The sequence below is a fragment of the Mustelus asterias genome, chromosome X, assembly GCF_964213995.1.
Source record: "Mustelus asterias chromosome X, sMusAst1.hap1.1, whole genome shotgun sequence".
In the NCBI taxonomy this organism is placed as follows: Eukaryota; Metazoa; Chordata; class Chondrichthyes; order Carcharhiniformes; family Triakidae; genus Mustelus; species Mustelus asterias.
In genome coordinates, this window is record NC_135834.1 from 10,449,838 (window position 1) to 10,514,976 (window position 65,139).

Consider the following 65,139-nt stretch of genomic DNA (forward strand, 5'->3'; position numbering starts at 1 on the left):
TAAAGTTTATTTATTAGTCACAAGTAGTCTGACATTAACGCTACAATGAAGTTACTGTGAAAATCCCCTAGTCGCCACACTCCGGCACCTGTTCGGGTACACTGAGGGAGAATTCAGCACGGCCAATTCACCTAACCAGCACGTCTTTCAGACTGTGGGAGGATATCGGAGCACCTGCAGCCAGTGATGATAGACAGGCTGGGGGATGGAAAACCTTTCTACAATAGGTGAGATGGCTGAAGACTCTGCCACATGCGGGACAGGTTTGGTGGATGAGGTATCTGGGGCTTTATGCGCTCCTTTCGACATGGGTGCACGGTGTCACAGTGGTCAGCACTGCTGCCTCACAGCGCCAGGGACCCGGGTTCGATTCCCGGCTTGGGTCACTGTCTGTGTGGAGTTTGCACATTCTCCCCGTGTCTGCGTGGGGTTTGCTCTGGGTGCTCCGATTTTCTCCCACAGTCCAAAGATGTGCAGGTTAGGTGGATTGGCCGTGCTAAATTGCCCCTTCGTGTCCAAAGATGCGTGGGTTAGGTGGATTGGCCATGCTAAATTGCCCCTTAGTGTCCAAAGATGTGCAAGTTCGGGGGATTGGCCATGCTAAATTGCCTCTTAGTGTCAGGGGGATTAGCTAGGGTAAATGCATGGGGTTATAGGGCCTGGGTGGGATTGTGGTCGGTGCAGACTCGATGGGCCAAATGGCCTTCTTCTGTACTGCAGGATTCTACCTTACCTTCACCTCTGGCCATCCCAGACAAAGTCTTTCACTGTGCTTGGTCCCTTCCTCAATGTGCCACCTCCATTTTGGCTGATCACAAACCAGGGACTCCCATGAGTCAACAGGGCAGTTCGACCTCTCCGGGGATACTTGGAGGACACCTCTAAAGTGTCTCCGCCGTCTCCCTGGGAATCACCTGCTGTGACCAAGTTCCAAGTGGAGCGACTGTTTCTGGAGTCCTGCGACGGGCGGACGTACGTAATGACATGTCCCGCCCGTCAGAGCATTTTATTTTGGTGACTTAGCGCCTCAAAGCCAGGCGAGTCGGCTTGGGAGAGGATGTTGCTGTGAGCTACCTTTCCTGCTATCAGATTAGAAATGATGTGGAGATGCCAGCGTTGGAATGGGGTGGGCACAGTAAGAAGTCTCACAACACCAGGTTAAAGTCCACAGGTTTATTTGGAATCACGAGCGCTGCTCCTACATCAGGTGAATGTGGACTCACCCAAGGAAGGAGCGGCGCTCCAAAAGCTCGTGATTCCAAATAAACCTGTTGGACTTTAACCTGGTGTTGTGAGACCACTTACTCAGATTCAAAGGATCTTGCAAAAACATTGCTAATCATATTTCTCCAGTGCTTTGAGGTGCCTGTGACAGGTTGTCCAAGTCTCGGAAGCAGAGAGAAGTGTTGCTGCTTGCTAAACCGTGACAATGTTCTGTTCCCTTCCTTCAGGTCTGATCTCTATACTGGAGTATTAACAGAAGCCACAAGCGTGCTCTTGTGGTGATACTTGTAAGATGTCATTTCTATTCAAACACTTTCTTCACCACAATGAGGCAGTGTTGTTTAAGAAATCAAAATAAATCTGTATGTCAAACTTTTGGTTTCATTTATGTTTTGCTCTTTGAAATAAAGACTTGCTTATACGCATTACATTTCTCAAAAACACCCCAAGGCACTTCACACACCGTGGATTTGTTTTATGTAAGCAAACACAGCAGCCATTTTCCGCGCAGGTCATTCCCACAAACAATCTTAGCTCGGTCACTGGGAATCATACAATCACTGGGAATCATACAATCTCTACACTGCAGAAGGAGGCCATTCGGCCCATTGAGTCTGCACCGACCACAATCCCACCCAGGCCCTATTCCCATAACCCCATGTATTTACCCTAGCTAGTCCCCATGACACGAGGGTCAATTTAGCACGGCCAATTCATCTAACCCGCACATCCTTGGACTGTGGGAGGAAACCGGAGCACCCGGTGGAAACCCACGCAGACACGGGGAGAACGTGCAAACTCCACACAGACAATGACCCCAGCCGGGAATTGAACCCGGATCCCTGGCGCTGTGAGGCAGCAGTGCTAACCACCGTGCCGCCGTGAACCCTCGCTTCTCTTTGGATGAGGCCTTGGATCCTCGAGAACACAAGAGCACATAAAATAGGAGCAGAAGTCGACCAACTACAAAAACAAACGACAAAAAAGTAGCCCAATCCATCACGCAAACCAGCCTCCCATCCATTGACTCTGTCTACACTTCCTGCTGCCTCGGAAAAGCAGCCAGCACAATCCAGGACCCCACGCACCCCGGACATTCTCTCTTCCACCTTCTTCCGTCGGGAAAAAGATACAAAAGTCTGAGGTCACGTACCAACCGACTCAAGAACAGCTTCTTCCCTGCTGCTGTCAGACTTTTGAATGGACCTACCTCACATTAAGCTGATCTTTCTCTACACCCTAGCTATGACTGTTACACTACATTCTGCACCCTCTCCTTTCCTTCTCCCCTGTGTACTCTATGAATGGTATGCTTTGTCTGTATAGCACGCAAGAAACAATACTTTTCACTGTATCCCAATACACGTGACAATAATAAATCAAATCAAATATTAAGCTGATCTTTCTCTACACCCTAGCTATGACTGTAACACTATATTCTGCACTCTCTACTTTCCTTCTCTATGAACGGTATGCTTTGTCTGTATCGCGCGCAAGAAACAATACTTTTCACTGTATCCCAATACATGTGACAATAATAAATCAAATCAAATCAAAACCACGTGGTCCCCTCAGATCTGCTCTGCCATTCAGTATGACCAAGGCCGTTCTCGATTGATGGTTGAGATTCTCCTGGGGGTACACTCGGCGCTGCCAGTGCTGACTCCATTGTCGACATACCGGACTGCATTACTGAGCCCTGATGGTGGGGACTGCAGCTTCCCGCTTTCCCATATGATCGACGTGTCTCCCGCACTTTGCAGCCCAGCAGCTCAACAATATGAGATACTGGTCCGGTCTTCCGAATGACCTCCCTGGATACCCAAGCTGGCACACGCCCCGACCCCACCACCCCCACAACCACAATGTCCTGAATGAAAACCAATTCATTCCGGTGAAATGACCTGCCTCCCCGAACAGAATCACGGTAGAGGCGGCTCGGTGGCACAGTGGTTAGCACTGCTGCCTCACAGCGCCAGGGACCCGGGTTCGATTCCCGGCTTAGGTCACTGTCTGTGTGGAGTCTGCACGTTCTCCCCATGTCTGCGAAGGTTTCCTCCGGGTGCTCTGGTTTCCTCCCACACTCCAAAGATGTGCGGGTTAGGTGGATTGGCCATGCTAAATTGCCCATTAGTGTCAAAGAACAATACAGCACAGGAACAGGCCCTTTGGCCCTCCAAGCCCGCGCCGCTCCCTGGTCCAAACTAGACCATTCTTTTGTATCCCTCCATTCCCACTCCGTTCATGTGGCGGTCTAGATAAGTCTTAAACGTTCCCAGTGTGTCCGCCTCCACCACCTTGCCCGGCAGCACATTCCAGGCCCCCACCACCCTCTGTGTAAAATATGTCCTTCTGATATCCGTGTTAAACCTCCCCCGCCTCACCTTGAACCTATGACCCCTCGTGAACGTCACCACCGACCTGGGAAAAAGCTTCCCACCGTTCACCCTATCTATGCCTTTCATAATTTTATACACCTCTATTAGGTCACCCCTCATCCTCCATCTTTCCAGTGAGGACAACCCCAGTTTACTCAATCTCTCCTCATAACTAAGCCCTTCCATACCAGGCAACCTCCTCTGCACTCTCTCTAAAGCCTCCACGTCCTTCTGGTAGCGTGGCGACCAGAACTGGGTGCAGTATTCCAAATGCGGCCGAACCAACGTTCTATACATCTGCAACATCAGGCCCCAACTTTTATACTCTATGCCCCGTCCTATAAAGGCAAGCATGCCATATGCCTTATTCACTACCTTCTCCACCTGTGACGTCACCTTCAAGGATCTGTGGACTTGCACACCCAGGTCCCTCTGCGTATCTACACCCTTGATGGTTCTGCCATTTATCGTATAATTTGTGTCAGGGGGACTAGCTAGGGTAAATACAGGGGGATAGAGCCTGGGTGGGTTTGTGGTCGGTGTAGACTCGATGGGCCAAATGGCCTCCTTCTACACTCTATGATTCTATGATAGTCCTTCTGTGAGGCTTTTGGAGCCTCCACCTCCCCGTCAAATTTGGGAGAAGAAGGACAAGGCAGCGTCTCAGACCCATCAGTAATTCTGTCGGTCTAATGCTGCAGTGACATGGCGGGGGTATTATAGGAGAGGAGGAAATTGGCCAATTGGAGAGGCAGTGGTCTGTTGGACTGCTTCCTCAGCGCTGCTGTGAAAGTCTGCACTGCCCTTTTATTTCAAAAACTCCTGTCCTTTATCTTTTACTCAAGTTTCACTTTCCTTGTTCCTGAAGACTAACCTCTCTTTATTTTTAATTTTCTATCTCTTCCCATATCTCTTGACACACCGGCCACATTGGGTTCGCTACTTCATCTGCCCCTCAGAGTCTGGCACCACCTGAAACAACTCTCAACTTTCATAGAGTCCCGACAGTACAGAAGGAGGCCATTCAGCCCATCGAGTCTGCACCAACCACAATCCCACCCAGGCCCTATTCCCATAACCCCACACATTTACCCCGCTAATCCCCCAGACACTAAGGGGCAATTTAGCATGGCCAATCAACCTAACCCGCACATCTTTGGAGTGTGGGAAGGCCGGATGGGATTTATCCTAGGATTCTCTGGGAGGCTCGAGAGGAGATTGCAGAGCCTTTGGCTTTGATGTTTGGGTCGTCTTGTCTACTGGAACAGTGCCAGAAGACTGGAGGATAGCAAATGTTGTCCCCTTGTTCAAAAAAGGGAGTAGGGACAACCCTGGTAATTATAGACCGGTGAGCCTTACTTCTGTTGTGGGCAAAGTTTTGGAAAGGATTATGAGAGATAGGATTTATCATCACCTGGAAAGGAATAATTTGATTAGGGATAGTCAGCATGGTTTTGTGAAGGGTAGGGTCGTGCCTCACAAACCTTATTGAGTTCTTTGAGAAGATGACCAAAGAGGTGGATGAGGGTAAAGCGGTTGATGTGGTGTATATGGATTTCAGCAAAGCGTTTGATAAGGTTCCCCGTGGTAAGCTTTTGCAGAAAATACGGACACATGGGATTGAGGGTGATTTAGTGGTTTGGATCAGGAATTGGCTAGCTGGAAGAAAGCAGAGGGTGGTGGTTGATGGGAAATATTCATCCTGGAGTTCACTTACTAGTGGTGTACCGCAAGGATCTGTTTTGGGGCCACTGCTGTTTGTCATTTTTATTAATGACTTGGATGAGGGCGTAGAAGGATGGGTTAGTAAATTTGCGGATGACACTAAAGTCGGTGGAGTTGTAGACAGTGCGGAGGGAAGTGGTAGGTTACAGAGGGACATAGATAAGCTGCAGAGCTGGGCTGAGAGGTGACAAATGGAGTTTAATGCGGAAAAGTGTGAGGTGATTCACTTTCGAAGGAGTAACAGGAATACAGAGTACTGGGCTAATGGTAAGATACTTGGTAGTGTGGATGAACAGAGGGATCTGGGTGTCCATGTGCATAGATCCCTGAAAGTTGGCACCCAGGCTGATAGGGTTGTTAAGAAGGCGTACGGTGTGTTAGCTTTTATTGGTAGAGGGATTGAGTTTCGGAGCCAGGAGGTCATGTTGCAACTCTGCAAAACTCTGGTGCGGCCGCACTTGGAGTATTGCGTACAGTTCTGGTCGCCGCATTATGGGAAGGATGTGGAAGTGTCAGAAAGGGTGCAGAGGAGATTTACCAGGATGTTGCCTGGTATGGTGGGAAAATCGTATGAGGAAAGGCTGAGGGGCTTGAGATTGTTTTCATGAGAGAGAAGAAGGCTAAGAGGTGACTTAATAGAGGCATACAAGATGATCAGAGGATTAGATAGGGTGGATAGTGAGAGCCTTTTTCCTCGGATGGTGATGGCTAACACTAGGGGACATAGCTTTAAATTGAGGGGTGAGAGATATAGGACAGATGTTAGAGGTAGGTTCTTTACTCAGAGAGTAGTAAGGGCGTGGAATGCCCTGCCTGCAGCAGTAGTAGACTCGTCAACATTAAGGGCGGCACGGTAGCACAGTGGTTCCACTGTTGCTTCACAGCTCCAGGGACCTGGGTTCGATTCCCGGCTCGGGTCACTGTTTGTGTGGAGTTTGCACATTCTTCCTGTGTCTGCGTGGGTTTCCTCCGGGTGCTCCGGTTTCCTCCCACAGTCCAAAGATGTGCGGGTTAGGTTAATTGGCCATGCTAAATTGCCCCTTAGTGTCCCGGGATGCGTAGATTAGCGGGTAAATATGTGGGGATATGGGGATAGGGCCTGGGTGGGATTGTGTTCGGTGCAGACTCGATGGGCCGAATGGCCTCTTTCTGCACTGTAGGGTTTCTATGATTTCTATGAAGAGCATTCAAATGGTTATTGGATAAACATATGGATGATATTGGAATAGTGTAGGTTAGATGGGCTTTAGATTGGTTTCACTGGTCGGCGCAACATCGAGGGCCGAAGGGCCTGTACTGCGCTGTAATGTCCTATGTTCTATGTTCTAAACCGGACCATCTGGAGGAAACCCACGCAATCACGGGGAGAACGTGCAAATTCCACACAGACAGTGACCCAAGGCCGGAAATGAACCCGGGTCCCTGGCACTGTGAGGCAGCAGTACCAACCACTGTGCCACCCAGAACTCTCTCTCAGTCTATTCACCCAAAACCAGGCGCTCAGGTGGGTCTCCCTCATTTCCAAGTTTCAGCTAAAATGAATTACTTACAGATACGCAGTGTCATCCAATTCATATCATAGAATCATAGAATCCCTACAGTGCAGAAGGAGGCCATTCTGCCCATCAAGTCTGCTCTCACAACAATCCCACCCTATCCCCGTAACCCCACCTATTTACCCTGCTAACCCCCGACACAAAGCGTGGCCAATACCCCTAACCCGCACATCTTTGGAATGTGAGAGGAAACTGGAGCACCCGGAGGAAACCCACGCAGACACGGGGAGAATGTGCAAACTCCACACGGACAGTTACCCAAGTCAGGAATCAAACCCAGGTCCCTGGCGCTGTGAGGCAGCAGTGCTAACCACTGGGATCCACCTCATCGCCAATATATGTAGTGTAATTCCACCATCGTCAAAAGATTTCAGACTTCATCATGAACATGTGATGATATGAGCCTTATGTTTAGAATTCAGATCTATTTTGCAGGGTGCCAATTTGTCGAGCAAAACCTTTAAATTCGGAGCTGGGAGCACAAGTAAGGACATATTTTAGACCTGGAGTTTTATTTTAAGCAGAGCCAATGCATTTGTGCTCCCCCTGGGGGTTTCAGTGTAGAGTTTTAATTTGGTTGATTGCTGGGGACAGAGTCATGTGCTTAATGGGATACACTCAACTTGCAGGAAAGAAATACTGTTTCAGTTTCATTTTCAAATACAAGTAGTTGCTGCCTGAGCTGCCTGAGGAAAGCAGTGTCATGCTGTCTCTCACTCTCTCCAAAGGCTTTCGGAAAGCTCCAGAGCCTGGTAACATAAGTCACAGCAAGCATGCCTGTGTTTGCTAACTACTTATAAAGAGAGGAGTTTAAGTCTATCAGAGGAATATTTCTTTGCGATAGGTTTGCAGTTAGGAATTATGTTTGTCATGTTTCAGTATTGTTCAATTGTTAAAGGTTAAGCTAATTCATTTGTTCTCGTTAAACTGTGTTGTTACTTGAAGTTTGTTCTGATAAAAGCTTCCCAGTTTGCCAAATCGCGCCAGGAGTGAAACATCTTAGAATCATAGAAACCCTACAGTGCAGAAGGAGGCCATTCGGCCCATCGAGTCTGCACCGACCACAATCCCACCCAGGCCCTACCCCCACATATTTATCCGCTAATCCCTCTAACTACGCATCTCAGGGACAATTTTAACCTGGCCAATCAACCTAACCCGCACATCTTTCCTTATATTCCTTATATTCGTGACAAAATAGAAAATTGTTGGGGTCTGATCATAATATACCTTGAAGTTTCTGATATGGCACCCGAACAGACAAAAGGTATTTATTGATAAAAGAAACTAGGTACAGGATTACTTCCTGCTCTAGGCTGCCCTGGAGTTGTGTTCCAGTCCTCATGATGCTAACTCTACCCTCCGGGGTGATTGCTCACTCTCAGTCCCCATTGGTCCCCTAAGTCAGGTGACCCACTTCCGCTGTGCTGTCTTAAAGGGACAGACACCACATCCGCCAATGGTGGATTCTCAAGAGGCCAGCATTCAAGGAACTGCAGGTATCTCAGAGGGTTGTGGGGCTGGAGGAGATTAGAGAGGTAGGGAGAGGCCATTGAGGGATTTGAAAACAAGGATGAGAATTGTAAAATCAAAGCATTGCTTGACTGAGAAACAGAGAGCACAGGGGTGCTCGGGGAAACGGGACTTAGTGTGAGTTAAGACATGGACGCACGAAAGGTAAAGTCAACCGAATATACAGAAACACTCTCATAGAATTTCATAGAATCCCAACAGTGCAGAACGAGGCCATTCAGCCCATCGAGTCTGCACCAACAACAATCCCACCTCGGCCCTATCCACATAACTCCACATATTTACCCCACTAATCCCTCTAACTGGGATCCCGTGACACTAAGGGACAATTTAGCACGGCCAATCAATCTAACCCGCACATCATTGGGAGGTGGGAGGAAACCGGAGCACTCAGAGGAAACCCACGCAGACACGGGGAGAATATGCAGACTCCACACAGACAGTGACCCAAGCCAGGAATTGAACCCGGGTCCCTGGCGCAGTGAGGCAGCAGTGCTAACCACTGTGCCACCGTGCCACCCCCGCTGTTTCTCTACTTACCAGATCTAAACATGGCCAGAGCAGGGTAGGGATCCAATCCTTCAAGATTAACGTTGGTGATTACGCCCCTCAGCCTATCCTCCCATCGCCGCACTGAATGAAATCCTCCTCTTTATTTGTGGAATTGGGATGTTTAAAAATCCACAGTTGAATACACATCTCATTTTTCAGGATAAACAGGGCACGACTGACACTGGCAGTGATCAGCACCATCCCTCCACTCTGTCAATCCCGCTGGCAGGGTGGGAATTCTGCAAGGCTGTTATCTGTGAGAATATTTGGTGGACCCCTTAAAAACCTCTCGCAGATCCCACAGGATCTTCACTCTCCGGGATGATTACTCACTCTCAGATCCCATCGGTCCCTTAAGTCAGGTGACCCACTTCCGCTGTGCTGTCTTAAAGAGACAGACACTACACCCACCAGCAGTGGAGCGATTAACATTGTGCATTCTCAAGAGGCCATCATTCAAGGAACTGCAGGTACCTCAGAGAAGGTTCACTGGCCTGATGGCCGAGATGAAGGGATTGCCTTCTGAACAAAAGATTTGAGCAGGTTGGAGTTTAGATGAATGAGAGAGGTGATCTGATCAATACATACAAGATCCTAAAGGGGGAAGCTGACTCCCTTGTAGGGGGGTGGGGAGAGGGATGTAGAATTTGTTTAAAAATAAGGGGTGTCCCATTCAAAACTGAGATGAGGAAGATTTACTTTTCTCTCAAGGGCCTTTGGAATTCCCTTGCCAGAGAGCAGTGGATCATGGAATGTATTCAATATATTTGACCATGTTAAATTGCCCCTTAGTGTCCAAAGATGTGCAGGTTAGATGGATTGGCCATGCTAAATTGCCCCTTAGTGTTCAAAGATGTGTAGGTTAGATGGATTGGCCATGCTCAATTGTCCCTTAGTGTCCAAAGATGTGCAGGTTCGGGGGATTGGCCATGCTAAATTGCCCCTTAGTGTCCAAAGATGTGTAGGTTAGGTGGATTGGCCATGCTAAATTGCCCCTTAATGTCCAAAGATGTGCAGGTTGGGTGGATTGGCCATGCTAAATTGTCCCTTAGTGTTCAAAGATGTGCAGGTTAGGGGGATAGGTGGAGTAAATGCTTGGGGTTATGGAGATAGGACGGGTGGTGGGCCTGGGTAAGATACTGCGTCGGAGAGTCAATGTAGACTCGATGGGCCGAATGGTCTCCTTCTGCCCTGTAGGGATTCGATGAACCCTAAAGTCAATCCTACAATCTCCCCAATGGAAAGAAAGAAGACCATCTGTCCACAAGCAAGAAAATGTCTCCGTATGGCAAACACTGAATCCCAAGGATTTGAATTTGACACGGGGCCAAAAGCAAGGTGGGCAGACCCCCCCTTACCCTGCCCGCTTCCTGAACCACACAACAAGAGCAAAATCGAATGCGAATGGTATCAGACGTTAAACTAAAGTCCCCCTCACTCACCGCCAGAGAACACCAGTGGATAAATTCCATCCCAAATAAATAGACATTCTGGCTTACAAAGGATAACAGTGCATGGAGGATAACCGGTGACATACACCTCTGTGCTTGTATATTGTTGTGGGAAAAATCCACTAGTAGTCAGACTTCGAGATTCAGAAAATACGATTTATTAAACGGAGCTCCGTGGAGACAAGGTACTTGGTCTGTAGCAAACCTTCTCTCAATTGTATGCCGGGAGCGGTTCAATTTTATACCCTTTACACAATGGGTAAACCGGTGATTCGAACATTATCACATTGTTTAAGTGAGTACAAGTATTTAACATTTTATGAATGGGTACATTTCCCCATGTTTACAAGAGTACAAACAGGTGTAGACATTTAGCATTTTATGAATGGGTACATCTCCTTATGTCTGTATCTATCAATGGCTAGTTTCGTCTCGTTCAGGTGCTAATCGGTTCCCTCGCATTCATATTTCCCGCCTTCCTTTAACGTTAATCTAAGCTCTTTGTTTTGGGGTTTCCTTATCTTAAAAGATGTCTTGACCCTTGGCTTTGGCTTCCTGAGGTGTTTGTTTGCTATGAGTCACTGTCTGTGATTTGGAAATGGCTTGTCTGTTAGGTTTTTCTGAACAGCAGGCGCCTGTGTCTGCTCTTTTGGCTTTCCCAGTTAACCCTTTATGTGCCAGGCAGCCATTTTAGAGTGTGCCCCCCTTGTATTTTCCCCTTTACAATATCATACATCCTTGTCAGGATAAAAGACACCATCAAACCAGGACGACAGTCACAAGGAAAAAAAGGATTAATAATGAACTGCAGGATAATATAGCCATCCATGGAGCTTGAAAAGGCCAGCGCCATGACAGGATCATCGAGCAACTTCCAAGAAATTCGCCTCAGCACCTCCGCCGTGTCATTGCCCAGACAACCTGGTGAAGAGAGAGCTAGGCCCCACCTCCAGCCCTTCTCGGTAAGACAATCGATCAGGATCCTTGACCGACTCCAGGCCTCAGAGAGTGGATACAGTAGGCCCCATCGAACCTGAAACGCCAGCCCTCACATTGAGGTTGTGAAAGCATGGTGGCCAATTCCCAAATCCGGCCGGGAATTCCTCCCCAGCTCCCCTCGGGAGACCCGGCGTACGGATACTCCTTCTCCGGCCCCATCTTCCCGGATTAGCCAGGATGTCCGACATACCGTGTAGCAGGATTTCCGAGGACTGAAGGTGTACGAGGATACGGCCCTGTCGACTGACAGGATTCTTCCCTCTGCTTCATCCACTCTCTTTAGGATATCTCACAGTGCATCAATGCGAGTGCCACAAATGTGTGCCGGGGAGCCCAGACCATGGGCCACAACTTTACACACAATGGCGGCCATCATCTTGACGCCTACAACATTGCCAGAGCGTAGCCCGATCACCACCACTGCGAACAGGCCAAACCCCGGCAACTCCGACTGCCTCAGTCAACCGAGCATTGTCTTGACTTAACTTGGCTCCCCATCACCAAATATTTAACCAGGATTTTCCTGGAGTATACACTTATCGATTAAATAATAACGGATTGTGCATCCGGGTAAATAAAAGGATGAGCTCAGGAAAACGCAGCCACACATATCTCACATGACCCCCTTCCCCCTCACTCTCATCAATCGCTAAGAGCCAGTGGGCATGCACATTGATTTAAAAAGCAAATGTTGGCCTCTCTCATCAAATCCCTACAGTACAGAAGGAGGCCATTCGGCCCATTGAGTCTGCACCGACTACACTACCACCCAGGCCATATTCCTGTAACTCTACTCCGAGTCCCCCTGACACTAAGGTTCAATTTAGCATGGCCAATCCACCTAACCCACACATCTTTGGACACTAAGGGGCAATTTAGCACGGCCAATCCACCTAACCTGCACATCTTTGGACACTAAGGGGCAATTTAGCACGGCCAATCCACCTAACCTGCACATCTTTGGACACTAAGGGGCAATTTAGCACGGCCAATCCACCTAACCTGCACATCTTTGGACACTAAGGGGCAATTTAGCATGGTCAATCCACCTAACCTGCTCATCTTTGGACACTAAGGGACAATTTATAATGGCCAATCCACTGGACCTGCACATCTTTGGACACTATGGGGCAATTTAGCATGGCCAATCCACCTAACCTACACATCTTTGGACACTAAGGGGCAATTTATCATGGCCAATCCACCTAACCTGCACATCTTTGGACACGAAGGGACAATTTAGCATGGCCAATCAACCTAACCTGCACATCTTTGGATGCTAAGGGACAATTTAGCATGGCCAATGCACCTGACCCACACATCTTTGAACTGTGGGAGGAAACCGGAGCACCCGGAGGAAACCCACGCAGGCACGGGGAGAAAGTGCAAACTCCACACAGACGGTGACCCGAGGCCAAAATTGAACCCGGGTCCCTGGCGCTGTGATGCAGCAGTGCTAACCACTGTGCCACCCATTGCAAAAGAGCTGAAATACAAAGCAATGCCAGTTATATGAACTCTGGTAAGATAATGGTTATAATATTGTCACAGCACTTTCTGTTTTTCGTACAGATTTCCAGCATCCGCAGTATTCTCTTTTCACTTTAGAAGATTGTGTTTGGTTTTGGGCCTCGGAACTTCAGGAAGGATAAACCGGCCTTGGGACGGGATGCAGAGTGGTGCTAATCAAGCACCGAGGCTGGAATCGAACCCAGGTCTCTGGCGCTGTGAGGCAGCAGTGCTAACCACTGTGCCACATGCGGCCCATCTGAGTGCAGCCCCACGAGATATTTTGTTGACCGTTGTCCCGGGCGCTGGGTTGCCCCATTCCGCTGATTTCCGTCCGTGTAGTTTTTTTCCTACCGGTGTGACTGAAGTGATTCGTACGTAAAGCAAGGGTGAGTGAAGTGAGGTGTGTGCTGATTACACTCAACATTGAGTGTGAGAACCGTGCGCTGTGTCCAAAGTGTCAACATTTCTTTTGTTTTTTTCCGTTTGACGTTGATGAGAGTTCTATTAATGTGTAAACGATGAAACATTTTTGTTATGAAGTATTCAGTGTGGATTAAATGTATTTAATCTTATTTATGGGGACATGGTTAGTGAACCAGCCCCATTTCAATCTTGTAGCCCACTGAGATGGAGGGCCACTCAGGTGGCCCGCTCACTAGCCTAGGTTGCCTGTCACTGGTACAGAATCTTCAAAGGAAACAACAATGTATACTGCGTGAGAAAAGGAAGCTGATTGGTTGGCAGCTGGATTCTGATTGTTCTCTTCTGAGATTTCATATTCGAGCAATTCTGTCCTGATGAGTGCAAGACCAAAAGTTTCAACAGCATGTATCTTTTTAGAGCAGTACTCCAATTATTATATTGTTCTTACTATACCAGAAGGACATTTTGTCTTTTCACTGAATCATTCATGAAGGCCTTCTCAACCTTGCCCTTCGCCTGAGGTGTGGTGACCCTCAGGTTAAATCACCACCAGTCAGCTCTCCCCACAAAGGGGAAAGCAGCCTATGGTCATCTGGGACTATGGCAACTTTACCTTATGGATGCCCAATTTTACTGTAAACTAACCCAAGCAGCTATAGTGCTGGGGAATAGAACCACTTTCCTCAGTCCCTAATGATTACATCAGAATGATATTCTTTTGTTCCAATCCTGTAACATTTCCAAGTGAGGCTATCTCCATTGGTGGGGGCTTAATTCTACAAATTAGGGGCTACATTTTACCCCTATCTGCCTTTATATGATATACAAACCCCATTGTGGGATACTAAATTAACCTATGTCCAGTGCTGGCATTCTTAGCTGATGGAAGAGGTGATTTCATTAGTAGAGGTGAAGGATTTAAAGTTGATTTCTTAGTGTCACAAATAGGCTTACATTAACACTGCAATGAAGTTACTGTGAAAATCCCTTAGTCGCCACACTGATGGAGAACTTAGCATGGCCAATGCACCTAACCTGCACGTCTTTCGGAGTGTGGGAGGAAACCGGAGCACCCGGAGGAAACCCGCGCAGACACGGGGGAGAACGTGCAGACTCTGTGCAGACAGTGACCCAAGCCGGGAATCGAACACGGGTCCTTGGTGCTGTGAGGCAGCAGCGCTAACCACTGTGCCACCGACAGACTATATCATGCACCGAGCAGTTTTGTTGATGGAACCACAAAGTAGTCTTTCTATGTTTTGTAACATTGCTCCAAAGGTTATGTTGCAAGAAAATTAAAGATTTTAAATCTCATAAGAACAGATAAAACCGGCTGTTATCACTAACTTTGTATTGAGCTGAGGCAAAAAGCAGTCCAGATTTGAGAATTAGAGCTTTATTCATAAACAGGAGTGTCATAAAAGGTAAATCCCCGATACAAAGTGATAAAGAATATCAAAACGAGAGTTCAGCACCGAAAGCAGAGGTATATTTCCCAATTTCCAACAACTACAGTGTAAGTTTCTTGACCACTTGACCACTTTCCCAGAAACCCAGACTATTAACCAGGTTTGATTGGCTTGTTGCACTGGTTAAGATGTCAAAAGTTAATTTCATGTCATTTAACTGGGGGGTGGGGCGGGGGGTGGGGGGGGGAGTGAATGGGTTAAAACTGTTCCAAACAGCAGGTATGATCAAAAAACTCGTTAACCATCGAACTAAAGGCAATAGGTAGATGAAATAGAACTCTTGACAATCAACTCAGTGGGCTGGTATTAGTATATTTCCTCGTTGATTCAATATGAAGACTGCTCTACTTTCTTCAGAATCAATGTTTGCCCGCTGCTGCCACTGGAGGAGCCCATGCCCATGCCCATGCCCATGCCCATGCTGCTGCCACTGCCAAGGGAGCTTTCTAATCCACTGCTCATGTTCGAGAATCCCATCACATTCGCTGCAAAAGAGGAAAGAAAAACACTTAGAATCTGGGACCTTCTTTCTCCTTCCGTGGGATGTGGGCATCACTGCACATCCCTAATTGCGGCTAAGCAGAACTTTATATAGCACCTTTAACAAAGTAAAATGTCTCAAAGTGCTCCCATACTGAGGGAGAATTCCCATGCAATTTGATCTGGCGGTTTTGGACGATATTGCTAAGAGATCCGGGTCCATAGGACTCTTAAATCGGCCTCGCAGGTGGAGGATGCGGTCAAGAAGGCGTACGGCGTACTGGCCTTCATTAATCGAGGGATTGAGTTTAGGAGTCGGGAGATAATGCTGCAGCTTTATAGGACCCTGGTTAGACCCCACTTGGAGTACTGCGCGCAGTTCTGGTCACCTCATTACAGGAAAGATGTTGAAGCCATTGAAAGGGTGCAGAGGAGATTTACAAGGATGTTGCCTGGATTGGGGGGCATGCCTTATGAGGATAGGTTGAGGGAGCTTGGTCTCTTCTCCCTGGAGAGACGAAGGATGAGAGGTGACCTGATAGAGGTTTACAAGATGTTGAGAGGTCTGGATAGGGTAGACTCTCAGAGGCTATTTCCAAGGGCTGAAATGGTTGCTACGAGAGGACACAGGTTTAAGGTGCTGGGGGGTAGGTACAGAAGAGATGTCAGGGGTAAGTTTTTCACTCAGAGGGTGGTGGGTGAGTGGAATCGGCTGACGTCGGTGGTGGTGGAGGCAAACTCGTTGGGGTCTTTTAAGAGACTTCTGGATGAGTACATGGGATTTAATGGGATTGAGGGCTATAGATAGGCCTAGAGGTGGGGATGTGATCGGCGCAACCTGTGGGCCGAAGGGCCTGTTTGTGCTGTGGCTTTCTATGTTCTATGTTCTATGAGATAGCAACTGAATGAGAAGGTACGGGTGGGTGAAAGCATATATCCTTCCCTCGGTAACGATGTTGGAGCGGGCACAAAAGCCATTACAGGAAATTCTCTGGTTATGACTGGAAAGACCGAAGTGGATTCAGACACCCATACAGCAGGACAAAGCAGAATAGGCATTGGAGGGAATGGTGAACCATATCTATGGCTGCAAAACAGACAGGGAAGGATGAGGGGAGAGAGTTTCATATGGCCACAGTCAACGTGATGTCAGTTGTGAGGTGGGCACTTGCTTTAGGAGGTAACAACACACTCAAGGACTTGAAGGAGAGAGAAAAAAAAGCAAGTTTGGGGACTGCAAAAATGAAGGGTGATGATGGCTGATTTGAACGGAAGGGAGACAGTATCCGAGGAGAATGAATCATTTATTGAATATAAATCAGTGAGCATGGCAGCCAGGAATGCAAGTTGCGTAGTCAGCAACATTGGAAGTGCATTGGATGACAATTGAGCTTAATATTGAACACAGATATGCGATTATGTATGGCAAAAATGAGAGCACAAATGTTGGCAAAGTCACTCAGGCTCTGGGAACAGAGCAAAGAGAGATTAAGATTTGGGGAGCACCATATAGATCCTTCTTCAGAACACATGCACTCTGGCCTGAATGACAAGTTGTCTATTCTCTTCTCAACAAATGAAAAATCTACTGTGGAATTCAAGAAATCCCCACTTCTGTTTATTTCTCGCTCTTCCTGCAGGAATTCTTAGTTCAAACTAGGAATGAGAAATTCTCTTACCTTGGCCCTGTATTTGCTGGATATTGAGGGTTCTTACCCCTTCTTGCATTCTGTTGACAAAGGAAACGTATTCACATTACAGCAGGTAATTTGCAATATATTTACAGTCAGATTTCCCCCCACAGGTTTACCAATATTCCTCCCCCGCTCTCCCAGGGACACTAGTATGTGCTGGGGTTCAGTTCCGAATGGGCACAGCCACCCTCCAGCCCCTCAGTCAAAGTGCCCATCAGGCAGTAAATGCCAACAGGCCATTTGGTCACAAGGGATAGGAGATCCAGAACTCAGAGTGAGTTTGATACTTGTGTCTCGCTCGATACCTAGGCAGCTTGTAAACCAAAGTTCTTGTCCAATACCGCGGCACTCTGAATGCCCGCACTCGGTTCAATTCAGAGACCAGAACTACCAATCAGATTGTAATTGCCAGTAAATGGAGGAATGAACTGTGCTGGAAGTGCCCTCGATCTTACCTTTTCTCCTCTCCTTGGAGAAGACTATCGTAGGTGGCAATTTCAATGACCAGAGCCATCTTGATTTGTGCCAAAGCTTCATATTCCTGGACTTGCTTGGCCATCTGCTTCCCTGCATTGGCGATGGCATCATCCAGTTCTGCAATCTTGACTTTAGCTTCTTTGAGAGACAGTTCGCCGCGTTCCTCTGCATCTTTGATTCGAGCCTCCAGTACCTGACGCTAATAGCACAAATATTAATATGGTCAGAGTCATCGATGTGCTGTGTATCAGAACAATGCTCAAAACAAGTCCACGGGAAAGGCTGACTCTTATGACCAGCGCCTTGTGGACTGCAGACAGACTGGCAATGGATTCCCTGCCATCCAGAAGGCGGCCATTCAGCCCATCGAGTCTGCACCAGTGCTGCCCGCCAAATTCTCTGAGCTCACCGCAGCGGGAACATGGCATGAACAGAGGGTAGGATTGCGCCCCAACGTATTTACCCCGCTAATGTGCCCCTAATCTAATCTTGAGACACTGAGGGGCAATTTAGCATGGCCAATCCACCCAACGTATACATCTTTGGGAGGAAACCGGAGCACCCGGAGGAAACCCACGCAGACACGGGGGAGAACATGCAAACTCCACACAGTCACCCGAGGCTGGAATTGAATCTGGGTCCCTGGCGCTGAGAGGCAGCAGTGCCAACCACCCTTACCATTATCGAAAGGTCATCAGTGAGAGAGCAAGGCAGGCTAGAAGAGACAAAATTGAACTGATCCTGCGACCAGTTCTTAACTAAGCGCTATTTTGCGGATTGGGAGAGAATGAGAGAGAACTAAAGTACAAACAGCCCATTACGACAACCGTCCAGTTGCTGTCGATTATCCTGTTGCTTTCACTCCTTTGTTTACCTGATTTCTCAGATTCTCAATGTCATTATTCAGTCCACGGATACGCATATTCATGTTTTTAATTTCCTCTCTCATCATGCCGAGTTCATCGCCGTATTGTCCAGATGACATGCTCAGTTCCTGAGTCTGCAATAAAGTTTTCAAAGAGTATTTATTAGTCACAAGTAAGGCTTACATTAACATTGCAATGAAGTTGCTGTAATTCCCCTAGTCGCCACACTCCAGCGCCTGTTTGCGTCAATGCATCTAACCAGCACATCTTTGCAGTGTGGGAGGAAACCGGAGCATCCGATGGAAACCCACGCAGGCACGGGGAGAATGTGCAAACTCCACACAGACAGTAACCCAAGGCTGGAATTGAACCCGGGTCCCTGGCGCTGTGAGGCAGCAGTGCTAACCACTGTGCCACCGTAAAACCCACGCGGACACTGGGAGAACGTGCAAACTCCATACAGACAGTGACCCCAAGGCTGGAATCGAACCCAGTTCCCTGATGCTGTGAGGCAGCAGTGCCAACCACTGTGCCACCCCAATGAAAGATCGGTTAGTAAAAGAGCTTTGCGCTCCAGAATGGACTGCAGATCTAAGTGGGACACGAGAATCAGGATATTAACCTTAGATTGTCTCCACACCGCTGCCTGCTGACGGTTTGCATTGGCCAGCTGTTCGTACTTCTCTTTGGCTTCTGCGATGAGTTCAACAGTGTTCAGTCCGGGTCCACCTGCGAGTTGCACACTGACAGCTGTGTTCTGAATCTGAGCCTGGAGCTCACGGATTTCCTGAAGAATCCGCAAGGTGGGAGAAGAGGTAAAAAGAAGAAACAGATTGAAAAGCGTTCCGGGAAGCATTGGAATCAATTTGGTTGGATGGGACAGCAGAAGAGGACCATGTGCCGTGTCCCATTTTCTTACCTCATCGAAAATTGATTGGAGGAAGTTGATTTCGTCAGTTAGGCTTTCCAGTTTAGCTTCCAGCTCCACTTTGTTCATGTAGGACTCATCCACATCCTAAAGTGAGGATGATCAAATTACTTTGAGTCAGGAGATCGGTTTACCATAGCCAGAGAGATATATATAAATATAATCTGGTCACCTCACCTTCTTGACGAGGACAAATTCATTCTCCATCTCTGTGCGCTTGTTAATTTCATCCTCATACCTGGAATAAAACAGATGATTTTATTGAGGGTCCTCAGGAAGGCAATCCCACTGCCCCATCCCCAATACATTCCCTATCGCATCCGACTATCCATCTGTATGTTCACTCTCCTGCCCCTTTCCCTCCCCGCCGTCACACTCTGCTGGGGCAAGTCTTCACTGAAAGGAAGGATCGCTCAGCCAAGGAACTCACCCGCATTCACCAAACCCACTAACTCCTTCCAGCTTCACCCATTCCGAGTTCTCCAGGACTCAAGAGACTCCACCCCCAGCCACCCCCCCCCCCCCCCCCCCCCGCCACCTTCCCCACTCTCAGGCATTTCTCCCGGAGGGGACCGGCTAATGTTTCCCAAGGTGGTGGGTGGGGATGGTACTGAGGCCAAATGGGGCAGGACACGGCTGCATCCCCGGGCATTTCAAGACACCCCAATTTGGCCAACATCCTGTGCATTATTTCGCCCAGGTCCTGGCCAATTTGTCAAAGTGGTCTTCAGGTGAAACTTTGATTTAGTTCAGACTGGGGTCACAACGAATACAGGAGCAAATCCCACCACTTACTTGCCCTTGAAGTCCTCAACGAGTCCTTGCATTTGGACCAGGTCAGCTTCGAATTTCAGTTTCTCCTGCCCGAGTAATTCCAGCTGTCTCTTTAGGTTCTCGATGTAAGTCTGGAACATATTGTCGATGTTGGATGTGTAAGCGCCCTGCTCCTTCAGCAGTTTCAGCTGGATCTCCAACTTCTTGTTTTTCTGTTCCAGTGTGCGGACCTAGCGGGGGCAAAGAAACAAGCCAAGATTGGAACTGAACTGGAGACACTCATTCCAGAGGGAAAAAAGACCAGAGAGAACACTGGATTACGAAAGGACAGAGAGAGAGAGAGCACGCTTACCACGCCAATGAAGCCGGCAAACTGGTCGTTCAGTCCCTTTATCTGCCTGCTCTCCTCCACACGGATAACCTGCTGTCTGCAGTCGATGGTTGGGAGAGGGGCTGTGAGATCAACGTGTGATCTCTGTGCCTGCCCCAAGCCCAGATTCCCTGACAGACCTCCTATCCCATAGCCCACGGAGCTCAACCGCCCTGAGCCCGGTCTACTCTGCGACATCTGTCTCGTCTGGGAGACGATCAGACTGCGCGATCCTCCACGCATCCTTGCGCTTCCTCCCAGACTCCCACCCAGTCCGATTGTCGTTCCGCTGGAGTATCTGGAGCTGCTCCTGCCGATGCTGCTCCCGGCAAAGTTGCTGATGCCGCCCTTATATTGGGACATGGTCAAGGTTGTGCGAAAGTAGAGCTTTGGACTTTGCAAAGACACTGAACGGGCTGCTGCAGGTTGACGGTGCTCCCAGCGCCTTTTAAAGGCTGCGTGGAGCTGGGTTCGGTCAGAGGATCAGATAACACCAATCCCATCTCTAGGGTGGAGCTAGAAACCGCCCTCTGCCACTGTGCCCCAACCTGTCCCAGTGTGGAGCAACAACACCGACCCCACCCTGCTCCAACCTGTGTAACTCCCTTCACTTAAAGTTTCTTCTTCCAACCAGGTTTCATATTAACACTGCAATGAAGTTACTGTAAAAATCCCCCCAGTCATCACATTCCTGTTAGCGTACACTGGTCATGGCCAATCCCCCTAACCCGCACATCTTTGGACACGAAGGGGCAATTTAGCATGGTCAATCCACCGAACCTGCACATCTTTGGACACTAAGGGGCAATTTAGCATGGCCAATCAACCTAACTTGCACATCTTCGGACACTAAGGGGCAATTTAGCATGGCCAATCCACCTAACCTACACATCTTTGGACACTAAGGGGCAATTTAGCATGGCCAATCCACCTAACCCGCACATCTTCGGACACTAAGGGGCAATTTAGCATGGCCAATCCACCTAACCTACACATCTTTGGACACTAAGGGGCAATTTAGCATGGCCAATCCACCTAACCCGCACACCTTTGGACCCTAAGGGGCAATTTAGCATGGTCAATCCACCTAACCCGCACATCTTTGGACACGAAGGGGCAATTTAGCATGGTCAATCCACCGAACCTGCACATCTTTGGACACTAAGGGGCAATTTAGCATGGCCAATCAACCTAACTTGCACATCTTCGGACACTAAGGGGCAATTTAGCATGGCCAATCCACCTAACCTACACATCTTTGGACACTAAGGGGCAATTTAGCATGGCCAATCCACCTAACCCGCACACCTTTGGACCCTAAGGGGCAATTTAGCATGGTCAATCCACCTAACCCGCACATCTTTGGACACGAAGGGACAATTTAGCATGGCCAATCCACCTAACCTACACATCTTTGGACACTAAGGGGCAATTTAGCATGGCCAATCCACCTAACCAACACATCTTTGGACACTGAGGGGCAATTTAGCATGGCCAATCCACCTAACCAACACATCTTTGGACACTAAGGGGCAATTTAGCATCGCCAATCCACCTAACCGACACATCTTTGGACACTAAGGGGCAATTTAGCATGGCCAATCCACCTAACTTGCACGTCTTTGGACACCCAGGGGCAATTTAGCATGGCCAATCAACCTAACTTGCACATCTTTGGACACTAAGGGGCAATTTACCATGACCAATCCACCTCCTGCACACCTTTGGACTTTGGGAGGAAACCGGAGCATCCGGAGTAAACCCACGCAGACACGGGGAGGATGTGCAGACTCCACACAGACAGTTACCCAAGGCCAGAACTGAACCCGGGTTTCTGGAGCTGTGAGGCAGCAGTGCCTACCATTGTGCCACCGTGCCTCCCTGTAGCCATCAGCTCGATGTGGGGCTCGGAAACACTAAAGGCCTTGCGCAGGAGACCTTTTTGTTTCGCGTGTAAAGTGAACGTGATAACCACTACGCTGCAGAAACACTGTGATAAGATCATGATGATCACTTTTACACGAGATTACAACTCAATTCTCAGACGGTTTTGATTTAAAGCATTGGCCAAATGGATCGAGGTACCAGTCTTGGACAAGGACTCCTCCTGAATATAAATGGGGGAGCAGCTCACAGCATTCGAGTCTATGGGTGGGATTTTCCGGTCCCACTCGCACTGAAACCGGAAAATCCCGCCCGAGGTCAACAGACCTTTCCATGGTCCGCCCCCCCGCTCCGATTCCCGTGACGGGCAGGGACCCGTGAGGATTGGTGAGGATCAGTCTGTACCTTTCAGACTTGGCAGCGGGCAATTATCAGTAACATACCAGTCCCATTTTCCAATGGGGCTACATGGATTTGCCAACCTGTGCTGGGAACTGCATTGTCACAATACATACACCAAATACAGGATGACAGCCTGATGGACAAGTTCACAGTTGGTGGATAAAAGCCAAAATGCTGCGGATGCGGGAATCTGAAACAAAAACAGAAAATGCTGGAAGACCTCAGTAGGTCTGACAGAGAATGGAGCCCGGATAGCTCTACTCTCTCTCCACAGATGCTCAGAGTTTGCGGATCCAGGGCACAGGCGATGTCCCTTGTCCCCGACCAGCTGTCCCTAGCACATTTCGAGAATTCAGTACAGAACAACTTGGGGAGATGGTATAAGCGAGGGTGAAATAGGCACAGCTCCCTTCGTCACTGTCTCTGGAGACATCTCCCGGGTGCACCTTGCAGTATTCATAGAATCCGTACAGTGCAGAAAGAGGCCATTCGGCCCATCAAGCCTGCATCAACCACAATCCCACCCAGGCCCAATCTGCGTAACCCCACATATTTATCCTGCTAATCCCCCTGACACTAAGGGGCAATTTAGCATGGCCAATCCACCTAACCTGCACATCTTTGGACACTAAGGGGCAATTTGGCATGACCAATCCACCTAACCTGCACATCTTTGGACACTAAGGGGCAATTTAGCATGGCCAATCAACCAAACTTGCACATCTTTGGACACTAAGGGGCAATTTAGCATGGCCAATCAACCTAACTTGCACATCTTCGGACACTAAGGGGCAATTTAGCATGGCCAATCAACCTAACCTGCACATCTTCGGACACTAAGGGGCAATTTACCATGGCCAATCCACCTAACCTACACATCTTTGGACACTAAGGGGCAATTTAGCATGGCCAATCAACCTAACTTGCACATCTTCGGACACTAAGGGGCAACTTACCATGGCCAATCCACCTAACCTGCACATCTTTGGACACTAAGGGGCAATTTAGCATGACCAATCCACCTAACCTACACATCTTTGGACACTAAGGGGCAATTTAGCATGGCCAATCCATCTAACCTACACATCTTTGGACACTAAGGGGCAATTTAGCATGGCCAATCAACCTAACTTGCACATCTTCGGACACTAAGGGGCAATTTAGCATGGCTAATCCACCTAACCTACACATCTTTGGACACTAAGGGGCAATTTAGCATTAAATGTACATAGAACATAGAACAGTACAGCACAGAACAGGCCCTTCGGCCCACGATGTTGTGGCGAGCTTTATCTGAAACCAAGATCAAGCTATCCCACTCCCTATCATCCTGGTGTGCTCCATGTGCCTATCCAATAACCGCTTAAATGTTCCTAAAGTGTCTGACTCCACTATCACTGCAGGCAGTCCATTCCACACCCCAACCACTCTCTGCATAAAGAACCTACCTCTGATATCCTTCCTGTATCTCCCACCACGAACCCTATAGTTATGCCCCCTTGTAATAGCTCCATCCACCTGAGGAAATAGTCTTTGAACGTTCACTCTATCTATCCCCTTCATCATTTTATAAACCTCTATTAAGTCTCCCCTCAGCCTCCTCCGCTCCAGAGAGAACATGTATTTAATCTTATTCATGAGGACATGGTTAGTGAACAAGCCCGATTTCAATCTTGCGGCCCACTCAGATGAAGGAGTGCCACTTATGCGGCTCACCCAGGCCCACTATGTTGCACTGCTGCTCTCGGCTGATACATCTAGGGGAGCACTGAAGGAGTGCTGTACAGTTGGAGGTTCTGTCTTTCACACGAGGTGTTAACCTGATGTGGCCTCAAAAGATTTGACTCATTGTTTGAAGGAGATTTCAGGGAGTTCTCTTAGCGACCCTGGCTGATGTTTACCCCTCAATCGGCATCTGGAAAACTGACATTCTCTCTTTCTATTGGACACTTGAAGAAAATTAAACTTTAAAAAAAATGGAATTACATTTTACGTCAAGACAACTACTTGCTTGATGGATTTGGAGGATAGGTTTTAGCATTTGGAATCTACAATTTAATTTAAGATTAGAGTTGGTGTAAAAGCTTGCTGTTCATTTCAAGGTAATGATGTGGAGATGCCGGCGTTGGACTGGGGTAAACACCGTAAGAAGTTTAACAACACCAGGTTAAAGTCCAACAGGTTTATTTGGTAGCAAAAGCCACACAAGCTTTCGAAGCTCTAAGCCCCTTCTTCAGGTGAGTGGGAATTCTGTTCACAAACAGAGTTTATAAAGACACAGACTCAATTTACATGAATAATGGTTGGAATGCGAATACTTACAACTAATCAAGTCTTTAAGAAACAAAACAATGGGAGTGGAGAGAGCATCAAGACAGGCTAAAAAGATGTGTATTGTCTCCAGACAAGACAGCCAGTGAAACTCTGCAGGTCCACGCAACTGTGGGCGTTACAAACAGTGTGACATGAACCCAATATCCCGGCATTTCAAGGTAAAGCATGCCACCTAAAGGCCACCGTGGTTGTAACAACCATGGACTCAGTCGCTTCCTTGGTTCCAAAGCAAGCAGTCACAATTTGGATTGAGAAACATTTTTCTGATTTTTTTTCAGACTATTTCTGTTAATTGAGAAGGTGTGGGGTCGACGAAGTCCCACAGTCTTCTGAAAACGGTGGCACAGTGGTTAAGCACCGCCGTCTCACTGCGCCAGGGACCCGGATTTAATTCCCAGCTTGGGTCACTGTCTGTGCGGAGACTGCACATTCTCCCCGTGTCTGCGTGGGTTTCCTCCAGGTGCTCCGGTTTCCTCCCACAGTCTGAAAGATGTGTTGGTTAGGTGCTAAATTCTCCCTCAGGAGTGTGGCGACGAGGGGATTTTCACAGTAACTTCATTGCAGTGTTAATGTAAGCCTACTTGTGACACTAATAAATAAACTGAAAATGTAGTTTAGAAAAGGACACTGATTTGTATTTATATATTAATTATGACAGGCAGGTGCCAAGGCATTTTACAGTCAATTCGATATTTTTGAAGTGTAGTTACTGTTGTAACATAGGAAATCCAGCAGCCCATTTAAACACAGCAAACTCCCACAAATAACAGTATGATAATGAGCAGATAATCTGTTTCCAATGTCAAGTGAGCTAAATATTGGCTGGGACACTAATTGCCTGTTCTCCTTTGAAACTGTGCCATGGTATCTTTTACAGCCACCTGGCACAGCAGGGGCAAATAATGCTTCCATTTAGGGTCTCATCCAAAAAATCCATATCTCTCTACTCATGCATCTATCCAGACTTTAAAGTTAAAGTTTATTTATTAGTCACAAGTAGTCTGACATTAACGCTACAATGAAGTTACTGTGAAAATCCCCTAGTCGCCACACTCCGGCACCTGTTCGGGTACACTGAGGGAGAATTCAGCACGGCCAATTCACCTAACCAGCACGTCTTTCAGACTGTGGGAGGATATCGGAGCACCTGCAGCCAGTGATGATAGACAGGCTGGGGGATGGAAAACCTTTCTACAATAGGTGAGATGGCTGAAGACTCTGCCACATGCGGGACAGGTTTGGTGGATGAGGTATCTGGGGCTTTATGCGCTCCTTTCGACATGGGTGCACGGTGTCACAGTGGTCAGCACTGCTGCCTCACAGCGCCAGGGACCCGGGTTCGATTCCCGGCTTGGGTCACTGTCTGTGTGGAGTTTGCACATTCTCCCCGTGTCTGCGTGGGGTTTGCTCTGGGTGCTCCGATTTTCTCCCACAGTCCAAAGATGTGCAGGTTAGGTGGATTGGCCGTGCTAAATTGCCCCTTCGTGTCCAAAGATGCGTGGGTTAGGTGGATTGGCCATGCTAAATTGCCCCTTAGTGTCCAAAGATGTGCAAGTTCGGGGGATTGGCCATGCTAAATTGCCTCTTAGTGTCAGGGGGATTAGCTAGGGTAAATGCATGGGGTTTTAGGGCCTGGGTGGGATTGTGGTCGGTGCAGACTCGATGGGCCAAATGGCCTTCTTCTGTACTGCAGGATTCTACCTTACCTTCACCTCTGGCCATCCCAGACAAAGTCTTTCACTGTGCTTGGTCCCTTCCTCAATGTGCCACCTCCATTTTGGCTGATCACAAACCAGGGACTCCCATGAGTCAACAGGGCAGTTCGACCTCTCCGGGGATACTTGGAGGACACCTCTAAAGTGTCTCCGCCGTCTCCCTGGGAATCACCTGCTGTGACCAAGTTCCAAGTGGAGCGACTGTTTCTGGAGTCCTGCGACGGGCGGACGTACGTAATGACATGTCCCGCCCGTCAGAGCATTTTATTTTGGTGACTTAGCGCCTCAAAGCCAGGCGAGTCGGCTTGGGAGAGGATGTTGCTGTGAGCTACCTTTCCTGCTATCAGATTAGAAATGATGTGGAGATGCCAGCGTTGGAATGGGGTGGGCACAGTAAGAAGTCTCACAACACCAGGTTAAAGTCCACAGGTTTATTTGGAATCACGAGCGCTGCTCCTACATCAGGTGAATGTGGACTCACCCAAGGAAGGAGCGGCGCTCCAAAAGCTCGTGATTCCAAATAAACCTGTTGGACTTTAACCTGGTGTTGTGAGACCACTTACTCAGATTCAAAGGATCTTGCAAAAACATTGCTAATCATATTTCTCCAGTGCTTTGAGGTGCCTGTGACAGGTTGTCCAAGTCTCGGAAGCAGAGAGAAGTGTTGCTGCTTGCTAAACCGTGACAATGTTCTGTTCCCTTCCTTCAGGTCTGATCTCTATACTGGAGTATTAACAGAAGCCACAAGCGCGCTCTTGTGGTGATACTTGTAAGATGTCATTTCTATTCAAACACTTTCTTCACCACAATGAGGCAGTGTTGTTTAAGAAATCAAAATAAATCTGTATGTCAAACTTTTGGTTTCATTTATGTTTTGCTCTTTGAAATAAAGACTTGCTTCTACGCATTACATTTCTCAAAAACACCCCAAGGCACTTCACACACCGTGGATTTGTTTTATGTAAGCAAACACAGCAGCCATTTTCCGCGCAGGTCATTCCCACAAACAATCTTAGCTCGGTCACTGGGAATCATACAATCACTGGGAATCATACAATCTCTACACTGCAGAAGGAGGCCATTCGGCCCATTGAGTCTGCACCGACCACAATCCCACCCAGGCCCTATTCCCATAACCCCATGTATTTACCCTAGCTAGTCCCCATGACACGAGGGTCAATTTAGCACGGCCAATTCATCTAACCCGCACATCCTTGGACTGTGGGAGGAAACCGGAGCACCCGGTGGAAACCCACGCAGACACGGGGAGAACGTGCAAACTCCACACAGACAATGACCCCAGCCGGGAATTGAACCCGGATCCCTGGCGCTGTGAGGCAGCAGTGCTAACCACCGTGCCGCCGTGAACCCTCGCTTCTCTTTGGATGAGGCCTTGGATCCTCGAGAACACAAGAGCACATAAAATAGGAGCAGAAGTCGACCAACTACAAAAACAAACGACAAAAAAGTAGCCCAATCCATCACGCAAACCAGCCTCCCATCCATTGACTCTGTCTACACTTCCTGCTGCCTCGGAAAAGCAGCCAGCACAATCCAGGACCCCACGCACCCCGGACATTCTCTCTTCCACCTTCTTCCGTCGGGAAAAAGATACAAAAGTCTGAGGTCACGTACCAACCGACTCAAGAACAGCTTCTTCCCTGCTGCTGTCAGACTTTTGAATGGACCTACCTCACATTAAGCTGATCTTTCTCTACACCCTAGCTATGACTGTTACACTACATTCTGCACCCTCTCCTTTCCTTCTCCCCTGTGTACTCTATGAATGGTATGCTTTGTCTGTATAGCACGCAAGAAACAATACCTTTCACTGTATCCCAATACATGTGACAATAATAAATCAAATCAAATATTAAGCTGATCTTTCTCTACACCCTAGCTATGACTGAAACACTACATTCTGCACTCTCCCCTTTCCTTCTCTATGAACAGTATGCTTTGTCTGTGTAGCGTGCAAGAAACAATACTTTTCACTGTATCCCAATACATGTGACAATAATAAATCAAATCAAATATTAAGTTGATCTTTCTCTACACCCTAGCTATGACTGTAACACTATATTCTGCACTCTCTACTTTCCTTCTCTATGAACGGTATGCTTTGTCTGTATCGCGCGCAAGAAACAATACTTTTCACTGTATCCCAATACATGTGACAATAATAAATCAAATCAAATCAAAACCACGTGGTCCCCTCAGATCTGCTCTGCCATTCAGTATGACCAAGGCCGTTCTCGATTGATGGTTGAGATTCTCCTGGGGGTACACTCGGCGCTGCCAGTGCTGACTCCATTGTCGACATACCGGACTGCATTACTGAGCCCTGATGGTGGGGACTGCAGCTTCCCGCTTTCCCATATGATCGACGTGTCTCCCGCACTTTGCAGCCCAGCAGCTCAACAATATGAGATACTGGTCCGGTCTTCCGAATGACCTCCCTGGATACCCAAGCTGGCACACGCCCCGACCCCACCACCCCCACAACCACAATGTCCTGAATGAAAACCAATTCATTCCGGTGAAATGACCTGCCTCCCCGAACAGAATCACGGTAGAGGCGGCTCGGTGGCACAGTGGTTAGCACTGCTGCCTCACAGCGCCAGGGACCCGGGTTCGATTCCCGGCTTAGGTCACTGTCTGTGTGGAGTCTGCACGTTCTCCCCGTGTCTGCGAAGGTTTCCTCCGGGTGCTCTGGTTTCCTCCCACACTCCAAAGATGTGCGGGTTAGGTGGATTGGCCATGCTAAATTGCCCATTAGTGTCAAAGAACAGTACAGCACAGGAACAGGCCCTTTGGCCCTCCAAGCCCGCGCCGCTCCCTGGTCCAAACTAGACCATTCTTTTGTATCCCTCCATTCCCATTCCGTTCATGTGGCGGTCTAGATAAGTCTTAAACGTTCCCAGTGTGTCCGCCTCCACCACCTTGCCCGGCAGCACATTCCAGGCCCCCACCACCCTCTGTGTAAAATATGTCCTTCTGATATCCGTGTTAAACCTCCCCCGCCTCACCTTGAACCTATGACCCCTCGTGAACGTCACCACCGACCTGGGAAAAAGCTTCCCACCGTTCACCCTATCTATGCCTTTCATAATTTTATACACCTCTATTAGGTCACCCCTCATCCTCCATCTTTCCAGTGAGGACAACCCCAGTTTACTCAATCTCTCCTCATAACTAAGCCCTTCCATACCAGGCAACCTCCTCTGCACTCTCTCTAAAGCCTCCACGTCCTTCTGGTAGCGTGGCGACCAGAACTGGGTGCAGTATTCCAAATGCGGCCGAACCAACGTTCTATACATCTGCAACATCAGGCCCCAACTTTTATACTCTATGCCCCGTCCTATAAAGGCAAGCATGCCATATGCCTTATTCACTACCTTCTCCACCTGTGACGTCACCTTCAAGGATCTGTGGACTTGCACACCCAGGTCCCTCTGCGTATCTACACCCTTGATGGTTCTGCCATTTATCGTATAATTTGTGTCAGGGGGACTAGCTAGGGTAAATACAGGGGGATAGAGCCTGGGTGGGTTTGTGGTCGGTGTAGACTCGATGGGCCAAATGGCCTCCTTCTGCACTCTATGATTCTATGATAGTCCTTCTGTGAGGCTTTTGGAGCCTCCACCTCCCCGTCAAATTTGGGAGAAGAAGGACAAGGCAGCGTCTCAGACCCATCAGTAATTCTGTCGGTCTAATGCTGCAGTGACATGGCGGGGGTATTATAGGAGAGGAGGAAATTGGCCAATTGGAGAGGCAGTGGTCTGTTGGACTGCTTCCTCAGCGCTGCTGTGAAAGTCTGCACTGCCCTTTTATTTCAAAAACTCCTGTCCTTTATCTTTTACTCAAGTTTCACTTTCCTTGTTCCTGAAGACTAACCTCTCTTTATTTTTAATTTTCTATCTCTTCCCATATCTCTTGACACACCGGCCACATTGGGTTCGCTACTTCATCTGCCCCTCAGAGTCTGGCACCACCTGAAACAACTCTCAACTTTCATAGAGTCCCGACAGTACAGAAGGAGGCCATTCAGCCCATCGAGTCTGCACCAACCACAATCCCACCCAGGCCCTATTCCCATAACCCCACACATTTACCCCGCTAATCCCCCAGACACTAAGGGGCAATTTAGCATGGCCAATCAACCTAACCCGCACATCTTTGGAGTGTGGGAGGGCCGGATGGGATTTATCCTAGGATTCTCTGGGAGGCTCGAGAGGAGATTGCAGAGCCTTTGGCTTTGATGTTTGGGTCGTCTTGTCTACTGGAACAGTGCCAGAAGACTGGAGGATAGCAAATGTTGTCCCCTTGTTCAAAAAAGGGAGTAGGGACAACCCTGGTAATTATAGACCGGTGAGCCTTACTTCTGTTGTGGGCAAAGTATTGGAAAGGATTATGAGAGATAGGATTTATCATCACCTGGAAAGGAATAATTTGATTAGGGATAGTCAGCATGGTTTTGTGAAGGGTAGGGTCGTGCCTCACAAACCTTATTGAGTTCTTTGAGAAGGTGACCAAAGAGGTGGATGAGGGTAAAGCGGTTGATGTGGTGTATATGGATTTCAGCAAAGCGTTTGATAAGGTTCCCCGTGGTAAGCTTTTGCAGAAAATACGGACACATGGGATTGAGGGTGATTTAGTGGTTTGGATCAGGAATTGGCTAGCTGGAAGAAAGCAGAGGGTGGTGGTTGATGGGAAATATTCATCCTGGAGTTCACTTACTAGTGGTGTACCGCAAGGATCTGTTTTGGGGCCACTGCTGTTTGTCATTTTTATTAATGACTTGGATGAGGGCGTAGAAGGATGGGTTAGTAAATTTGCGGATGACACTAAAGTCGGTGGAGTTGTAGACAGTGCGGAGGGAAGTGGTAGGTTACAGAGGGACATAGATAAGCTGCAGAGCTGGGCTGAGAGGTGACAAATGGAGTTTAATGCGGAAAAGTGTGAGGTGATTCACTTTCGAAGGAGTAACAGGAATACAGAGTACTGGGCTAATGGTAAGATACTTGGTAGTGTGGATGAACAGAGGGATCTGGGTGTCCATGTGCATAGATCCCTGAAAGTTGGCACCCAGGCTGATAGGGTTGTTAAGAAGGCGTACGGTGTGTTAGCTTTTATTGGTAGAGGGATTGAGTTTCGGAGCCAGGAGGTCATGTTGCAACTCTGCAAAACTCTGGTGCGGCCGCACTTGGAGTATTGCGTACAGTTCTGGTCGCCGCATTATGGGAAGGATGTGGAAGTGTCAGAAAGGGTGCAGAGGAGATTTACCAGGATGTTGCCTGGTATGGTGGGAAAATCGTATGAGGAAAGGCTGAGGGGCTTGAGATTGTTTTCATGAGAGAGAAGAAGGCTAAGAGGTGACTTAATAGAGGCATACAAGATGATCAGAGGATTAGATAGGGTGGATAGTGAGAGCCTTTTTCCTCGGATGGTGATGGCTAACACTAGGGGACATAGCTTTAAATTGAGGGGTGAGAGATATAGGACAGATGTTAGAGGGAGGTTCTTTACTCAGAGAGTAGTAAGGGCGTGGAATGCCCTGCCTGCAGCAGTAGTAGACTCGTCAACATTAAGGGCGGCACGGTAGCACAGTGGTTCCACTGTTGCTTCACAGCTCCAGGGACCTGGGTTCGATTCCCGGCTCGGGTCACTGTTTGTGTGGAGTTTGCACATTCTTCCTGTGTCTGCGTGGGTTTCCTCCGGGTGCTCCGGTTTCCTCCCACAGTCCAAAGATGTGCGGGTTAGGTAAATTGGCCATGCTAAATTGCCCCTTAGTGTCCCGGGATGCGTAGATTAGCGGGTAAATATGTGGGGATATGGGGATAGGGCCTGGGTGGGATTGTGTTCGGTGCAGACTCGATGGGCCGAATGGCCTCTTTCTGCACTGTAGGGTTTCTATGATTTCTATGAAGAGCATTCAAATGGTTATTGGATAAACATATGGATGATATTGGAATAGTGTAGGTTAGATGGGCTTTAGATTGGTTTCACTGGTCGGCGCAACATCGAGGGCCGAAGGGCCTGTACTGCGCTGTAATGTCCTATGTTCTATGTTCTAAACCGGACCATCTGGAGGAAACCCACGCAATCACGGGGAGAACGTGCAAATTCCACACAGACAGTGACCCAAGGCCGGAAATGAACCCGGGTCCCTGGCACTGTGAGGCAGCAGTACCAACCACTGTGCCAACCAGAACTCTCTCTCAGTCTATTCACCCAAAACCAGGCGCTCAGGTGGGTCTCCCTCATTTCCAAGTTTCAGCTAAAATGAATTACTTACAGATACGCAGTGTCATCCAATTCATATCATAGAATCATAGAATCCCTACAGTGCAGAAGGAGGCCATTCTGCCCATCAAGTCTGCTCTCACAACAATCCCACCCTATCCCCGTAACCCCACCTATTTACCCTGCTAACCCCCGACACAAAGCGTGGCCAATACCCCTAACCCGCACATCTTTGGAATGTGAGAGGAAACTGGAGCACCCGGAGGAAACCCACGCAGACACGGGGAGAATGTGCAAACTCCACACGGACAGTTACCCAAGTCAGGAATCAAACCCAGGTCCCTGGCGCTGTGAGGCAGCAGTGCTAACCACTGGGATCCACCTCATCGCCAATATATGTAGTGTAATTCCACCATCGTCAAAAGATTTCAGACTTCATCATGAACATGTGATGATATGAGCCTTATGTTTAGAATTCAGATCTATTTTGCAGGGTGCCAATTTGTCGAGCAAAACCTTTAAATTCGGAGCTGGGAGCACAAGTAAGGACATATTTTAGACCTGGAGTTTTATTTTAAGCAGAGCCAATGCATTTGTGCTCCCCCTGGGGGTTTCAGTGTAGAGTTTTAATTTGGTTGATTGCTGGGGACAGAGTCATGTGCTTAATGGGATACACTCAACTTGCAGGAAAGAAATACTGTTTCAGTTTCATTTTCAAATACAAGTAGTTGCTGCCTGAGCTGCCTGAGGAAAGCAGTGTCATGCTGTCTCTCACTCTCTCCAAAGGCTTTCGGAAAGCTCCAGAGCCTGGTAACATAAGTCACAGCAAGCATGCCTGTGTTTGCTAACTAATTATAAAGAGAGGAGTTTAAGTCTATCAGAGGAATATTTCTTTGCGATAGGTTTGCAGTTAGGAATTATGTTTGTCATGTTTCAGTATTGTTCAATTGTTAAAGGTTAAGCTAATTCATTTGTTCTCGTTAAACTGTGTTGTTACTTGAAGTTTGTTCTGATAAAAGCTTCCCAGTTTGCCAAATCGCGCCAGGAGTGAAACATCTTAGAATCATAGAAACCCTACAGTGCAGAAGGAGGCCATTCGGCCCATCGAGTCTGCACCGACCACAATCCCACCCAGGCCCTACCCCCACATATTTATCCGCTAATCCCTCTAACTACGCATCTCAGGGACAATTTTAACCTGGCCAATCAACCTAACCCGCACATCTTTCCTTATATTCCTTATATTCGTGACAAAATAGAAAATTGTTGGGGTCTGATCATAATATACCTTGAAGTTTCTGATATGGCACCCGAACAGACAAAAGGTATTTATTGATAAAAGAAACTAGGTACAGGATTACTTCCTGCTCTAGGCTGCCCTGGAGTTGTGTTCCAGTCCTCATGATGCTAACTCTACCCTCCGGGGTGATTGCTCACTCTCAGTCCCCATTGGTCCCCTAAGTCAGGTGACCCACTTCCGCTGTGCTGTCTTGAAGGGACAGACACCACACCCACCAATGGTGGAGCGATTAAAATTGTGGATTCTCAAGAGGCCAGCATTCAAGGAACTGCAGGTATCTCCGAGGGTTGTGGGGCTGGAGGAGATTAGAGAGGTAGGGAGAGGCCATTGAGGGATTTGAAAACAAGGATGAGAATTGTAAAATCAAGGCATTGCTTGACTGAGAGACACAGAGCACAGGGGCACTCGGGGAAACGGTACTTAGTGTGAGTTAAGACATGGACGCACGAAAGGTGAAGTCAACCGAATATACAGAAACACTCTCATAGAATTTCATAGAATCCCAACAGTGCAGAAGGAGGCCATTCAGCCCATCGAGTCTGCACCAACAACAATCCCACCCAGGCCCCATCCACATAACTCCACATATTTACCCCACTAATCCCTCTAACTGGGATCCCGTGACACTAAGGGACAATTTAGCACGGCCAATCAATCTAACCCGCACATCTTTGGGCGATGGGAGGAAACCGGAGCACTCAGAGGAAACCCACGCAGACACGGGGAGAATGTGCAGACTCCACACAGACAGTGACCCGAGCCAGGAATTGAACCCGGGTCCCTGGCGCAGTGAGGCAGCAGTGCGAACCACTGTGACACCGTGCCACCCCCGCTGTTTCTCTACTTACCAGATCTAAACATGGCCAGAGCAGGGTAGGGATCCAATCCTTCAAGATTAACGTTGGTGATTACGTCCCTCAGCCTATCCTCCCATCGCCGCACTGAATGAAATCCTCCTCTTTATTTGTGGAATTGGGATGTTTAAAAATCCACAGTTGAATACACGTTTCATTTTTCAGGATAAACAGGGCACGACTGACACTGGCAGTGATCAGCACCGTCCCTCCACTCTGTCAATCCCGCTGGCAGGGTGGGAATTCTGCAAGGCTGTTATCAGTGAGAATATTTGGTGGACCCCTTAAAAACCTCTCGCAGATCCCACAGGATCTTCACTCTCCGGGATGATTACTCACTCTCAGATCCCATCGGTCCCTTAAGTCAGGTGACCCACTTCCGCTGTGCTGTCTTAAAGAGACAGACACTACACCCACCAGCAGTGGAGCGATTAACATTGTGCATTCTCAAGAGGCCATCATTCAAGGAACTGCAGGTACCTCAGAGAAGGTTCACTGGCCTGATGGCCGAGATGAAGGGATTGCCTTCTGAACAAAAGATTTGAGCAGGTTGGAGTTTAGATGAATGAGAGAGGTGATCTGATCAATACATACAAGATCCTAAAGGGGGAAGCTGACTCCCTTGTAGGGGGGTGGGGAGAGGGATGTAGAATTTGTTTAAAAATAAGGGGTGTCCCATTCAAAACTGAGATGAGGAAGATTTACTTTTCTCTCAAGGGCCTTTGGAATTCCCTTGCCAGAGAGCAGTGGATCATGGAATGTATTCAATATATTTGACCATGTTAAATTGCCCCTTAGTGTCCAAAGATGTGCAGGTTAGATGGATTGGCCATGCTAAATTGCCCCTTAGTGTTCAAAGATGTGTAGGTTAGATGGATTGGCCATGCTCAATTGTCCCTTAGCATCCAAAGATGTGTGGTTCAATTTAGCATGGCCAATCCACCTAACCCACACATCTTTGGGCACTAAGGGGCAATTTAGCACGGCCAATCCACCTAACCTGCACATCTTTGGACACTAAGGGGCAATTTAGCACGGCCAATCCACCTAACCTGCACATCTTTGGACACTAAGGGGCAATTTAGCACGGCCAATCCACCTAACCTGCACATCTTTGGACACTAAGGGGCAATTTAGCATGGTCAATCCACCTAACCTGCTCATCTTTGGACACTAAGGGACAATTTATAATGGCCAATCCACTGGACCTGCACATCTTTGGACACTATGGGGCAATTTATCATGGCCAATCCACCTAACCTACACATCTTTGGACACTAAGGGGCAATTTATCATGGCCAATCCACCTAACCTGCACATCTTTGGACACGAAGGGACAATTTAGCATGGCCAATCAACCTAACCTGCACATCTTTGGATGCTAAGGGACAATTTAGCATGGCCAATGCACCTGACCCACACATCTTTGAACTGTGGGAGGAAACCGGAGCACCCGGAGGAAACCCACGCAGGCACGGGGAGAAAGTGCAAACTCCACACAGACGGTGACCCGAGGCCAAAATTGAACCCGGGTCCCTGGCGCTGTGATGCAGCAGTGCTAACCACTGTGCCACCCATTGCAAAAGAGCTGAAATACAAAGCAATGCCAGTTATATGAACTCTGGTAAGATAATGGTTATAATATTGTCACAGCACTTTCTGTTTTTCGTACAGATTTCCAGCATCCGCAGTATTCTCTTTTCACTTTAGAAGATTGTGTTTGGTTTTGGGCCTCGGAACTTCAGGAAGGATAAACCGGCCTTGGGACGGGATGCAGAGTGGTGCTAATCAAGCACCGAGGCTGGAATCGAACCCAGGTCTCTGGCGCTGTGAGGCAGCAGTGCTAACCACTGTGCCACATGCGGCCCATCTGAGTGCAGCCCCACGAGATATTTTGTTGACCGTTGTCCCGGGCGCTGGGTTGCCCCATTCCGCTGATTTCCGTCCGTGTAGTTTTTTTCCTACCGGTGTGACTGAAGTGATTCGTACGTAAAGCAAGGGTGAGTGAAGTGAGGTGTGTGCTGATTACACTCAACATTGAGTGTGAGAACCGTGCGCTGTGTCCAAAGTGTCAACATTTCTTTTGTTTTTTTCCGTTTGACGTTGATGAGAGTTCTATTAATGTGTAAACGATGAAATATTTTTGTTATGAAGTATTCAGTGTGGATTAAATGTATTTAATCTTATTTATGGGGACATGGTTAGTGAACCAGCCCCATTTCAATCTTGTAGCCCACTGAGATGGAGGGCCACTCAGGTGGCCCGCTCACTAGCCTAGGTTGCCTGTCACTGGTACAGAATCTTCAAAGGAAACAACAATGTATACTGCGTGAGAAAAGGAAGCTGATTGGTTGGCAGCTGGATTCTGATTGTTCTCTTCTGAGATTTCATATTCGAGCAATTCTGTCCTGATGAGTGCAAGACCAAAAGTTTCAACAGCATGTATCTTTTTAGAGCAGTACTCCAATTATTATATTGTTCTTACTATACCAGAAGGACATTTTGTCTTTTCACTGAATCATTCATGAAGGCCTTCTCAACCTTGCCCTTCGCCTGAGGTGTGGTGACCCTCAGGTTAAATCACCACCAGTCAGCTCTCCCCACAAAGGGGAAAGCAGCCTATGGTCATCTGGGACTATGGCAACTTTACCTTATGGATGCCCAATTTTACTGTAAACTAACCCAAGCAGCTATAGTGCTGGGGAATAGAACCACTTTCCTCAGTCCCTAATGATTACATCAGAATGATATTCTTTTGTTCCAATCCTGTAACATTTCCAAGTGAGGCTATCTCCATTGGTGGGGGCTTAATTCTACAAATTAGGGGCTACATTTTACCCCTATCTGCCTTTATATGATATACAAACCCCATTGTGGGATACTAAATTAACCTATGTCCAGTGCTGGCATTCTTAGCTGATGGAAGAGGTGATTTCATTAGTAGAGGTGAAGGATTTAAAGTTGATTTCTTAGTGTCACAAATAGGCTTACATTAACACTGCAATGAAGTTACTGTGAAAATCCCTTAGTCGCCACACTGAGGGAGAACTTAGCATGGCCAATGCACCTAACCTGCACGTCTTTCGGAGTGTGGGAGGAAACCAGAGCACCCGGAGGAAACCCGCGCAGACACGGGGGAGAACGTGCAGACTCTGTGCAGACAGTGACCCAAGCCGGGAATCGAACACGGGTCCTTGGTGCTGTGAGGCAGCAGCGCTAACCACTGTGCCACCGACAGACTATATCATGCACCGAGCAGTTTTGTTGATGGAACCACAAAGTAGTCTTTCTATGTTTTGTAACATTGCTCCAAAGGTTATGTTGCAAGAAAATTAAAGATCTTCAATCTCATAAGAACAGATAAAACCGGCTGTTATCACTAACTTTGTATTGAGCTGAGGCAAAAAGCAGTCCAGATTTGAGAATTAGAGCTTTATTCATAAACAGGAGTGTCATAAAAGGTAAATCCCCGATACAAAGTGATAAAGAATATCAAAACGAGAGTTCAGCACCGAAAGCAGAGGTATATTTCCCAATTTCCAACAACTACAGTGTAAGTTTCTTGACCACTTGACCACTTTCCCAGAAACCCAGACTATTAACCAGGTTTGATTGGCTTGTTGCACTGGTTAAGATGTCAAAAGTTAATTTCATGTCATTTAACTGGGGGGTGGGGCGGGGGGGGGGGGGGGGGGGGGGGGGGGAGTGAATGGGTTAAAACTGTTCCAAACAGCAGGTATGATCAAAAAACTCGTTAACCATCGAACTAAAGGCAATAGGTAGATGAAATAGAACTCTTGACAATCAACTCAGTGGGCTGGTATTAGTATATTTCCTCGTTGATTCAATATGAAGACTGCTCTACTTTCTTCAGAATCAATGTTTGCCCGCTGCTGCCACTGGAGGAGCCCATGCCCATGCCCATGCCCATGCCCACGCTGCTGCCACTGCCAAGGGAGCTTTCTAATCCACCACTCATGTTCGAGAATCCCATCACATTCGCTGCAAAAGAGGAAAGAAAAACACTTATAATCTGGGACCTTCTTTCTCCTTCCGTGGGATGTGGGCATCACTGCACATCCCTAATTGCGGCTAAGCAGAACTTTATATAGCACCTTTAACAAAGTAAAATGTCTCAAAGTGCTCCCATACTGAGGGAGAATTCCCATGCAATTTGATCTGGCGGTTTTGGACGATATTGCTAAGAGATAGCAACTGAATGAGAAGGTACGGGTGGGTGAAAGCATATATCCTTCCCTCGGTAACGATGTTGGAGCGGGCACAAAAGCCATTACAGGAAATTCTCTGGTTATGACTGGAAAGACCGAAGTGGATTCAGACACCCATACAGCAGGACAAAGCAGAATAGGCATTGGAGGGAATGGTGAACCATATCTATGGCTGCAAAACAGACAGGGAAGGATGAGGGGAGAGAGTTTCATATGGCCACAGTCAACGTGATGTCAGTTGTGAGGTGGGCACTTGCTTTAGGAGGTAACAACACACTCAAGGACTTGAAGGAGAGAGAAAAAAAAGCAAGTTTGGGGACTGCAAAAATGAAGGGTGATGATGGCTGATTTGAACGGAAGGGAGACAGTATCCGAGGAGAATGAATCATTTATTGAATATAAATCAGTGAGCATGGCAGCCAGGAATGCAAGTTGCGTAGTCAGCAACATTGGAAGTGCATTGGATGACAATTGAGCTTAATATTGAACACAGATATGCGATTATGTATGGCAAAAATGAGAGCACAAATGTTGGCAAAGTCACTCAGGCTCTGGGAACAGAGCAAAGAGAGATTAAGATTTGGGGAGCACCATATAGATCCTTCTTCAGAACACATGCACTCTGGCCTGAATGACAAGTTGTCTATTCTCTTCTCAACAAATGAAAAATCTACTGTGGAATTCAAGAAATCCCCACTTCTGTTTATTTCTCGCTCTTCCTGCAGGAATTCTTAGTTCAAACGAGGAATGAGAAATTCTCTTACCTTGGCCCTGTATTTGCTGGATATTGAGGGTTCTTACCCCTTCTTGCATTCTGTTGACAAAGGAAACGTATTCACATTACAGCAGGTAATTTGCAATATATTTACAGTCAGATTTCCCCCCACAGGTTTACCAATATTCCTCCCCCGCTCTCCCAGGGACACTAGTATGTGCTGGGGTTCAGTTCCGAATGGGCACAGCCACCCTCCAGCCCCTCAGTCAAAGTGCCCATCAGGCAGTAAATGCCAACAGGCCATTTGGTCACAAGGGATAGGAGATCCAGAACTCAGAGTGAGTTTGATACTTGTGTCTCGCTCGATACCGAGGCAGCTTGTAAACCAAAGTTCTTGTCCAATACCGCGGCACTCTGAATGCCCGCACTCGGTTCAATTCAGAGACCAGAACTACCAATCAGATTGTAATTGCAAGTAAATGGAGGAATGAACTGTGCTGGAAGTGCCCTCGATCTTACCTTTTCTCCTCTCCTTGGAGAAGACTATCGTAGGTGGCAATTTCAATGACCAGAGCCATCTTGATTTGTGCCAAAGCTTCATATTCCTGGACTTGCTTGGCCATCTGCTTCCCTGCATTGGCGATGGCATCATCCAGTTCTGCAATCTTGACTTTAGCTTCTTTGAGAGACAGTTCGCCGCGTTCCTCTGCATCTTTGATTCGAGCCTCCAGTACCTGACGCTAATAGCACAAATATTAATATGGTCAGAGTCATCGATGTGCTGTGTATCAGAACAATGCTCAAAACAAGTCCACGGGAAAGGCTGACTCTTATGACCAGCGCCTTGTGGACTGCAGACAGACTGGCAATGGATTCCCTGCCATCCAGAAGGCGGCCATTCAGCCCATCGAGTCTGCACCAGTGCTGCCCGCCAAATTCTCTGAGCTCACCGCAGCGGGAACATGGCATGAACAGAGGGTAGGATTGCGCCCCAACGTATTTACCCCGCTAATGTGCCCCTAATCTAATCTTGAGACACTGAGGGGCAATTTAGCATGGCCAATCCACCCAACGTATACATCTTTGGGAGGAAACCGGAGCACCCGGAGGAAACCCACGCAGACACGGGGGAGAATATGCAAACTCCACACAGTCACCCGAGGCTGGAATTGAATCTGGGTCCCTGGCGCTGAGAGGCAGCAGTGCCAACCACCCTTACCATTATCGAAAGGTCATCCGTGAGAGAGCAAGACAGGCTAGAAGAGACAAAATTGAACTGATCCTGCGACCAGTTCTTAACTAAGCGCTATTTTGCGGATTGGGAGAGAATGAGAGAGAACTAAAGTACAAACAGCCCATTACAACAACCGTCCAGTTGCTGTCGATTATCCTGTTGCTTTCACTCCTTTGTTTACCTGATTTCTCAGATTCTCAATGTCATTATTCAGTCCACGGATACGCATATTCATGTTTTTAATTTCCTCTCTCATCATGCCGAGTTCATCGCCGTATTGTCCAGATGACATGCTCAGTTCCTGAGTCTGCAATAAAGTTTTCAAAGAGTATTTATTAGTCACAAGTAAGGCTTACATTAACATTGCAATGAAGTTGCTGTAATTCCCCTAGTCGCCACACTCCAGCGCCTGTTTGCGTCAATGCATCTAACCAGCACATCTTTGCAGTGTGGGAGGAAACCGGAGCATCCGATGGAAACCCACGCAGGCACGGGGAGAATGTGCAAACTCCACACAGACAGTAACCCAAGGCTGGAATTGAACCCGGGTCCCTGGCGCTGTGAGGCAGCAGTGCTAACCACTGTGCCACCGTAAAACCCACGCGGACACTGGGAGAACGTGCAAACTCCATACAGACAGTGACCCCAAGGCTGGAATCGAACCCAGTTCCCTGATGCTGTGAGGCAGCAGTGCCAACCACTGTGCCACCCCAATGAAAGATCGGTTAGTAAAAGAGCTTTGCGCTCCAGAATGGACTGCAGATCTAAGTGGGACACGAGAATCAGGATATTAACCTTAGATTGTCTCCACACCGCTGCCTGCTGACGGTTTGCATTGGCCAGCTGTTCGTACTTCTCTTTGGCTTCTGCGATGAGTTCAACAGTGTTCAGTCCGGGTCCACCTGCGAGTTGCACACTGACAGCTGTGTTCTGAATCTGAGCCTGGAGCTCACGGATTTCCTGAAGAATCCGCAAGGTGGGAGAAGAGGTAAAAAGAAGAAACAGATTGAAAAGCGTTCCGGGAAGCATTGGAATCAATTTGGTTGGATGGGACAGCAGAAGAGGACCATGTGCCGTGTCCCATTTTCTTACCTCATCGAAAATTGATTGGAGGAAGTTGATTTCGTCAGTTAGGCTTTCCAGTTTAGCTTCCAGCTCCACTTTGTTCATGTAGGACTCATCCACATCCTAAAGTGAGGATGATCAAATTACTTTGAGTCAGGAGATCGGTTTACCATAGCCAGAGAGATATATATAAATATAATCTGGTCACCTCACCTTCTTGACGAGGACAAATTCATTCTCCATCTCTGTGCGCTTGTTAATTTCATCCTCATACCTGGAATAAAACAGATGATTTTATTGAGGGTCTTCAGGAAGGCAATCCCACTGCCCCATCCCCAATACATTCCCTATCGCATCCGACTATCCATCTGTATGTTCACTCTCCTGCCCCTTTCCCTCCCCGCCGTCACACTCTGCTGGGGCAAGTCTTCACTGAAAGGAAGGATCGCTCAGCCAAGGAGCTCACCCGCATTCACCATACCCACTAACTCCTTCCAGCTTCACCCATTCCGAGTTCTCCAGGACTCAAGAGACTCCACCCCCAGCCACCCTCCCCCCCCCCCCCCCCCCACCCTCCCCGCCACCTTCCCCACTCTCAGGCATTTCTCCCGGAGGGGACCGGCTAATGTTTCCCAAGGTGGTGGGTGGGGATGGTACTGAGGCCAAATGGGGCAGGACACGGCTGCATCCCCGGGCATTTCAAGACACCCCAATTTGGCCAACATCCTGTGCATTATTTCGCCCAGGTCCTGGCCAATTTGTCAAAGTGGTCTTCAGGTGAAACTTTGATTTAGTTCAGACTGGGGTCACAACGAATACAGGAGCAAATCCCACCACTTACTTGCCCTTGAAGTCCTCAACGAGTCCTTGCATTTGGACCAGGTCAGCTTCGAATTTCAGTTTCTCCTGCCCGAGTAATTCCAGCTGTCTCTTTAGGTTCTCGATGTAAGTCTGGAACATATTGTCGATGTTGGATGTGTAAGCGCCCTGCTCCTTCAGCAGTTTCAGCTGGATCTCCAACTTCTTGTTTTTCTGTTCCAGTGTGCGGACCTAGCGGGGGCAAAGAAACAAGCCAAGATTGGAACTGAACTGGAGACACTCATTCCAGAGGGAAAAAAGACCAGAGAGAACACTGGATTACGAAAGGACAGAGAGAGAGAGAGCACGCTTACCACGCCAATGAAGCCGGCAAACTGGTCGTTCAGTCCCTTTATCTGCCTGCTCTCCTCCACACGGATAACCTGCTGTCTGCAGTCGATGGTTGGGAGAGGGGCTGTGAGATCAACGTGTGATCTCTGTGCCTGCCCCAAGCCCAGATTCCCTGACAGACCTCCTATCCCATAGCCCACGGAGCTCAACCGCCCTGAGCCCGGTCTACTCTGCGACATCTGTCTCGTCTGGGAGACGATCAGACTGCGCGATCCTCCACGCATCCTTGCGCTTCCTCCCAGACTCCCACCCAGTCCGATTGTCGTTCCGCTGGAGTATCTGGAGCTGCTCCTGCCGATGCTGCTCCCGGCAAAGTTGCTGATGCCGCCCTTATATTGGGACATGGTCAAGGTTGTGCGAAAGTAGAGCTCTGGACTTTGCAAAGACACTGAACGGGCTGCTGCGGGTTGACGGTGCTCCCAGCGCCTTTTAAAGGCTGCGTGGAGCTGGGTTCGGTCAGAGGATCAGATAACACCAATCCCATCTCTAGGGTGGAGCTAGAAACCGCCCTCTGCCACTGTGCCCCAACCTGTCCCAGTGTGGAGCAACAACACCGACCCCACCCTGCTCCAACCTGTGTAACTCCCTTCACTTAAAGTTTCTTCTTCCAACCAGGTTTCATCTTAACACTGCAATGAAGTTACTGTAAAAATCCCCCCAGTCATCGCATTCCTGTTAGCGTACACTGGTCATGGCCAATCCACCGAACATACACATCTTTGGACACTAAGGGGCAATTTAGCATGGCCAATCCACCAAACCTACACATCTTTGGACACTATGGCTCAATTTAGCATGGCCGATCCCCCTAACCCGCACATCTTTGGACACTAAGGGGACAATTTAGCATGGCCAATCCACCTAATCTACACATCTTTGGACACTAAGGGGCAATTTAGCATTGCCAATCCAGCTAACCGACATATCTTTGGACACTATGGCTCAATTTAGCATGGCCTATCCCCCTAACTCGCACATCTTTGGACACTAAGGAGCAATTTAGCATGGCCAATCCACCTAACCTACACATCTTTGGACACTAAGTGGCAATTTAGCATGGCCAATCCACCTAACCGACACATCTTTGGACACTAAGGGGCAATTTTAGCATGGCCAATCCACCTAACCCGCACATCTTTGGACACTAAGGGGCAATTTAGCATGGCCAATCCACCTAACCTACACATCTTTGGACACTAAGGGGCAATTTAGCAAGGCCAATCCAGCTAACCGACACATCTTTGGACACTATGGCTCAATTTAGCATGGCCTATCCCCCTAACCCACACATCTTTGGACACTAAGGGGCAATTTAGCATGGCCAATCCACCTAACCTACACATCTTTGGACACTAAGGGGCAATTTAGCATGGCCAATCCACCTAACCGACACATCTTTGGACACTAAGGGGCAATTTTAGCATGGCCAATCCACCTAACCTGCACATCTTTGGACACTAAGGGGCAATTTAGCACAGCCAATCCACCTAACCTGCACATCTTTGGACACTAAGGGGCAATTTACCACGGCCAATCCACTTAACCTGCACATCTTTGGACACTAAGGGGCAATTTAGCACGGCCAATCCACCTAACCTGCACATCTTTGGACACTAAGGGGCAATTTAGCACAGCCAATCTACCTAACCTACACCTCTTTGGACACTAAGGGGCAATTTAGCATGGCCAATCCACCTAACCGACACATCTTTGGACACTAAGGGGCAATTTAGCATGGCCAATCCACCTAACCTACACATCTTTGGACACTAAAGGGCAATTTAGCATGGCCAATCCACCCTAACCTACACATCTTTGGACACTAAGGGGCAATTTAGCATGGCCAATCCACCTAACCGACACATCTTTGGACACTAAAGGGCAATTTAGCATGGTCAATCAACCTAACTTGCACATCTTTGGACACTAAGGGGCAATTTACCATGACCAATCCACCTCCTGCACACCTTTGGACTTTGGGAGGAAACCGGAGCATCCGGAGGAAACCCACGCAGACACGGGGAGGATGTGCAGACTCCACACAGACAGTTACCCAAGGCCAGAACTGAACCCGGGTTTCTGGAGCTGTGAGGCAGCAGTGCCTACCATTGTGCCACCGTGCCTCCCTGTAGCCATCAGCTCGATGTGGGGCTCGGAAACACTAAAGGCCTTGCGCAGGAGACCTTTTTGTTTCGCGTGTAAAGTGAACGTGATAACCACTACGCTGCAGAAACACTGTGATAAGATCATGATGATCACTTTTACACGAGATTACAACTCAATTCTCAGACGGTTTTGATTTAAAGCATTGGCCAAATGGATCGAGGTACCAGTCTTGGACAAGGACTCCTCCTGAATATAAATGGGGGAGCAGCTCACAGCATTCGAGTCTATGGGTGGGATTTTCCGGTCCCACTCGCACTGAAACCGGAAAATCCCGCCCGAGGTCAACAGACCTTTCCATGGTCCGCCCCGCTACCCCCCCCCCCCCCCCCCCCCCCCCCCCCCGCCTGCTCCGATTCTCGTGACGGGCAGGGACCCGTGAGGATCAGTCTGTACCTTTCAGACTTGGCAGCGGGCAATTATCAGTAACATACCAGTCCCATTTTCCAATGGGGCTACATGGATTTGCCAACCTGTGCTGGGAACTGCATTGTCACAATACATACACCAAATACAGGATGACATCCTGATGGACAAGTTCACAGTTGGTGGATAAAAGCCAAAATGCTGCGGATGCGGGAATCTGAAACAAAAACAGAAAATGCTGGAAGACCTCAGTAGGTCTGACAGAGAATGGAGCCCGGATAGCTCTACTCTCTCTCCACAGATGCTCAGAGTTTGCGGATCCAGGGCACAGGCGATGTCCCTTGTCCCCGACCAGCTGTCCCTAGCACATTTTGAGAATTCAGTACAGAACAACTTGGGGAGATGGTATAAGCGAGGGTGAAATAGGCACAGCTCCCTTCGTCACTGTCTCTGGAGACATCTCCCGGGTGCACCTTGCAGTATTCATAGAATCCGTACAGTGCAGAAAGAGGCCATTCGGCCCATCAAGCCTGCATCAACCACAATCCCACCCAGGCCCAATCTGCGTAACCCCACATATTTATCCTGCTAATCCCCCTGACACTAAGGGGCAATTTAGCATGGCCAATCCACCTAACCTGCACATCTTTGGACACTAAGGGGCAATTTGGCATGACCAATCCACCTAACCTACACATCTTTGGACACTAAGGGGCAATTTAGCATGGCCAATCAACCAAACTTGCACATCTTTGGACACTAAGGGGCAATTTAGCATGGCCAATCAACCTAACTTGCACATCTTCGGACACTAAGGGGCAATTTACCATGGCCAATCCACCTAACCTACACATCTTTGGACACTAAGGGGCAATTTAGCATGGCCAATCCACCTAACCTGCACATCTTTGGACACTAAGGGGCAATTTAGCATGGCCAATCCACCTAACCTGCACATCTTTGGACACTAAGGGGCAATTTAGCATGGCCACTCCATCTAACCTACACATCTTTGGACACTAAGGGGCAATTTAGCATGGCCAATCAACCAAACTTGCACATCTTTGGACACTAAGGGGCAATTTAGCATGGCCAATCAACCTAACTTGCACATCTTCGGACACTAAGGGGCAATTTAGCATGGCCAATCCATCTAAACTACACATCTTTGGACACTAAGGGGCAATTTAGCATTAAATGTACATAGAACATAGAACATAGAACAGTACAGCACAGAACAGGCCCTTCGGCCCACGATGTTGTGGCGAGCTTTATCTGAAACCAAGATCAAGCTATCCCATTCCCTATCATCCTGGTGTGCTCCATGTGCCTATCCAATAACCGCTTAAATGTTCCTAAAGTGTCTGACTCCACTATCACTGCAGGCAGTCCATTCCACACCCCAACCACTCTCTGCGTAAAGAACCTACCTCTGATATCCTTCCTGTATCTCCCACCACGAACCCTATAGTTATGCCCCCTTGTAATAGCTCCATCCACCTGAGGAAATAGTCTTTGGACGTTCACTCTATCTATCCCCTTCATCATTTTATAAACCTCTATTAAGTCTCCCCTCAGCCTCCTCCGCTCCAGAGAGAACATGTATTTAATCTTATTCATGAGGACATGGTTAGTGAACAAGCCCGATTTCAATCTTGCGGCCCACTCAGATGAAGGAGTGCCACTTATGCGGCTCACCCAGGCCCACTATGTTGCACTGCTGCTCTCGGCTGATACATCTAGGGGAGCACTGAGGGAGTGCTGTACAGTTGGAGGTTCTGTCTTTCACACAAGGTGTTAACCTGATGTGGCCTCAAAAGATTTGACTCATTGTTTGAAGGAGATTTCAGGGAGTTCTCTTAGCGACCCTGGCTGATGTTTACCCCTCAATCGGCATCTGGAAAACTGACATTCTCTCTTTCTATTGGACACTTGAAGAAAATTAAACTTTAAAAAAAAATGGAATTACATTTTACGTCAAGACAACTACTTGCTTGATGGATTTGGAGGATAGGTTTTAGCATTTGGAATCTACAATTTAATTTAAGATTAGAGTTGGTGTAAAAGCTTGCTGTTCATTTCAAGGTAAAGCAGGCCACCTACAGGCCACCGTGGTTGTAACAACCATGGACTCAGTCGCTTCCTTGGTTCCAAAGCAAGCAGTCACAATTTGGATTGAGAAACATTTTTCTGATATTTTTTCAGACTATTTCTGTTAATTGAGAAGGTGTGGGGTCGACGAAGTCCCAAAGTCTTCCGAAAACGGTGGCACAGTGGTTAAGCACCGCCATCTCACAGCGCCAGGGACCCGGATTTAATTCCCAGCTTGGGTCACTGTCTGTGCGGAGACTGCACATTCTCCCCGTGTCTGCGTGGGTTTCCTCCAGGTGCTCCGGTTTCCTCCCACAGTCTGAAAGACGTGTTGGTTAGGTGCTAAATTCTCCCTCAGGAGTGTGGCGACGAGGGGATTTTCACAGTAACTTCATTGCAGTGTTAATGTAAGCCTACTTGTGACACTAATAAATAAACTGAAAATGTAGTTTAGAAAAGGACACTGATTTGTATTTATATATTAATTATGACAGGCAGGTGCCAAGGCATTTTACAGTCAATTCGATATTTTTGAAGTGTAGTTACTGTTGTAACATAGGAAATCCAGCAGCCCATTTAAACACAGCAAACTCCCACAAATAACAGTATGATAATGAGCAGATAATCTGTTTCCAATGTCAAGTGAGCTAAATATTGGCTGGGACACTAATTGCCTGTTCTCCTTTGAAACTGTGCCATGGTATCTTTTACAGCCACCTGGCACAGCAGGGGCAAATAATGCTTCCATTTAGGGTCTTTGGAATACTGCGTCCAGTTCTGGTCGCCACACTACCGGCATTTGGAATACTGCGTCCAGTTCTGGTCGCCACACTACCAGCATTTGGAATACTGCGTCCAGTTCTGGTCGCCACACTACCAGCATTTGGAATACTGCGTCCAGTTCTGGTCGCCACACTACCAGCATTTGGAATACTGCGTCCAGTTCTGGTCGCCACACTACCAGCATTTGGAATACTGCGTCCAGTTCTGGTCGCCACACTACCAGAAGGACGTGGAGGCTTTGGAGAGAGTACAGAGGAGGTTTACCAGGATGTTGCCTGGTATGGAGGGGCTTGGTTATGAGGAGAGATTGGGGAAACTGGGGTTGTTCTCCTTGGAAAGACGGAGGATGAGGGGAGACTTAATAGAGGTGTATAAAATTATGAAAGGCATAGATAGGGTGAACGGTGGGAAGCTTTTCCCCGGGTCGGTGGTGACGTTCACGAGGGGTCATAGGTTCAAGGTGAAGGGGGGGAGGTTTAACACAGATATCAGAAGGACATATTTCACACAGAGGGTCGTGGGGGCCTGGAATGTGTTGCCGGGCAAGGTGGTGGAGGCGGACACACTGGGAACGTTTAAGACTTATCTAGACAGCTATATGAACGGAGTGGGAATGGAGGGATACAAAAGAGTGATCTAGTTTGGACCAGGGAGCGGCGCGGGCTAATTGTTCCTGGTTTCTCGTTTCAAGGCTTCATTCTACGATCATCTTGCTGGTGCCAGTACAGAGTGATACTGCGGATAGTTGGGAACCTGTCTCGGGGGCAGGGGATTCATATGGTGTTCGTGGAAGTGGAAATGACTAGGGTTGGGAAGCATTTTCCGATCGGGGCCATTGTGATCTCCTGGACTCGTTTCGATCGCCTCAGGGGGTCGGAGAGGAATTTCCCAGATTTTTTTTTCCCCATATTGGCCCTGGGGTTTTTCACTCTGGGTTTTCGCCTCTCCCTGGAGATCACATGGTCTGGAATGGGGGGGTGGGGGTAAGTTAATAGGTTGTAATGAACAAAGCATCGTAGCTGTGAGGGACAGCTCGGTGGATAGGATATTGGTATGTAGATAGGCTGGAAAATTGGGTGGGGATCCTGGATTCAGGATTCAATCCTGGACTGGGGAGCGGCGCGGGCTTGGAGGGCCGAAGGGCCTGTTCCTGTGCTGTATTGTTCTTTGTTCTTTGTTCTTTGTTTGTCTCATCCAAAAAATCCATATCCCTCTACTCATGCATCTATCCAGACTTTAAAGTTATTAAGTTTATTTATTAGTCACAAGTAGTCTTACATTAACGCTACAATGAAGTTACTGTGAAAATCCCCTAGTCGCCACACTCCGGCACCTGTTCGGGTACACTGAGGGAGAATTCAGCACGGCCAATTCACCTAACCAGCATGTCGTTCAGACTGTGGGAGGATATCGGAGCACCCGGAGGAAACCCACGCAGACACGGGGAGAACGTGCAGACTCCACACAGACAGTGACCCAAGACGGGAATCGAACCAGGGTCCCTGGCGCTGTGAGGCAGCAGTGCTAACCACTGCGCCACCGTGTGGCCCTATAGATAGACATTGAACATTGCTATAGAATCTGCTTCCACCACCTCCTCCGACAGCGCGTTCCAGGCATTCACCACCCTCTGTGTGAAAAACCTGACCCTTTGCCCCTCTCACTTTCAACCTATGCCCACAAGTAACTGACCCTTCAACCCCCGAGGAATTGACCCTTCAACCCTGGGAAAAAGACTCTGACTATCCACTCTATCCAAGCCTGTCATAATCTTGTAAACCTCTATCAGGTCCCCCCTCACTCTCCGACTCTCCATAAAAAAACAATCCAAGTTTGTTCAACCTTTCTCCATAGTCCATATCCTCCAAACCAGGCACCATCCTGATAAATCTCTTCTGCACCCTTTCCAATGCATCAACATCCTTCCGGTCGTGCGGCAACCAGAATTGTACACTATACTCCAAATGTGGCCTAACCAAAGTTTTTTACAGCTGCAACATGATTTTCCAATTCCTACACTCAACGCCCCGACCGATGAAGGCCAGCATCCCACACGCCTTCTTGACTACCTTGTCCACCTGAGTTGCCACCTTCAGGGAACTGTAGACCTGCACGCCTCGATCCCTCTGTATGCTCATATTTCTAAGGACTCTACCATTTACTGTATACTCTCCTTCTGCAGTAGACCTTCCAAATTGCATTACCTCACACTTGTCCGTGTTCAATTCCATCTGCCATCTTTTGGCCCAGGTCTCCAGCTGATTTATATCCTGCTGTGTCCTCTGACAATCCTCCTCACTGTCCGCTACTCCCCCAATTTTTGTATCATCTGCAAATTTACTCATCAGACTATCTACATTTTCCTCCAAATCAGTTATATATATTACAAACAACAGAGGCCCCAGTTCCTTGTGGAACACCCCTAGTCACAGACCTCCAGTTAGAAAAGTATCCTTCCACTGCTACTCTCTCCTTTCTATGCCCAAGCCAGTTTAGTATCCATCTTACCAGCTCACCTCAGATCCCATTTGTCTTCACCTTCTGTATCAGCCTGTCATGAGGAAGCTTATCGAAGGTTTTACTAAAGTCCATGTACACAACATCCACTGCCCTACCCTGGTCAATTTGTCTTGTCACTTCCTCAATATCGGACATATTCCTGCACACCAGTCTGTCCTGTGGCTATTCTACGTGTTGTTCATTTGCTGCTTCAACAACCTTCTGATTTCAGTCTTTGGGTGCCTCCTTTACTGGAGTGAAACTATATTCCACCCCCCACCCCCCCACACACATAATATTCTGGATTAATTTTTCCAGACAATTTGTGATCTTGTTCCATCTCTGCAATATGCTTCCTTTCCAAATTGAGAAATTTGTGTCCCTCCAGGATATCCTCATATTTACACGCTGCTTTAATATCGTCCTGGATAGTTGGTCCATTCGGCCCATTACGTCTGTGCTGGCTATCCAGCACCTATCTATTCTAATCCCATTTTCCAGCACTTGGTCCGTAGCCTTGTATGCTCTGGCATTTCAAGTGCTCAGCTCAATACTTCTTAATGTTGTGAGGGTTCCCACCTCGGCTACTCTTTCAGGCAGTGAGTTCCAGATTCCCATCACCCCCTGGGTGAAAGAGCTTTTCCCCAAATCCCCTCTAAATCTCCAGCCTCTTACTGTAATTCTATACCCCCTGGTTACTAACCACTCCAATGTTAGTGAGGGATCACCTTGGAACCAGTGACCATAATTCCATTAGTTTTAAGATAGCTATGGAGAATGATAGGTCTGGCCCAAAAGTTACAATTCTAAATAGTAGTAGTAGAGGTGGGTACAATTTAGTCATTTAAAAAGCATTTAGACAGTTACAAGGGTTGGTATAGAGGGATATGGGCCAAATGCGGGCAATTGGGAATAGCTTGGTGGTTAAAAACTGGGCAGCATGGACAAGTTGGGCCAAAGGGCCTGTTTCCATGCTGTAGACCTCTATGACTCCATAACTCAACGAAGGGCAAAAGTTTCTTCCTATCCACCCTAACATCGACATGTTTTGGCTAAACGCATATCTTGAGAGAGAACAAGTTCAAATTAACTGGACATCAAGTGTAAAAAGGAGTCTGACTTCCTCAACCTGTTTGATATTGATATGTCTACAGAAAGCACACACATACACAGAAGGACCCAATTGCATTTCCCAGTCTCATTGCTCAATGATGCTATCCACTTTAAATGTTCATAAAAGGATTTTTAAAAATTAAATTACATTTGAGAGTAAGAACGTTAGAGACAGTAAGAATTATTGGTAACTGTTGGTTTGCGAATGCCCTGCTTCACCATGATATCGTTTATGAATCCCTTCATAAATGTTTCACATAAATGCAAAGTTTATGTGACGCTATTGAGCTTATGAACTGCAGCCAGTGATGATAGATAGGCTGGGGGATGGAAAACCTTTCTACAATAGGTGAGATGGCTGAAGACTCTGCCACATGCGGGACAGGTTTGGTGGATGAGGTATCTGGGGCTTTATGCGCTCCTTTCGACATGGGTGCACGGTGTCACAGTGGTCAGCACTGCTGCCTCACAGCGCCAGGGACCCGGGTTCGATTCCCGGCTTGGGTCACTGTCTGTGTGGAGTTTGCACATTCTCCCCGTGTCTGCGTGGGGTTTGCTCTGGGTGCTCCGATTTTCTCCCACAGTCCAAAGATGTGCAGGTTAGGTGGATTGGCCGTGCTAAATTGCCCCTTCAAAGAACAAAGAACAATACAGCACAGGAACAGGCCCTTCGGCCCTCCAAGCCCGTGCCGCTCCCCGGTCCAGGATTGAATCCTGAATCCAGGATCCCCGCCCAATTTTCCAGCCTATCTACATACTAATATCCTATCCCCGAGCTGTCCCTCACAGCTATGATGCTTTGTTCATCACAACCTATTAACTCACCCCTACCCCCCCATTCCAGACCATGTGATCTCCAGGGAGAGGCGAAAACCCAGAGTGAAAACCCCAGGGCCAATATGGGGAAAAAAATCTGGGAAATTCCTCTCCGACCCCCTGAGGCGATCGAAACGAGTCCAGGAGATCACACTGGTCCTGATCGGAAAATGCTTCCCAACCCTATTCATTTCCACTTCCACGAACACCATATGAATTCCCTGCCCCCGAGACAGTTTCCCAACTATCCGCAGTCTCGCTCTGTACTGGCACCAGCAAGATGATCATAGAATGAAGCCTTGAAACGAGAAACAAAGAACAATTAGCCCGCGCCGCTCCCTGGTCCAAACTAGACCACTCTTTTGTATCCCTCCATTCCCACTCCGTTCATATCGCTGTCTAGATAAGTCCAGAGATTCGTGGGTTAGGTGGATTGGCCATGCTAAATTGCCCCTTAGTGTCCAAAGATGTGCAAGTTAGGGGGATTGGCCATGCTAAATTGCCCCTTAGTGTCCAAAGATGTGCAAGTTAGGGGGATTGGCCATGCTAAATTGCCTCTTAGTGTCAGGGGGATTAGCTAGGGTAAATGCATGGGGTTATAGGGCCTGGGTGGGATTGTGGTCGGTGCAGACTCGATGGGCCAAATGGCCTTCTTCTGCACTGCAGGACTCTACCTTACCTTCACCTCTGGCCATCCCAGACAAAGTCTTTCACTGTGCTCGGTCCCTTCCTCAATGTGCCACCTCCATTTTGGCTGATCACAAACCAGGGACTCCCATGAGTCAACAGGGCAGTTCGACCTCTCCGGGGATACTTGGAGGACACCTCTAAAGTGTCTCCGCCGTCTCCCTGGGAATCACCTGCTGTGACCAAGTTCCAAGTGGAGCGACTGTTTCTGGAGTCCTGCGACGGGCGGACGTACGTAATGACATGTCCCGCCCGTCAGAGCATTTTATTTTGGTGACTTAGCGCCTCAAAGCCAGGCGAGTCGGCTTGGGAGAGGATGTTGCTGTGAGCTACCTTTCCTGCTATCAGATTAGAAATGATGTGGAGATGCCAGCGTTGGAATGGGGTGGGCACAGTAAGAAGTCTCACAACACCAGGTTAAAGTCCACAGGTTTATTTGGAATCACGAGCGCTGCTCCTACATCAGGTGAATGTGGACTCACCCAAGGAAGGAGCGGCGCTCCAAAAGCTCGTGATTCCAAATAAACCTGTTGGACTTTAACCTGGTGTTGTGAGACCACTTACTCAGATTCAAAGGATCTTGCAAAAACATTGCTAATCATATTTCTCCAGTGCTTTGAGGTGCCTGTGACAGGTTGTCCAAGTCTCGGAAGCAGAGAGAAGTGTTGCTGCTTGCTAAACCGTGACAATGTTCTGTTCCCTTCCTTCAGGTCTGATCTCTATACTGGAGTATTAACAGAAGCCACAAGCGCGCTCTTGTGGTGATACTTGTAAGATGTCATTTCTATTCAAACACTTTCTTCACCACAATGAGGCAGTGTTGTTTAAGAAATCAAAATAAATCTGTATGTCAAACTTTTGGTTTCATTTATGTTTTGCTCTTTGAAATAAAAACTTGCTTCTACGCATTACATTTCTCAAAAACACCCCAAGGCACTTCACACACCGTGGATTTGTTTTATGTAAGCAAACACAGCAGCCATTTTCCGCGCAGGTCATTCCCACAAACAATCTTAGCTCGGTCACTGGGAATCATACAATCCCTACACTGCAGAAGGAGGCCATTCGGCCCATCGAGTCTGCACCGACCACAATCCCACCCAGGCCCTATTCCCATAACCCCATGTATTTACCCTAGCTAGTCACTCTGACACAATGGGGCAATTTAGCATGGCCAATCCTCCTAACCCGCACATCTTTGGAGTGTGGGAGGAATCCGGAGCACCCGGAGGAAACCCACGCAGACACGGGGAGAACGTGCAAACTCCACACAGACAGTGACCCATGGCCGGAAATGAACCCGGGTCCCTGGCGCTGTGAGGCAGCAGTACCAACCACCGTGCCGCCCAGAACTCTCTCTGAATCTATTCACCCAAAACCAGGCGCTCAGATGGGTCTCCCTCATTTCCAAGTTTCAGTTCAAATGAATTACTTACAGATACGCAGTGTCATCCAATTCGTATCATAGAATCATAGAATCCCTACAGTGCAGAAGGAGGCCATTCTGCCCATCGAATCTGCTCTTACAACAATCCCACCTTATCCCCGTAACCCCACCTATTTACCCTGCTCACCCCCTGACACAAAGCATGGCCAATACCCCTAACCCACACATCCTTGGACTGTGGGAGGAAACTGGAGCACTCGGAGGAAACCCACGCAGACACGGGGAGAACGTGCAAACTCCACACACACAGTGACCCAAGCCGGGAATCGAACCCGGGTCCCTGGCGCTGTGAGGCAGCAGTGCTAACCACCGTGCCACCGTGAACCCTCGCTTCTCTTTGGATGAGGCCTTGGATCCTCAAGAACACAAGAGCACATAAAATAGGAGCAGAAGTCGACCAACTACAAAAACAAACTACAAAAAGGTAGCCCAATCCATCACACAAACCAGCCTCCCATCCATTGACTCTGTCTACACTTCCTGCTCCCTCAGAAAAGCAGCCAGCATAATTAAGGACCCCACGCACCCCGGACATTCTCTCTTCCACCTTCTTCCGTTGAGAAAAGATACAAAAGTCTGAGGTCACGTACCAACCGACTCAAGAACAGCTTCTTCCCTGCTGCTGTCAGACTTTTGAATGGACGCACCTCGCATTAAGTTGATCTTTCTCTACACCCTAGCTATGACTGTAGCATTACATTCTGTACTCTCTCCTTTTCTTCTCTATGAACGGTATGCTTTGTCTGTATAGCGTGCAAGAAACAATACTTTTCACTGTATCCCAATACATGTGACAATAATAAATCAAATCAAATCAAAACCACGTGGTCCCCTCAGATCTGCTCTGCCATTCAGTATGACCAAGGCCGCTCTCGATTGATGGTTGAGATTCTCCTGGGGGTACACTCGGCGCTGCCAGTGCTGACTCCATTGTCGACATACCGGACTGCATTACTGAGCCCTGATGGTGGGGACTGCAGCTTCCCGCTTTCCCATATGATCGACGTGTCTCCCGCACTTTGCAGCCCAGCAGCTCAACAATATGAGATACTGGTCCGGTCTTCCGAATGACCTCCCTGGATACCCAAGCTGGCACACGCCCCGACCCCACCACCCCCACAACCACAATGTCCTGAATGAAAACCAATTCATTCCGGTGAAATGACCTGCCTCCCCGAACAGAATCACAATAGAGGCGGCTCGGTGGCCCAGTGGTTAGCACTGCTGCCTCACAGCGCCAGGGACCCGGGTTCGATTCCCGGCTTGGGTCACTGTCTGTGTGGAGTCTGCACGTTCTCCCCGTGTCTGCGAAGGTTACCTCCGGGTGCTCTGGTTTCCTCCCACACTCCAAAGATGTGTGGGTTAGGTGGATTGGCCATGCTAAATTGCCCATTAGTGTCAAAGAACAATACAGCACAGGAACAGGCCCTTCGGCCCTCCAAGCCCGTGCCGCTCCCTGGTCCAAACTAGACCATTCTTTTGTATCCCTCCATTCCCACTCCGTTCATGTGGCTATCTAGATAAGTCTTAAACATTCCCAGTGTGTCCGCCTCCACCACCTTGCCCGGCAGCGCATTCCAGGCCCCCACCACCCTCTGTGTAAAATACGTCCTTCTGATATCCGTGTTAAACCTCCCCCGCCTCACCTTGAACCTATGACCCCTCGTGAACGTCACCACCGACCTGGGAAAAAGCTTCCCACCGTTCACCCTATCTATGCCTTTCATAATTTTATACACCTCTATTAGGTCACCCCTCATCCTCCATCTTTCCAGTGAGGACAACCCCAGTTTACTCAATCTCTCCTCATAACTAAGCCCTTCCATACCAGGCAACCTCCTCTGCACTCTCTCTAAAGCCTCCACGTCCTTCTGGTAGCGTGGCGACCAGAACTGGGTGCAGTATTCCAAATGCGGCCGAACCAACGTTCTATACATCTGCAACATCAGACCCCAACTTTTATACTCTATGCCCCGTCCTATAAAGGCAAGCATGCCATATGCCTTATTCACTACCTTCTCCACCTGTGACGTCACCTTCAAGGATCTGTGGACTTGCACACCAGGTCCCTCTGCGTATCTACACCCTTGATGGTTCTGCCATTTATCGTATAATTTGTGTCAGGGGGACTAGCTAGGGTAAATACAGGGGGATAGAGCCTGGGTGGGTTTGTGGTCGGTGTAGACTCGATGGGCCAAATGGCCTCCTTCTACACTCTATGATTCTATGATAGTCCTTCTGTGAGGCTTTTGGAGCCTCCACCTCCCCGTCAAATTTGGGAGAAGAAGGACAAGGCAGCGTCTCAGACCCATCAGTAATTCTGTCGGTCTAATGCTGCAGTGACATGGCGGGGGTATTATAGGAGAGGAGGAAATTGGCCAATTGGAGAGGCAGTGGTCTGTTGGACTGCTTCCTCAGCGCTGCTGTGAAAGTCTGCACTGCCCTTTTATTTCAAAAACTCCTGTCCTTTATCTTTTACTCAAGTTTCACTTTCCTTGTTCCTGAAGACTAACCTCTCTTTATTTTTAATTTTCTATCTCTTTCCATATCTCTTGACACACCGGCCACATTGGGTTCGCTACTTCATCTGCCCCTCAGAGTCTGGCACCACCTGAAACAACTCTCAACTTTCATAGAGTCCCGACAGTACAGAAGGAGGCCATTCAGCCCATCGAGTCTGCACCAACCACAATCCCACCCAGGCCCTATTCCCATAACCCCACACATTTACCCCGCTAATCCCCCGATGCATGGCCAATCCACCTAACCTGCACATCTTTGGACACAAAGGGGCAATTTAGCGTGGCCAATCCACCTAACCTGCACATCTTTGGACACTAAGGGGTAATTTAACATGGCCAATCCACTTAACCTGCACATCTTTGGACACTAAGGGGTAATTTAACATGGCCAATCCACCTAACCTGCACATCTTTGGACACTAAGGGGCAATTTAGCACGGCCAATCCTCCTAACCCGCACATCTTTGGAGTGTGGGAGGAAACCGGACCATCTGGAGGAAACCCACGCAGACACGGGGAGAACGTGCAAACTCCACACAGACAGTGACCCAAGGCCGGAAATGAACCCGGGTCCCTGGCACTGTGAGGCAGCAGTGCTAACCACTGTGCCACCCAGAACTCTCTCTGAATCTATTCACCCAAAACCAGGCGCTCAGGTGGGTCTCCCTCATTTCCAAGTTTCAGTTCAAATGAATTACTTACAGATACGCAGTGTCATCCAATTCGTATCATAGAATCATAGAATCCCTACAGTGCAGAAGGAGGCCATTCTGCCCATCGAATCTGCTCTCACAACAATCCCACCCTATCCCCGTAACCCCACCTATTTACCCTGCTAACCCCCTGACACAAAGCATGGCCAATCCCTCTAAACCCGCACATCTTTGGACTGTGGGAGGAAACTGGAGCACCCGGAGGAAACCCACGCAAACTCCACACGGACAGTTACCCAAGTCAGGAATCAAACCCAGGTCCCTGGCGCTGTGAGGCAGCAGTGCTAACCACTGGGATCCACCTCATCGCCAATATATATAGTGTAATTCCACCTTCGTCAAAAGATTTCAGACTTCATCATGAACATGTGATGATATGACCCTTATGTTTAGAATTCAGATCCAATTTGCAGGGTGCCAATTTGTCGAGCAAAACCTTTAAATTCGGAGCTGGGAGCACAAGTAAGTACATATTTTAGACCTGGAGTTTTATTTTAAGCAGAGCCAATGCATTTGTGCTCCCCCTGGAGGTTTCAGTGCAGAGTTTTAATTTGGTTGATTGATGGGGACAGAGTTATGTGCTTAATGGGATACATAGAACATAGAACATAGAACAGTACAGCACAGAACAGGCCCTTCGGCCCACGATGTTGTGCCGAGCTTTATCTGAAACCAAGATCAAGCTATCCCACTCCCTATCATCCTGGTGTGCTCCATGTGCCTATCCAATAACCGCTTAAATGTTCCTAAAGTGTCTGACTCCACTATCACTGCAGGCAGTCCATTCCACACCCCAACCACTCTCTGCATAAAGAACCTACCTCTGATATCCTTCCTGTATCTCCCACCACGAACCCTATAGTTATGCCCCCTTGTAATAGCTCCATCCACCCGAGGAAATAGTCTTTGGACGTTCACTCTATCTATCCCCTTCATCATTTTATAAACCTCTATTAAGTCTCCCCTCAGCCTCCTCCGCTCCAGAGAGAACAGCCCTAGCTCCCTCAACCTTTCCTCATAAGACCTACCCTCCAAACCAGGCAGCATCCTGGTAAATCTCCTCTGCACTCTTTCCAGCGCTTCCACATCCTTCTTATAGTGAGGTGACCAGAACTACCCACAATATCCCAAATGTGGTCTCACCAAGGTCCTGTACAGTTGCAGCATAACCCCACGGCTCTTAAACTCCAACCCCCTGTTAATAAAAGCTAACACACTATAGGCCTTCTTCACAGCTCTATCCACTTGAGTGGCAACCTTTAGAGATATGTGGATATGAACCCCAAGATCTCTCTGTTCCTCCACAGTCTTCAGAACCCTACCTTTGACCCTGTAATCCACATTTAAATTAGTCCTACCAAAATAAATCACCTCACATTTATCAGGGTTAAACTCCATTTGCCATTTTTCAGCCCAGCTTTGCATCCTATCTATGTCTCTTTGCAGCCTACAACAGCCCTCCACCTCATCCACTACTCCACCAATCTTGGTGTCATCAGCAAATTTACTGATCCACCCTTCAGCCCCCTCCTCTAAGTCATTAATAAAAATCACAAAGAGCAGAGGACCAAGAACTGATCCCTGCGGCACTCCGCTAGCAACCTGCCTCCAATCTGAAAATTTTCCATCCACCACCACCCTCTGTCTTCGATCAGACAGCCAGTTACCTATCCAATCGGCCAACTTTCCCTCTATCCCACACCTCCTCACTTTCATCATAAGCCGACCATGGGGGACCTTATCAAACGCCTTACTAAAATCCATGTATATGACATCAACTGCCCTACCGTCATCAACACACTGAGTTACCTCCTCAAAAAATTCTATCAAATTTGTGAGGCACGACTTGCCCTTCACGAATCCATGCTGACTATCCCGGATTAATCCGCATCTTTCTAAATGGTCGTAAATTCCATCTCTAAGGACCTTTTCCATCAATTTACCAACCACCGAAGTAAGACTAACCGGTCTATAATTACCAGGGTCATTTCTATTCCCTTTCTTAAACAGAGGAACAACATTCGCCATTCTCCAGTCCTCTGGCACCATCCCCGTGGACAGCGAGGACCCAAAGATCAAAGCCAAAGGCTCTGCAATCATAGAAATCATAGAAATCATAGAAACCCTACAGTGCAGAAGGAGGCCATTCGGCCCATCGAGTCTGCACCGACCACAATCCCACCCAGGCCCTACCCCCACATATTTTACCCGCCAATCCCTCTAACCTACGCATCCCAGGACTCTAAGGGGCAATTTTTTTAACCTGGCCAATCAACCTAACCCGCACATCTTTGGACTGTGGGAGGAAACCGGAGCACCCGGAGGAAACCCACGCAGACACGAGGAGAATGTGCAAACTCCACACAGACAGTGACCTGAGCCGGGAATCGAACCCGGGACCCTGGAGCTGTGAAGCAGCAGTGCTAACCACTGTGCTACCGTGCCGCCCAATCTCATCCCTTGCCTCCCAAAGAATCCTAGGATACATTTCATCAGGCCCAGGGGACTTATCGACCTTCAGTTTATTCAAAACTGCCAGGACATCCTCCCTCCGAACATCTATTTCCTCCAGCCTATTAGCCTGTAATACCTTCTCTTCCTCAAAAACATGGCCCCTCTCCTTGGTGAACACTGAAGAAAAGTATTCATTCATCACCTCGCCTATCTCTACTGACTCCATACACAAGTTCCCACTACTGTCCTTGACCGGCCCTAACCTCACCCTGGTCATTCTTTTATTCCTCTCATAAGAGTAAAAAGCCTTGGGATTTCCTTGATCCGACCCGCCAAGGACTTCTCGTGTCCCCTCCTAGCTCTCCTAAGCCCCTTTTTCAGCTCATTCCTTGCTAACTTGTAACCCTCAATCGAGCCATCTGAACCTTGTTTCCTCATCCCTACATAAGCTTCCCTCTTCCTTTTCACAAGACATTCCACCTCTTTCGTGAACCATGGTTCCCTCACTCGGCCATTTCCTCCCTGCCTGACAGGGACATACCTATCAAGGACATCCAGTATTTGTTCCTTGAAAAAGTTCCACTTTTCATTAGTTCCTTTCTCTGACAGTTTCTGTTCCCAACTTATGCCCCCTAATTCTTGCCTAATCGCATCATAATTACCTCTCCCCCAATTGTAAACCTTGCCCTGCCGTACGGCCCTATCCCTCTCCATTGCAATAACAAAAGATACCGAATTGTGGTCACTATCTCCAAAGTGCTCTCCCACAACCAAATCTAACACTTGGCCCGGTTCATTTCCCAGTACCAAATCCAATGTGGCCTCACCTCTTGTCGGCCTATCCACATATTGTGTCAGGAAACCCTCCTGCACACACTGCACAAAAACTGCCCCATCCGAACTATTTGACCTACAAAGATTCCAATCAATATTTGGAAAGTTAAAGTCCCCCATGACAACTACCCTGTGACCCCCACACCTATCCATAATCTGCTTAGCAATTTCTCCCTCCACATCTCTATTACTATTTGGGGGCCTATAGTAAACTCCTAACAACGTGACCGCTCCTTTCCTATTTCTAACCTCAGCCCATATGACCTCAGTGTGCAGATTCCCCTCAAAGTGCCTTTCCGCAGCCGTTAAACTCTCAACTTGCAGGAATGAAAGACTGTTTCAGTTTCATTTTCAAATACAAGTAGTTGCTGCCTGAGCTGCCTGAGGAAAGCAGTGTCATGCTGTCTCTCACTCTCTCCAAAGGCTTTCGGAAAGCTCCAGAGCCTGGTAACCTAAGTCACAGCAAGCATGCCTGTGTTTGCTAACTAATTATAAAGAGAGGAGTTTAAGTCTATCAGAGGAATATTTCTTTGCGATAGGTTTGCAGTTAGGAATTATGTTTTGTCATGTTTCAGTATTGTTCAATTGTTAAAGGTTAAGCTAATTCATTTGTTCTAGTTAAACTGTGTTGTTACATGAAGTTTGTTCTGATAAAAGCTTCCCAGTTTGCCAATAGAATCGCGCCAGGAGTGAAACATCTTAGAATCATAGAAACCCTACAGTGCAGAAGGAGGCCATTCGGCCCATCGAGTCTGCACCGACCACAATCCCACCCAGGCCCTACCCCCACATATTTATCCGCTAATCCCTCTAACTACGCATCTCAGGGACAATTTTAACCTGGCCAATCAACCTAACCCGCACATCTTTCCTTATATTCCTTATATTCGTGACAAAATAGAAAATTGTTGGGGTCTGATCATAATATACCTTGAAGTTTCTGATATGGCACCCGAACAAACAAAAGGTATTTATTGATAAAAGAAACTAGGTACAGGATTACTTCCTGCTCTAGGCTGCCCTGGAGTTGTGTTCCAGTCCTCATGATGCTAACTCTACCCTCCGGGGTGATTGCTCACTCTCAGTCCCCATTGGTCCCCTAAGTCAGGTGACCCACTTCCGCTGTGCTGTCTTAAAGGGACAGACACCACATCCGCCAATGGTGGATTCTCAAGAGGCCAGCATTCAAGGAACTGCAGGTATCTCAGAGGGTTGTGGGGCTGGAGGAGATTAGAGAGGTAGGGAGAGGCCATTGAGGGATTTGAAAACAAGGATGAGAATTGTAAAATCAAAGCATTGCTTGACTGAGAAACAGAGAGCACAGGGGTGCTCGGGGAAACGGGACTTAGTGTGGGTTAAGACATGGACGCACGAAAGGTAAAGTCAACCGAATATACAGAAACACTCTCATAGAATTTCATAGAATCCCAACAGTGCAGAACGAGGCCATTCAGCCCATCGAGTCTGCACCAACAACAATCCCACCTCGGCCCTATCCACATAACTCCACATATTTACCCCACTAATCCCTCTAACTGGGATCCCGTGACACTAAGGGACAATTTAGCACGGCCAATCAATCTAACCCGCACATCATTGGGAGGTGGGAGGAAACCGGAGCACTCAGAGGAAACTCACGCAGACACGGGGAGAATATGCAGACTCCACACAGACAGTGACCCGAGCCAGGAATTGAACCCGGGTCCCTGGCGCAGTGAGGCAGCAGTGCGAACCACTGTGCCACCGTGCCACCCCCGCTGTTTCTCTACTTACCAGATCTAAACATGGCCAGAGCAGGGTAGGGATCCAATCCTTCAAGATTAACGTTGGTGATTACGTCCCTCAGCCTATCCTCCCATCGCCGCACTGAATGAAATCCTCCTCTTTATTTGTGGAATTGGGATGTTTAAAAATCCACAGTTGAATACACGTTTCATTTTTCAGGATAAACAGGGCACGACTGACACTGGCAGTGATCAGCACCGTCCCTCCACTCTGTCAATCCCGCTGGCAGGGTGGGAATTCTGCAAGGCTGTTATCAGTGAGAATATTTGGTGGACCCCTTAAAAACCTCTCGCAGATCCCACAGGATCTTCACTCTCCGGGATGATTACTCACTCTCAGATCCCATCGGTCCCTTAAGTCAGGTGACCCACTTCCGCTGTGCTGTCTTAAAGAGACAGACACTACACCCACCAGCAGTGGAGCGATTAACATTGTGCATTCTCAAGAGGCCATCATTCAAGGAACTGCAGGTACCTCAGAGAAGGTTCACTGGCCTGATGGCCGAGATGAAGGGATTGCCTTCTGAACAAAAGATTTGAGCAGGTTGGAGTTTAGACGAATGAGAGAGGTGATCTGATCAATACATACAAGATCCTAAAGGGGGAAGCTGACTCCCTTGTAGGGGGGTGGAGAGGGGGATCTAGAATTTGTTTAAAAATAAGGGGAGTCCCATTCAAAACTGAGATGAGGAAGATTTATTTTTCTCTCAAGGGCCTTTGGAATTCCCTTGCCAGAGAGCAGTGGATCATGGAATGCATTCAATATATGTGACCATGGTAAAATGCCCCTTAGTGTCCAAAGATGTGTAGGTTTGGTGGATTGGCCATGCTAAATTGTCCCTTAGTGTCCAACGATGTGTAGGTTAGGGGGATTGGCCATGCTAAATTGCCCCTTAGTGTCCAAAGATGTGCAGGTTAGGGGGATTGGCCATGCTAAATTGCCCCTGAGTGTCCAAAGATGTGCAGGTTAGGTGGATTGGCCATGCTAAATTGCCCCTTAGTGTTCAAAGATGTGCGGGTTAGGTGGATTGGCCATGCTAAATTGTCCCTTAGTGTCCAACGATGTGTAGGTTAGGGGGATTGGCCATGCTAAATTGTCCCTTCGTGTCCAAAGATGTGCGGGTTAGGGGGATTGGCCATGCTAAATTGCCCCTTTGTGTCCAAAGATGTGTCAGTTAGGTGGATTGGCCATGCTAAATTGTCCTTGGTGTCAACAGATGTGTAGGTTAGGTGGATTGGCCATGCTAAGTTGCCCCTCAGTGTCCAAAC

The 65,139-nt window shown here is 48.1% G+C and overlaps 2 protein-coding genes across 2 annotated transcripts; both read right to left on the bottom strand.

The window, feature by feature from the left end:
- Window positions 1–14,729: 14,729 nt before the first annotated feature.
- Window positions 14,730–20,829, bottom strand: LOC144481907 (keratin, type II cytoskeletal 8-like). The gene is made up of 9 exons (XM_078201072.1): window positions 20,394–20,829; window positions 20,063–20,271; window positions 19,445–19,505; window positions 19,259–19,354; window positions 18,962–19,126; window positions 18,348–18,473; window positions 17,452–17,672; window positions 16,982–17,031; window positions 14,730–15,307 (listed from the first exon to the last, which is right to left on the bottom strand). Exons 1-9 carry the CDS (start codon window positions 20,772–20,774, stop codon window positions 15,150–15,152), a joined length of 1,467 nt encoding a protein of 488 aa, XP_078057198.1. The 5' UTR covers window positions 20,775–20,829; the 3' UTR covers window positions 14,730–15,149.
- A 17,730-nt stretch (window positions 20,830–38,559) lies between these two features.
- On the bottom strand, window positions 38,560–44,011 carry LOC144481906 (keratin, type II cytoskeletal 8-like). The gene is made up of 9 exons (XM_078201071.1): window positions 43,562–44,011; window positions 43,231–43,439; window positions 42,603–42,663; window positions 42,417–42,512; window positions 42,120–42,284; window positions 41,506–41,631; window positions 40,610–40,830; window positions 40,140–40,189; window positions 38,560–39,148 (listed from the first exon to the last, which is right to left on the bottom strand). The coding sequence occupies exons 1-9, from the start codon at window positions 43,940–43,942 to the stop codon at window positions 38,991–38,993; spliced, it is 1,467 nt and encodes a 488-aa protein (XP_078057197.1). The 5' UTR covers window positions 43,943–44,011; the 3' UTR covers window positions 38,560–38,990.
- Between the last annotated feature and the right edge of the window lie 21,128 nt (window positions 44,012–65,139).

What these genes read in the sequence shown, in the direction of transcription:
- LOC144481907 (XM_078201072.1), bottom strand. Translation starts at nt 20,774, where the DNA reads ATGTCCCAATATAAGGGCGGCATCAGCAACTTTGCCGGGAGCAGCATC. An exon ending in GTTGAGGACTTCAAGGGCAA is followed by an intron (nt 19,506 to 20,062) that starts GTAAGTGGTGGG and finishes GTTTTATTCCAG; the next exon opens with GTATGAGGATGAAATTAACA. An exon ending in CTCCAAGGAGAGGAGAAAAG is followed by an intron (nt 17,032 to 17,451) that starts GTAAGATCGAGG and finishes CTTTGTCAACAG; the next exon opens with AATGCAAGAAGGGGTAAGAA.
- LOC144481906 (XM_078201071.1), bottom strand. Translation starts at nt 43,942, where the DNA reads ATGTCCCAATATAAGGGCGGCATCAGCAACTTTGCCGGGAGCAGCATC. An exon ending in AATTTGTCCTCGTCAAGAAG is followed by an intron (nt 42,513 to 42,602) that starts GTGAGGTGACCA and finishes TCCTCACTTTAG; the next exon opens with GATGTGGATGAGTCCTACAT. An exon ending in TCCAATCAATTTTCGATGAG is followed by an intron (nt 42,285 to 42,416) that starts GTAAGAAAATGG and finishes CGGATTCTTCAG; the next exon opens with GAAATCCGTGAGCTCCAGGC.